The sequence below is a fragment of the Sprattus sprattus genome (assembly GCF_963457725.1).
Source record: "Sprattus sprattus genome assembly, chromosome: 9".
Taxonomy (NCBI): Eukaryota; Metazoa; Chordata; class Actinopteri; order Clupeiformes; family Clupeidae; genus Sprattus; species Sprattus sprattus.
The window spans coordinates 30,625,306-30,686,684 of NC_137928.1; the positions used below are offsets into that span (position 1 = coordinate 30,625,306).

Here is a 61,379-nt window from a genome sequence, read left to right on the forward strand (position 1 = left end):
TACAAAAGCTGTTTAAGTGACTTGATTTAAGTCATCTGTGTTGTTCATTTGTAGGCTGATATATGCGGTTGTCTGTGTCTGTCTTTGTGTTGGGGTGCCGTCTTGCTCACCTGTGAAAGTTCTGTGCAATTTCTGTGGTTATATCTCTCTGCCTGAATATTCTAAGAATGATGATTTAATAAGACAAGATGTGATATCAAAAAATCGTATAAATATATAGTTATGTCATAAACAGAAGATTTAAATTTTTACAAAAGAAACCCGAATTGCTGACACAAAGGATGCTTATTGTTTCAAAGAACATGACATGATGTGTATTGTAAGAACTACATTTGACTTAATGAATATAGTTAATTTATTTTCAACTGTGTCTGAGTGTGTTTTTTGACAGGTGAAAGTGAGAGGTAGACTACTTTGCCTGCTCATCAGCAGTAATCTAAGTGAGTCCGGTGTTAATCTTGTCATCTCAATAGCTCTAAGACAAGACTGATACTACTAGCCACTTCTACCATGATCAATGCTGTTTCTTCAAATTGCCAGAGTTTCGAATTTTCTCCATCTCTCACTTTTACTTCTGCTACAACAGTTCTCAGATACTAAAACGCCATGGCAGGGCAACCTTATTTCAAGGAATATAGGCTCTCATGTCATTTCTGTACTAACATTAAGAAAAACATATAGATTTATAGTAGTTTAGATTAAATGCACAAGTTCATAGTGATAGAAGAAGAGCACGATTTTCTCAAAACTTGCTTGCTTGTCTTGTTTTATCCAGCAATTATTAGCAGCAGCTACTGTAAAATATTTCACCGTACTTTTACAGTAAACTCCTTGCTACTAGTTGCATTACTTTCACGGTAATTTTACAGTAATTTATTGTAAATATTTCACAGTAATGTACTGTACATGTTTTACAGTAATGAACTGTAAAAATGTCACAGTAAAATGCAATGCAACTACAGCGGTATATTGTAATTTCACAGTTGTCATGCCATTGGATTACTGTGATTTGGCAGAATGTAGCTGTGGAACTACATCGTCTTGCTGTATATAATTTACAGTATTTTTACTGTAAAAGTAATGCAACTAGCCAGAATTATACTGTACATTGTACTGTACATTTACAATTTAAGTACTGCACATTTGACTTGTTAACTGTGATTTTACCACACAAACGTGCTTTGGATTTGCTAAATTAAAAGTCAAAGCAAGAACAAAGACAATACTAATTTTAACTTTTTAAAGTCATTACTCAATACCCAAATACATACAAATTCATGAAGGTTTAAAACACGTCATATGTATTATTCAATACCTAAATATAACAATAAAAAAGGTTTAAAAACACGCCAAAATCAATACCCAATTACAGAAGGTTTGAAACATGTCAAATTCATTACTCAATACCCTAACCCTAGAACTCAAAACCCAAATACAATTAGTAAAAGTTAAAAACACGTCAAATTCATTAATCAATATCCTAATACATAACAATGAAAAAAGCTTAAAACACGTCAAATTACACACAATACTCCAGAACGTAGACTCTCCTAAATAACTCTGTCTGTCTTAAGACCATATAAAATATAAACAAAACTTCGGAACATATACAATATAAACAAAAAATGAAATGCAATTACAAAAAAAAAATGCAAAAACAATTACAAATTTACAATGACCACTCGAAGTCGACAAGCTTTCTTTTGGAGTGTGCTGACATTTGCATTTATCCCTCCACGCCTCTTCTTCGAGCCTTGCTCTGGGTTGATGCCAGTGTTGCCAGGTACGCGGTTTTACCGTGGAATTGGGCTACTTTTGAAGTGTTGCCGCGGGTTGAATTCTTTGTCGGCTGGTTCGGGTTAACCAATTTTGCATGGCAATTACATGAATATCTTTTAATATAAAAAAATATTTATACACTGTAAAACGCAATTTGTTGGCATTACTTAAAAAAAGTTAGGAAACCGATTGCCCCAAAATGTTCAAGTAAAGTTGCTCATCAATTTGAAGTTGTTTTAGCTGAAAAGAAATGTGTTACGACAACTAATGTCATGGTAGTACACTTGAGTCCAGGTAACTCAAAATCATTAGTTATCATCACTGAAAAATGTTAGTCAGGACCACTCATGTCATGGTAGTAAAATTGAGTAGAGTTAACTCAAAACTCATTAGTTATCATTACTAAAAAAATATTAGTCCAGACAACTCATGTCACTGTAGTACAATTAACTCAAAATCATTAGTTCGGGTCACTAAGAAAATGCCAGTTCAGAGAACTTAGTTGTGTTCAGCTAGCAGGACTCATGAAAACAAGTTATCCTTACAAGGCTAAGTGTTCACAATACTAGGAAAATCTTAGGAAACCGATTGCCTTAAAATATTCAAGTAAACTTTACTAAAAGTGTTAAGTTGTTGAAACAAAGACAGACAACAGTATCAGGGAATCACTGAAACACTTTATTTGTTCTCAGACAAGATAGCAAACAACCAGTCTATTGAAAGACTCCAATCAATAAAGAAGAAGTGGATCTGCTCAACAATGTAAAAACAAAAGCCTATGACGGCCGTAAAACATGTTTATGTTTTTTAAAACAAATTAATTCTCACAAGGCAGCAAACAAACCAGGGCCTAGTTTCCCGATAACGACGTATCTTAACGGCCTACGTGGATTTTGGCGACATCATAGACTCATCATTGCCGTAAGTGCGGCGTCGGGAAACCGCTCTGCAATATCCCTCTTACGACCGATTTTAAGTCCTTTTTAGCGTTCGGGAAACGAGGCCCAGGTCAATTGACCAAACCAATTTTTTTTTTTTTAAGCAATCTTTTCATGGACTTGTGTCTGTGTGTGTGTGCGAAAGAGAGAGAGAGAGAGAGAGAGAGAAGAGAAGAGAGCGAGAGAGAGAGATTAAAATGGTCTAGAACTGTACTGTAATTACAATTATAAAACACTGGACTGGTTGTAACAAAATCCAGTCTGCAACACCACTCAGTGCTGGACAAGTGTGTCCCAAATGGCGGAAACATGCCAAAGACTTCCCCCTGCATTGCAATTGAATAGTTCAAATCAAATCAAATTAGTCTTAATATGTAGTAAACACTAAAAACATTGACTTGTGGGAAGAAAACCATAGATAGAATACATATATTTTCTACACAGTAAGCTTAATCTGACTTCTGGTAAGAAAGCCGGGGGGGGGCTGGTTGTACACATATACAAACGAAAATTCAAATAGTTTAGAACTGTACTCTATTTACAACTATAAAACACTGGATTGGTTGTAACAAAACCAGGCTGCTACACCACATCTTCTCCACTCATACTGGAACAGAAGGGAGAGCTCTTTTCACTGGCATAGCTTAGTTTTCAAGCTTTGAGTCTTTCTCCACAGTTCACCTGCATCCAGCTCCATGATAATCTATTGAAATGCCTCAAAGGTGTAGCGGACCTTTTGTAGGGTACTGCAAGTTCAAGGCATAAAACAGCCCAAACAACGTTGCAGAAGCAAGTGCTACCTTCTCAAGATCTTGAAGCACCATCACACCCGAGGACTATCCTGACGTCAGAGGGTTCACTGCTGGTAGTGTCTCACAACATAGGTCCCCACTGTTGTTCTTGATCCCCACTTGTTTCTCTCTATGGCACTGAGGAAATCGGTGTCAGCCATTTCTTGGTCAAAAGAAAAGATACAATTCTTTAATGATAGGTTCAACATCTTGTAACTTGGCTTGTAAACAATTCAACAGTGTAATAATTTCTACCTTCAGCCAGGACAAATCTTTCATAGATCCGATGCCCCTCTGTTTATGACCTCCAACCCAGGCAAAGCCGCTGCAGGGCGGAAGGTTATGTTTTCTCCCCTGTGTGTGTTTGATTGTCGGTCTGTATGTGTGTGAACAGGATTACCAAAAAGTACCAGCCCGATTTGTATGAAACTTGGTGGAGGGGTGTAGCATGGGCCAACATTGTAGGCCTTCTGGCAGATTCTCCCATTTTTGCACAGTGAAGCACTGTAACACTTATTAGTCGCATACACTTACCACATACTCCTGCACAAGATCCTCAGGATCCTCGCTGAGGTAAATGCAGAGTCCTTTGATGACATTCACATCCAGCATCAATATCTTCCTTAAGGATATATAAAACGAAAAGGAGGATGTCCACTCATTCGCTCTGCCGCTCAACGTTGTGCCAGGGCGCTCCGCTCAAAACCGCTCCACGCTCATCTTAAATTTCCTGCCGCTCCGGCGAAATCGCTCCACGCTCCGCTCAAATTTTTAGGAGAAATTATTTTCAGACATTTTCCCTTCATGTAATTATGCCAGGGCCCTGGGACACATGGCGTTTGATTTAATGATGTCACCGATACATGTGTCAAGTCTCATTCAGTTACTCGAAATGATGCAGACAAACGGACGGTCATATCACCTAACTAACCTGCTGATAATAATGGGCCTAAACCAGTATGACTGTCAAGTTTTTGACCGAAAAGTGTCACGTTTATCTTGCTGTACCAATAAAAGTGTAAACAAATCTGAGTTATCGTCAGACCCATCGCTTTGCAGGAACTTTTTGTGTGCTAATCGCCTACAACTGCAGGATTACCCACAGCTACAACTGACAAAGTTTACACTTAGATAAATACCCGTAAACTCATTCAGAAAGATACTAGAAGATGTGATAACAGTACAAGGACAGTTAACAAGTCATCTTTGAGTCATCAATTACGACCAGGTATGATAAACAGCTATCTAGCCCACTCCATACAGCACTGCCTGAAACGTAGCTACGTTATAAAGATAGGCACAAATAACTAAAATGATCAACTATCGTTGGTAACAGGCACTGATGAAAACTGCGATGTAGAGTGGTGTATTTATTACAAATGATTAGGGAAAGTGAGTAAAATGTTATAAATGAATCGCTGGTGTTTCAAAGAATTAGCTGGGACAGGTAACTTTTACTGGGTATAGGTAGATGTAAGATAACCACTGACTTCAGGAGAACTCCGCTCCCTCTGATGCAGACACTGATATAACTCGAAGTACTTCCCAAACTCCATCTTGCTACTCTCGCGGGCACACGAGCCAGTGTTGCAGGGGTGGGGGGGGGGGGGGTGGAAGGGTCTCACGTGACGCGTTTTATCCAATCAGGTTGCTTGGATGCTCCCATTGAAACCCATTCTATTCTACGTGAACCACCTACATGTAAGCCGCTAGAAGCAGTTAAAATTGGAGCGAAGTGAAATCCCCGCTCCGGCCTTTGAATTTAAAACCGCTCTGCAACCCGCTCCAACCTATTTCTTCCGCTCCGCTCCATCACCCGCTCCACGCTCCGCTCCGCTCACATGCTCTGTGACGGTAACGATCTGTTCGAGATAACCTGTACCAGTGCACAAAGTCCGTGCCATTTTGAAATTGAGTTGTGTTTAGTGTTTATTCATAAAAAGCCATATTACGCATCCGTGATTTGTTACACTATTTACACATGTATGAACTATAAGTACATGATTTAAATATAGTGAAGCAACATGATAAGGTGTTTCAGTTGAAATAAGGTAGGCCTATTGCATTAACTACAGTAAATGCATATGAAGCAAAAGACAAAGCAACATGTTAGTCCTTCAGTGAATTGGTCTACACTTTCACAGGGAAAATTGCTTTTAATGCTGACATACTAAACATTTGGTAGATTTTACAATACATTTGGCAATGATAGCAATGCTGTTGGACTTTAAAAAGCAGTGCATATGGTTTGGCAGGGGCATATTTTGAGTTCTGATATTGGGCTGGTTTTATTGGCCATTGGGCTGGTTTTGATTTGCCATTGGGCTGGTTTTGTCACACAGACCTGGCAACCCTGGTTGATGCCCAAGAAGCACCTGTAAACAATAAGCAAAGACAACTTTTAGTTTTACAGATTTAATATGGCATTGTTTATCCAAGGCACATGTACATGCACCAAATAAATTAGTATTGAAAGCCAAGCAAGATTGATATTTATATTGCTTATAAGCAACGCAAATCAGGAGGCTAAAATCAGCTCCTTTGAAATGACATAGCCTAGTTGCTGCATCTGGAGGCTAACGTTAGCTTACTTTAACTTTCACGCTAATTTGTGTATTCTGAGTCGAATAACACACTCTATACCTGGACACGTGGAGAACACTAATTGAGAACACATCATTTGAGCTTTCCAAAACAACTATACATTACTTGTCTGTGAGGAAAATCTTGGCGGGAAAATGGCTTTAAAATGACTTAGCTGGAGGCTAACGTTAGCTTACTATAGTAACGCGACCTATTATCCCGCGGGCCACCAAAATATCCGCTTAACAAATATGTTTTTATCAATATAAATATGGTTTAATGAATCAACCTTACATATTTCAGAAGTGACAGGTGTGTAGAACATGCACAAAGTCTTGTTTGACTCTCAGCAGGAACATTTCTTAACGTATTTTCCGATTTGTTTTGTACAGTCGCGAAATGGCAACAAAGTTGGCGACGACCTATTATCCCGCATTGATGTAAAATGCCGTTGGGAATCAAGCTCAACAAGAAAAAGAATTTACACCGAACGTCGCGAAATCAAAATTCTACTATTTGTATCAGGCTGGTTTGTACACGCAGTATTACAACACTATCTTATACACTTCAATATGCTGTATATGTGCCATTTTTGCTACAAAGCTAATTTAAATACCCTTTTTGGGCAGGGACTTAAGTTTTCCGAAATCTGCGATCCTGGATGACACCGAAATCAATATTAAGTAACGTGTACCAGCGCTTGCGGGATAATAGGTCGTGCGGGATAATAGGTCGGGCTACGATATAACTTTCATGCTTATTTGTGTATTCTCAGTCGAATAACAGTAACACACTCTATACCTGGACATGTGGAGAACATTAAATGAGAACACATAATTTGAGCTTTCCAAAACAACTACACATCCAACACAACTATACATTACTTGTCTGTGAGGAAAATCTTCATGGGGAAAAATGGTTTAAAATGACTTAGCTGGTTGCTGTAGGTGGAGGCTAACGTTAGCTTACTTTAACTTTCACGCTAATTCGCGTATTCTCCGTCAAATAACTAACACACTATGACTAAAATTGACATGTGGAGACCATTAACGTTAAATGGAAACTCACAATTAGAATTTTACAACGATAAGTTTCTTCTCTGTGAGGCAAAGCTTCGTGGAGAAAACAGCTTTTGGAATTTCTTAAAAAGTGGTTCATAAGTGACCTGACCTTGATCCAAAAGATCGTTCATTTACTAACCCAGACAACGAACGTTATTATATCGTTATTATTATAGAGTTGTGACAAGCTCTCTGTCAACCTTACCTTAATCTTCTAGCTCTTCTAAAATGTGCTGTATCCACCTTCGTGCTCTTCTATCATGTGCTGCCCGTGCCGTGTCTGTAGTCACCGTGGATCCAACTGTCTCTTCTTGAGCCCGCAATGCAGCGTAGTGCAAGTGCAATTCAAATTTACAGTTAATGTATTGGGTTATCACAAAGGATGATTTGAATAGAGTATTTTACTGTGAAATAACCCTATACAATGCTGTGAAATCCCGGTATCGTTTTTTTCACAGTAACTTACTGTGTTTACATTGATTTCACAGTAAAGTCTACATTACAACATGACACTGTGATTATTACAGTCTGTAAAGTAATAATACGATGATTTATTGTGAATTATATCAGTTCAATATTGTATCCCCTGTAACCCTGGTAACATTTTACAGTGTATAGTCACTGTACACAGAAAAATAAAGGTGCTAACTCAGAAATGGTTCTTCAGAGTGATGCCAGAGAAGAACCAACGAGACAAGACCAAGGTTATTTTTTGGATTAAAGGAAATGGTTCTTTAAAGACACCACAAAGGTGCCTCAAAGAACCATCAGAAAATGGTTATTTAACTTAATATTGTTCTTTAAAGAACTTAAAATAAAAAAGGTGTGCTAAGAACCTTTTCCAAAAAGGTTCATCAGCTAAAAATTATTCTTTAAGTACTTAACATTATACAGGACCTTTTAAATTATAAGGTCATGAAGGATTCATAATATGAAGGTTGCACTGTTTGTCATAGCCTACCTGATACAGTTCCACTGTTAAACTGGTGAGAGGCAACAGATAACTGTGGGTGGCAGCAGGGGAAGAACATAGGCTACTTTACACACTGAGATGGGTCTCGAAATAGATTCACAAATTTGCAGTCCTTGATTCTGGGTGCCATTAGTTCAACATCCAGTCACTCTCTTCCATGCTCCTGAAGCAACGAGGCTAAGGCTCAGTTCGAGTCACTTTGATTCTCATTTAAGTCTGCATTTTATTGTACAGAATCGAATGCTGGGTCTCTCAAGCAGTTGTTTTTTTTTTACCACAGACTGTGTTATTATAAAGATTTTCCAAAACCCTGTTCATTCTCATTCTCATTCTCAACATGGCTTATCCACCGCATACGAAATGAGGACGGTCAGCCGGTTGCAGATCAAAGGTATTTTGTTGGCGAATTTTGCGAGTGAGAGGTCCGTGGCCACCCCAAAGATCCTCAGTAGCCTACTGAACAGCTTTGCCCCACTTGCGAGGTCGTGTTGCCTTGCATTTGACCATGCTACTTAACATGGCAGCATTAACCTTCAATTGCTTCTTGTTGCTGCTAAAATTAAATAAAAAATATCGGACTCTTGCACACAGGACAGGCCCCGGATCGGTAGGCCTACCTAACTATTCATATTCTACCAATTAGATCTATCTCCTCTTTTGACCACTTTGTTCTTCTGACGGTTGTTTGTACTTTCTCTAGCAATATCTCTATCAGGTTGGTGGTGAAATTAAATAGCCTACCTATTTCTGTCCATTATAGCAAAAGCCTTAACATTTTCAAGAATAAGTTAAAGGCCAATATTTTCAGGATGTGTCGTGCATGCTACCTTAGGCCTACTTGTTATGTGCCACCACCATAAATATTTCCAATACTGTACAATATCTCTCTGTTCCAGTTTTTCTATTTTGTTTTGGAATTCTGGTGATCTAGCATATATTTTTTCCTTTATAACTACAGAAGTTTAGCCTGGATACCAGCCCGAACTCCGCCCACAAAAAAATTTGGACGGGAAGTTCGGTCTGGCTCTTCGGCCGTTGGGGACATCATATAGGTAGACGCCGCCTCCACTGCTTCACGGTACGTTCACACACAGACGAAATTCGTCCCGCCCCTATTGGGAATGAATGGAGACGATGTTCGCCTGTTGAGCCCAGATTCGCCGCCGCCTGCCTTTCAAAGTTGACGAACCTTTAACTTTATGCAAATGTGTACCAGGCGGTAACCAATCAGCTCGGCGTGTGTCAGAATTGGAGCTCGCCGTTCTGCAGAAGGGCGGGTGTAATCAAAACATTTCAAAGAAAATGGCGGAGCCTTGGAGGTCTGCTTCGGAAAATATTTGATGTGAATCAAGCTGAATACAGGTGTATACACGACTTTTATATGTCTACATCTACTCGGTTTGTTGTTTATAAACTATACGAACACTGTCAGGGCAAACTGAATATTGTAGGTCTTAAATTAAGCTCTCGACCGTTATTGTTAGCTTGGTGCTAACGCTTTCATTAAAGATCAATGTAGAAGCTAGCTGCTAATCCTGGGTCCAGGGAGTCTGTTTAACTGGAAATATTTTTATGTGAATAAAGGTGTTTACACGACTTTTATATGTCTACATCGACTCAGTTTGTTGTGAATATACTATACGAACATTGTCAGGGCAAACTGAATATTGTAGGTCTTAAATTAAGCTCCTAACCGTTATGTTAGCTTGCTGCTAAAGCTTTGATTGAAGATGAATGAAGAAGCTAGCTGCTAAAATGCTATTAGCGCTGCAATGCAGCCGAACTTGCTACTTGACACTCACTACATGACAGCCAAACTGATTTTGCTGACCACGACCCCCTAGGCGGAATACCGCCTGCGAAAATTCGCGGCTAGTGTGAACGCCCCGTCAGCCCTATGCCTCGGCGAAACTCGTCGCCGCCATATTGATAGAGGAGCTCTCTGACGTCAGAGGTCTGTCAAACGTGTCAAACAAGCGCAAGTTGCCAGGAGCTGCGGTTTATCTGGATAAAAATCACGATAACCTTTTACATTTCGCAACCAATTTCATGGAGTATTCATTAAACTTTTACCGGATCCCGTAGGAAGGACGGCAAAAACATCTTTATGATCTACAAATGCCTTGATTGCGTTTCTTTGTTCCTCTTTCAAAGTTAAGGGGCTGTCGAGTTCTTCTAAAACCGACTCAATGGCAGAATCTACACATATTAGCTCTCCAGCGGCAGCCATGTTTGTTGAACACGAACTTGAACTGAGCGCTCTTTGGTGACGTGGTTGATTACGTTACTGTTCATCATCTGTCGATCATTGTATAAAGCCCGCCCTGGCACTTTGATTGGCTGTACTGTTTTCTACCAGGAAAAATGTCTCCCCAACCATATCATATGATGTTAATGTAAACATGTAATGGATGTATGGACCTAACTGAAAGCTTGGTAACGGAGGCTAATGTGAGGTAATTAACGTAATTAACATTTGAGGTAATTAACGTGATAAGTCCGTGATAAGACTTTTTGTTGTCAGGTGACATTATTATTATTATATTTATATCAATACAGATGAAAAGCATGAGAAGGGTGTGAATGGAACTTTAATAAAAGATCTTGTTTGCTTGTGTATTGGTCTATTCCAGTCCATATTATTATTCCAGCTCATCAGTTCTGACATAAATTGCAACTGTGAAAAGTTGCTTGTAGAGTTAGATTTGGTTCTATTGACTGTATTGATATATTCAGTCATAATGAGTGGCTGTTTGATAGATCTGATACATGGCTCCATATTAAAATCTCCATGGTTCTGATGCATGTCCTACAAAAATAACTAAAATGAAATGCCTTTAGTCTCCTACATGTCCTTTCAAAATAACTTAACTTGGTAATAAAGATAAAAAGTACTTTTGAAAAACTGATACTTAACAAAAGTGCTGAGAGTGCTTAGAGTCCAATAACAGTACAAGTTAGATGGTAACTTGTTTATCTAAGTGCAAATGCAGAACGTAAGGATAGCACCACTCACGTAAGTAACCTAGCCAAGCTAACACGAACTTTTCCCTCCAAACGTGTATTATTATTATTATTCAAAAGTAATAAATGCAGTACTTCCCATGTTTAACCACAGCTCAAAAGCATAACACACTAAAATACGTTACATAGAGCATACGTGTGCTTACGATATGATATTTACCATGCAATAGCTCACTACAAGTCAATGACAGTTTGCGGTTTCTTAGGAACTAGTGAGGCTTGCATGAACCACGTGACAGCCCTAGCGGCGACATCAAAGCGTGTCGCAACTCTGTTTTCTATGGCTCTGGTTCTAGGTATCCAATTGAGCGAAGAGGCATTTTCTTTCCTGGTGCGTTGAAACACGCCCCATAATCACAACTCAATGGGGCAGACTCAGACTCATATTCTGACTAGAATTATGAGTATGACATCGTCAGGCTAACAGAAGTTAACTATAGAAATAAAATGTTTTGATGTTTGAAGAAACTCATAACAGGGGCAAAATCTAGTCTTATTTTTCAGTGTACTTGTGGTGTAGTACTTTACACTCAGAAAAGGCAAACCTGTGGCTATAGCCTACTGGCTGCACTAATAATCACTAATGTTATGTGTTAAGCATATGCCATTTTTTTCTGTTTCTTTTATCCAACGATGGAAATATGATGTACCAGCCACAATATTTGAAGGTTGGTAGCTATCGATAATTATGATAAAGGACAGTAGACTAGACCCAGTGGTGTAGTCCAGGGTAGACGCAGGTATACGGAGTATACCCACTTATTTTTCAGTGAACATTGCGTACACATCTCAAAACAGGGCGTTTATCCTGTGCTGTATGGGCTGCTTAAAAAAGAGTAAGGGTATACCCACTTCTCCAGGGACAACTTCACCACTGACTAGACCTATAAAATATCAGTCTTGCTGTAGATTCACACGGCAAAGAGAAAGGCCTATTATTTCAAACACTGAGATTGAGTGACTGTGCTTTTGAACTGAGAGATGTGTCCACAACAGCAAAACTACACTTTGGAGACACAAATGGACGTACATATGTGTTGTGTGAACACAGACCTTTTGGAGTAAACTTAAGAGCCAGGACTGTGCATTAGTCAGGTAGAACCTGCATGATAGGTGAGACATAAGGTACTAATGCAATTTTAGTTTTTGCATAAATTGATAGTTTAGTGGTTGTAGACTCAAAATATGATGGGTGCTGGTCTAGCACCCATGAGCACACACCCTTTTTTGACCGTAAAAAAAATAACTAGATGCACATGTATAAACCCATCATGTGTGGTATCAAATGAAATATGATGGATGGATGTATGAATGGATATATCCTCATCACTTAGCCTATGCAACTTTTATAAAACGAAGTCACTACATCCGGGGGTGGTCCAGATCTGGAGTAATTGGATTGGAGCTTTTGACAATAGCCCCTTATACATGTGTCAATGTAAACCGTTTACATCGCGTCTGCACCGATAGAAACTCGCGAACGTGTTACAATTGCCTCATGTATAAGGGGTCTAGATGTGAACTGTTCGTTTTTCCGCCGATCGTCTGAGCCTTTCGAGAGAGGTGGTTTACCACGATCGTTCGGCTCAGAAAAGGGCGTGTCAAATCAGGCCGATGTGTCATGGGGGAGGCAGTGCGTGACTGGGGGGAGATGACCCAAAAAACAAAATAACCCAGGCAGTTTCATCTTCGAGACGTTAAGGCAATAGGCCTACTGACAGCTGACTCACAGCTTGCAGGTTTGCGGCGCTTTAAGGAGACGCGACATTTGAGGGATCGTCACTTAATTTAAACCTTTTTTGCTTCCGTTAGTGTGTGTGTGTGTGATAGAGACAGAGAGGACTCAGTAAAACATCGGAAAACACTGTGTCTCGTAAGCCTTAAGCTATCAATCACCCCCACAATGAAATATGCCATTACAGTCGCAACAAACTTCTTGGCATTGTGGTGCGCCCAAAACGCAAGCTATAAACGTAGCCATCCTAATGTAACCAAAATATACCTCTGCTGATATGCCTAACCTTCGTTCTATTTAGAATTTGTCTTAGCACTATGCAGGAATAAAATAGCATCTACAGTGTCAGGATTCAGGCGAGAGCGCCTGGCTTCTATAACGTGCCCTGCTGCACTGAAGGAGCGCTCACTCGCAGCACTTGTTGCTGGAATGCATAGAATTCGTTTTGCAAGGTGCTGTAGTCGTGGGAACGACTGGCCTTGTTTCTCCCAAAAGGAAAGTAGATTTTCCTCTGCTGATCCCGCGTCTATATGGAAGTTTGTAGAGAGATTGCGGGGGAGAAAAATGCTCCGCTGCCGAAGTAGATTACATGTTTTTAACTTCGGGGTTAATTCCCTTTCCTTTACGTCTGCTGCTGGCTAGTACAGACAGCCGGAAAGGTTAATAAACGGAATGAAATAGCTACACATTACCAGCGCTATGTTTTAATAAAACCCACGTTACTCACATACTGGTTAACACTGTTTGTTACAGCACATAAATGTTTGTCGCTACATCCAAACTGCGTCACCGTTGTCCCTCCCTGTATCTGCTCCAGCCGCACCATTATACTTGCAATGTGAATCATTTAATTTAAATATGCTTATTGGCATTTGTTGCACCTTAATCATTTTCTACAAACATGATATGCTATGGTGTAGTAGACTGAGACTCTATTCACTACTGCACAAAAACTAGACACGTTTGCAAAACTAGACGTTTGCAATAGCCTAGGTAAAACAACTTTCGCCAATATCTCCGTAAGGGAGATGGGTTATGTGCTCCAATTTCCTGGGATCAAAGAAGACGTTAGTATTCATGTGCAAACTAAAAATCACGTCTCAGGATTGCTGCGCATGCAAGTTATTTCGGGTGTCTAAAATGTAACTAATACCACTGTCATATAATTATGAGTTCAGTAAAAGACGGAGCAAACACAGTTTTCTACCGTTGTTGAAACACATCCAGTGTAGACTCGTTTTCTTTCCATCTGAGAGTGGTTATTCAAAGAAAATATTAAGAACTATATGCTGATAGAAAGAAGGGAACTTTAAGCCACTACACTGCCTGTGCACGATGCGGATCCACGTTGATGTTGTTAGTAAACAAACCAGGTGTGAGCACATCTCCGTGGTCTTTGCGCATGCCCGAGGCAATGTAAACGGTTCACATTTTGCACATGTAAACACGTAACGACAAGAGCCTTTCCCTTGAAAATGTTCACACCTACACGCGAATACGATACGATAAACTGATCTGATCACATTGGCACATGTATTAGGGCCTATTGACACATGTATTAGGGCCTATTGTACCGAAAAGATAAGTGAAAATCCGATTTAAGCCACTTCAGCATGCTGTGTCTGTGAATGTAGTCAAACGAATCGGGTGCATCCTCATCTCATCCTCTCATGTATCCATTTATGGTCATACTTCCTGGCATTTGCGGTGGCGCGCAGATGTAACTGTAAAGAGGGAACGAGTCGTCCTGCTTGCGCGGTTGCTTGGCTGCACACTGCAAGATTTAGTGTGCGACATTTCCAGTACCCTCGCCGTAATTAACTGCAAGGTAGCAGCTGAACACGGAACTGGGTGTAAAAACGGTAAATGCTAATTGTTCTGGCAGTGTAATATTCGTTATTAACGATATCAAAATGGTATCGGTAATTTAAAAGTACATGAGCAGAAGACCATTGTGTGATTTGTTTTGGGCGATAGCTGGCTTGGCCACCCTACCCTGGCTCAGTTATCGAAAGCTAGCGAGTGAACATGAACTCTGCTTGTAAATCCGTGTATGTCGCTGTCATGCTTTGTATAAGGGCCTACTAACGTTAATCTTACTATCAAAATATTTCCCTTTCTTATGGAAAATTTGTAAACAATATATTTTTATCACACCACATTAAATATTGGGATGACATGTTGAGCATGAGGATGATTTATTTGTTGTTACTAGCATGTTCAGTGTTTGGGTTGATAGCTAGGCTAACGTTAGCTAGATAATGTGACAGAATGTTGCTGTCAACATGCTTCCTTGAGGCTTGGATGCCCTGCGTAAATCCATTGGCTAACTATCTGGTTGGTAACTTTAGCGTATTATGTTAACATCTAATCTAACCTCTAGATATAACGTTATCATTAGAACATTCGTGATTTGATACGCTCGAAAAGAACACCAGCCAGCTGGCTTGTTGCATAGCGTTTTTTGTGTGTCAAAAGCTAACGTTAGCGACGGAGCTAAGCTAGCAGGGTTCTGGCCTTTCAAAGGGAATTAGGTAACCCATAATATTGCTAGAAATAAGGCATTGATGACCTAATGGTTAACCAACCTGCTCCTGACTTAATTGTGTGGACTCTGCACTCTCACTGGCTTTGACCGTTGTATAATGTATACCTAGGCTGCATTGCCTATAGAAGGAGTTACCGTTTGTTATTGAATCGTAGCTGACTAGCTAAAGTTAAATTAGTTATTAGGTTGTAGGCTGTCCAGTCCATATCACGAACTTTAAGTTCGCCATTTCAAACAACTGGTCTGTGTAAATTCCAGCCCTTGGTATTCTCTCTCATTTCACAGACGTAAAACATTGCGCACTAGTCGGAAAGGCGAAAGTTGTGTGTATTGATTTGCGAGTGACCTGATCACGTGTTATCATTTTTAGGAGGAAGATGTCGTATTATTCATCATCTCGAAGTTCCTCCCGGAACTTGGAATGTAAAGTTTATGTTGGAGACTTGGGTAATGGAGCTGCAAAAGGCGAACTGGAGCGGGCGTTCAGCTACTATGGTCCTCTGCGCAGCGTCTGGGTGGCCAGGAACCCTCCAGGATTTGCGTTTGTGGAATATGAAGACTCCCGTGACGCCGAGGATGCATGCAAGGGCATGGATGGAAAGTATGGAAATTGATTCCTATGTTTTTGGGGGGTTTAAAGGGCTTTTGGGATTTAAGTTGGCACTCACTTGTACATGCCATTCTTTGAGAGTGATTGGAATATCATATACCGGTATTGACATTCATTTAGTTGCACTGTTGATTTTTGCAAGCCTGCAGTATGTTATGGAATGCATGTGTTGACATGTGACCTCACTGATCTTGACCCCTTCTTCCTGTTTGCTGTCATATCTGTCCCTTCCCAGAGTGCTTTGTGGGTCACGCATACGCGTCGAACTGTCCACAGGTTTGTCCCGGAAGTCTCGCTATGGTCGACCTGGCCGCCGCTCCTTTGATCCGCAGGATCGATGCTACCAGTGTGGTGATCGGGGTCACTATGCCTATGACTGTTACCGTTTCAGCAAAAGGGGAGGCAGTCGTCGAAGCAGGTTAAAAGTCAACCTCAGTTTCATAATTTAAAGTGTATCTGCACAGAGTGGGTTTTTGTTTTGTTTGTTTGTTTTGGCTATAAACTAAATGATATGACCTGTGATGAAACACATCAATGCAGGTGCTAATATTGACCATTCACATTTTTATTACAACCATTGTTTGGCTTGAAAATGGCTCAACACGCCATCTACTGTTTAAAATCATCCTAAACCTCGCAAGGCTGATGCTGACATCATGAAATGGACATCCCAGCTCCCGCCCATGAGTGTGAGTCTCATTTTCATTTGCAGAATGAGACTCATCATCCATAGGGGTTGACATCTCTCCTCTTCAGTCCCACTCAGCCCTTGCTGCCGTTTTAGACATTTTCAAAATGAGGCAGTGGGTGCAGTTAAGCCCAGAGCTGGTAGTGAAGTGTCCTGTCTCCCCTCCTCCAAGACTTCATGGACATTGGTATACACACGCAGGACTTCTAGAAAAAACACAATGTGATTAATACCTTTTATTACTTCCTCTCGTCTCCCCCTCCCAGGTCCCATTCCAGATCCAGGTCTAGGTCTAGGGGACGACGGTACCACTCACGATCTTGCAGTCGGAGCAATCGAAGCAATGAAAGGTAACCACTTGTTGTACCCGCCACTTTTTCTTAGTGATCTTCTGATAAGGATCGATGACTTAAAAAAAAATATATATTTTTGTATTTCTTTCCACCCTTACAGAAGGTACCGATCACCCTCTTACTCCAGGCGCCGTAGCAGGTAAGACACTATCATATAATGTCAGATAGATGACTTCTATACACATTGTATTGCAAGCAGGTTAAATAGAAAGGCCACGCTTTCAAGGGAAGGAATTAGCTTGTATTTGTATTTGCCTCCCATGTTTGCACTGTTAACATTATTGTCTTAGTTTTCTAATTGTAGTGCAATCCATCAATGGCCAATGTACTTGTGTGAAGTCAACATTTGTTTTGTGTTAAGACAATGTATTTCAGGTGTTTAATGTGTGTTGTTGTCTTCCTCCCTTCCACAACTCTTGTTTGAATAATTCAGTATGTCATAATTGGTTCCCTTTCTTGAACCCTTTTAAAGGTCTGCCTCTCCAGCCCGGTCTAAGTCTAGGACTCCTGCGCGAGGGTAAGCAGTAATCACTGGAGGCAGACACACAAGGGCCTATGACTGAAGCAAACCAAGATGGATGCTCACATGTTCAGTTTTTTTCTCTCTTTTTTCCCCCTCTCCTCACTTGCCTCAGTCGTTCGCGATCTCGCTCACGGTCCTCGTCACATCCACGTGGTCGGTCTGTATCACGTACACGTGGACGGTCTGGGTCACGTCCACGTGGTCGGTCCGCATCACATCCACGTGGTCGGTCTGCATCCCGATCCCGATCCAGGTCACGCACTCCCAGTGCTAAGAGAGACAGGTAAGAATCACTTCTAACCTGCCGTTCCCTGAAATGCCTGGAATTTCCATGTATTAGGAGACCTCCAAAGAATAGGCCCTGTGTTTTTGCTCAGTGTTTTAATGAAAAATATAAATAGTAGTATTTGAATGTACATGTTTACTTTTGCATATTATCTTCATCTTTAGCAACTCCTATTAAAAATAGACTATTACTGTTACTTCATGTTAGATTAAATGGTTGCACTGTGAGGTTAGTCTTATTTGGATAAGTTGAGGCAAGCTTTCCAGTTGGCTTTGACTACGTGGCAGAGATGAGTCATCCCCGGAACTTCGCTGACATCCCAGAATGCACCAAGCTACACATGATGGACGTCCTTCGATGGAAATGGGTGCAGGTCTGGTGTAGGATGGGGAAAGCAAGGGTTAGTTAGGGATGATGGTAATCTTTTCCCTTCAGAAGGTCTTACAGTTCCCCAAGATTTTTTTATTTTTAATATATATATATATACACATGTATTAATAAAAGCTTAGAATGACTGCTTAGCTACAAAGGCAAACACAGCTTAGACTCCCAGAGACACTAGTTGGGTGTAGGGGCTATAAAGGGGCCAGGGGGGGGGGGGGGGCGTGGGCTTCTCTTCTCTTCCCCTCAGATCCATCCTCATTTTGATTAGCCACAGGGTGCATCAGGGAACCCCCCCACCCCTAAATCCATAGAGAAAATCGGCTCGTGATCATACTCCGTTGACCAATTGCTCCAGGCTGTTCCCTTTTTTTTTCTAAAGAGTGTGGGAGTCGACGGCTCGTGCATTGACCAGGGTTCATCCTTGCTGTGTAAAACGTCCTTCGGGAGGGTGAGAAAATGCCCTGAGATCAACCCCCGCCATGGTGGTTTCATGAGGTCGTCCGACGCACGATCTGACCAAGACGCTCCCATCTGCACACACACACAGTTCCAACTACACCATTCCTTCCCAGAAATCCATGCACTACAACTACCGACAACCACATCTACTGCAAACCAGTGCTACGCTGAGAGAGAGCTCAGTCGGCCAGTAATGGCCCCCCCACACCTTCAAATCTGCGGCCTCAATGCTTAGCTTCTCTGAGGGTGTGTGTGTGAGAGAGAAAGAGGGAAAGGAGAGCTGACGAGAGATCAGTCTTCAAGACCCTCCAAGTGTGTCTTCAAGTTCTAGCATCCGTCGCTTCTCTGTTCATGTTGTTTCTGCCACTGTCTTCAAAGGTAAAGAAAACCCCCAAGAGTCGCTGTTATTCTTGATCCGAACCGAACCTTTAGCCACTTGTGCTCCTTATATGTTCAACTGTTCAAAGCATGCCCTGTCTGTGAGTGAGTGTGTGTGAGTGAGTAGTGAGAGAGTAAGAGAGAAAAAGGGTCATCTTGATCCATGCATAACTTTGGAGGTGTCCCTGCAATCTATGCCTCACATATTGATAGGTTTTCATAGCTGCACCAAGATTATTCAAACTTTTTTAAATTGGTAATTGAGGGTTTAGTTGTTATAAATTACTGAGTGCTCTGGTCTCTGTTTAATATGGCAATAGTGTCCGATTTTTTCCAATATTGTAAGGTTGACAGTTCTGATAATGATGAGCTTGTCCTATTTGGTTGTGTAACTACTTTTGAGCATATTTTCAGTACCTGCTTTTTTCAGTTTTGCTAAGAGAAGACTTGTTGGTTAACCCCATAGTCACAAGTCTGCCCATTTACAATGACTTTTCAAACCCAGTTTTTGTGTAGTTTCGGTGCATAGGATAATATGTGTAGTGTTTATTTCAGTCCCTGTGATTATATAACAGTATTACACAAGGTTATGCTTGGTTAGATTGGGTGTCTTGTTTGTGGAAATGTGTGATTGGCGGGGGAGTTGGGAGTGAAGGGTTGAGGTCCATCCCACCCCTGGAGAATGCTAATGGGTACTGGTTGGAGCGGTTTCTGTGCATTAATTGAATTGACTGCTGACGTGTTCCCAACTGCATTAACACCTCTCTGTGTTTGTTTCAGCCGTTCCCGCTCACGCTCTCCAAGCCCGAAAAAGAGCCCCACCCCTGGAACAGACTGATAACAGATGAAACCTAACCCAAATTCCATCTATCTATCTCCCTCTGTTTTTCCCCAATCTTTTTTGTTTTGTTTTTGATTTTTTTTAAGGACTGTGGTTTGTGTTTAGTCTCACCCACATACACATGTTAACACGCAATTGTCCTGATCTACCTAGTATTAATTACTAATCATTTTTTCATGGTGTACAAGTCTGGAATGAAAAGGACAGTGGCTTTGGTCAGTGATTTTGTTTTTACCAGATTGAATTTTTACAAAATGCCACATTTGTTGAGCCTTTCTTTTATGACATGTTATTTAATTAAAGAAACAAAAAAGAGGGCTGTGTTCAACATTTTATTTTTGCTGGATGCTAAGTATGGTTTTGAAATAAATCAGTCCATTACTGCTGACTTGCAAGCCTATTTATATTGCTTACATATTACCTGTATCTGTTTTTTTTGTTTGGATTGATTGAAGAAAACGAAGTAGGCCGTTAAGAGATTAAACATGTCATGCTTTCCTCAATTTATAGTCTATCCATTACCAAAATATACTGTTAAACAACCCACATATATGACTTGGCCAAATAAATATGTATGTGATTAAGTTATCTCAAGGATGTGGATATTTTGTTCGGACACCTGTTTTGCAGAGCAAAGGTTAATGTTTTTTTGGTCTGATCACTTCGTGTGTGGTATACCTAGTTTTCTCTTTTAGAGCTCTTCATGAATATTCACTGAGAATGTAAGAAAACCAAAACATTGTAGCCAATGGGAGATACAAAGTTGTAGGGGTACACTGTTAACAAATTACACCTACCATAGTCAAGGTAAATTCATGCCGGTATAAGACAATTTATATCACATGGTAAAATCTATCTCCTTTTTGGCCGAAGAGTGTAATTCACGATTCAGGGAATTATTGATTGTATTTTCAGCGCTCATCTCAGCCACCCGTTTGGTATAATTAGTAGTCTGTTGGTAGCATATTCAGCCTGCGTAGGCCTCTTTAGGCAGAATCCTTCTTGAGACCTGACCTCTTTGGACTAAAAGCGTTGGAGACAAGACAGATATTTTCGCAACTGATTTCCTGGGATAGTGTCGAGGAAGACTCCAACTATCTATTCTATATGAAGTACAACAGTAGAATGTCAGTGCCTGAATAGGTTACGTTTGACTGCAACAGATCAACTAGCCTACTGTTTAACTTTTCTATTTCTATAGGCCTACCTTAAAATAAATTGTCCAAACACCAACCATTGGAAATTACCTTTTGATGCGTTATTTGAGTTATTGCACAAAGGTAAAAGACAAAAATGCTTTCAGATTGTCGCCCATGTGTCACGTCTTATTTAGACAAAGTAAGTGAGTATAGCCTCCTTTTTGCACAACTTTCATCAAGATGAATTACGAAATGACATGAGAGGTAAGTGATCGACACAAGTAGAGTAAATCTGTTGTTTTGTATTTCGGGTTCCCAGTCCGCGGAAGGCATGGCACACTAAAATTCACTTCTTAAAGTAATGCAAAAAAATAGAGTTGTTAAAGATCTGGATGAGTACACAAATTGCATTTTCATCATTAAAAGACAGAATGGAAGATGAGTGCAGGTTGTGGGATTCCGAGGTTAAAATAACAACCGCGAAGCAGAATGGTGATGCAGTTTTTAAAGCACAGTTGGCTGCACCCAAACAGTACAGTACATTTCAGTGAAGGTCAAAATGTAATCTCAACATGTCTGCCTTTAGTTTAAAGGGTTTGTACTGGTTGCGTTGTTTAATTTTAATTGGTTAGAAACTAAGGCTATTCAAAGAGATACGCGAGTGGACCAATTGGACGTAGGTGTTGTCAGTAGAGGGAGTGGTTAGAAGATCTGTTTCACCGTTCGTCCATTTCGTTACCAGAGTGCGTGTATTGTATTTAGCTAGCATAACGGGGACAAGATGGCTGCGACAGGTCGTTACTACAGCGAAGGCGGCAGAGCGACTAAAAGGCAAAAAACCGAGAACGACGGAATGGTAAGAACACAATCTGTTTACATCTGTGATCAATATATACTTTTCCTCCCGTTTTTAATTCTGCATTTAAAACTAGAACGTTTCAGAAGACTTACGCTACCCGCAGTGTAAGATGCGACAAACGTTACCGCATTGCTAGCTAGGAAGTTAGCTAGCAGGAGGGGTAATGTCGGCGAGGAAGGCGCGCTTAAATGTTGTGCTTTATTCAAATGATGTACACTAAAAGGGATTTCATAGTATTGGATGCATCGTGCATCATTTGTAGAGGTCAAAATATTACAGTTAAATCGAAGAATGTTTGATGGTAGAGCGCCATGAATGTATCGAAACTTAGCCGGCATTTGCTAACGTATTGTTTGTTGAATGAATGACCTGGTCAGAAATCGGGCCACGTTTGGTTGACTTAGCCATCTAGTCATCGAAAGGAAACCATACTTTCGTAATATTACAATAAGTTCACAAATAATGTTAATTTTAGCATAAGGTATTTACCATGTCCGATGAAAAAGTTGTTAACGGCGGATTGGAGCTTCAGACCGCTAGTTTATTAATCCAGCAGGCCAATCGTATCAGTACATTGATTACAGCTAGTTGGCTAGCATTAGCTTTGTCTAACAATATATCTAATGGGGCAGTTTGACAAAAACGTTACATATCCTTCAGTGTTAATCAACACGAATTTGACTTAAAACAGTACATTGTTACCTAGCCGATTCGAAATTATATTTAATGTAGAGCCGGTTTCTTTGATCAAGCGTGGCCAAGGCTAAGCGGTCTTTTGTCTGCAACCCGTGTCACGTTGGTTACCCAAGCTTTGCCGAGTTTTACCCCCGTTACGTACCGGTACCATGTTATTTATGATACAACCAATGTATAACCAACAAACAACTTCGACGTGATGAAAATAGAAACCGATATGTTTGAGTTAAAACCTTTCCTTTTGTCATAGGAGGGCTACGAGGACCCTCACAAGACGCTGCCCTCCGTAGTTATTCACGTACGGGGGCTCATCGATGGCGTCACGGAAGCAGACCTCGTGGAGGCCTTACAGGAGTTCGGCCCAATCAGGTAATTTTTCGTATTGTTACTGTACAGCACATGCTTGCGTAGCCAATGTTGTAAACACATAACAGTACTAGTCTTTACTAAATAGGCCATGGGCGTTTCCCTTTTTCGTGCAGCTACGTGGTTGTGATGCCTAAAAAGCGCCAGGCCCTGGTTGAGTATGAGGACATGAGCGGGTCTTGCAATGCCGTGACGTATGCGAATGACAACCAAATCTACATAGCTGGCAATCCTGCCTTCATCAACTATTCCACCAGTCAGAAAATATCTCGCCCAAGTGACGCAGACGATTCACGGAGCGTCAACCTGGTTCTCTTGCTTACCATCATGAATCCCATTTATCCCATCACAACCGTAAGTTTAACAACAATTCTGTTACTTGTTGCTGCACTGAAATTGTAAGGCACGTGTGTAATTGAATTCTGTGTCTTCCCTGCAGGATGTGCTGTACACAATTTGCAACAATTGCGGTCCAGTTCAGAGGATTGTTATCTTCCGGAAAAATGGTGTACAGGCCATGGTGGAATATCCTTTTAAAATATGGGAATTTGTACAAAATAAGCCATGCATTTAGATAAGGCTCTTATTATATTCATGGTCATGTAGATGTTCATTCCTTGTAAGACCAAACTCTGATGTTACGTTTGAGTTATTTTAATGGCAGGAATGGTATGTATGCAGGGAGGACTGTCCAGCTGGTGTACAAGATGTTTCCTCTTGGTATATGGTTGTCTTCCTTAATTCAGAACACGTTCGACTCCGTTCAGAGTGCTCAGAGGGCCAAGGCCTCTCTCAATGGAGCTGATATTTACTCTGGTTGTTGCACATTGAAGATTGAGTATGCAAAGGTGAGAGGCGTGTGCCCCAGATCACACTGCAAACTACAAGTCATATTGATTCATGTTTAAACTGTGATGTGACGTGATTCATTGTCTTCTCCCCATTTCTTTCCATTTGTCTCCCCGTAGCCAACCCGCCTGAATGTTTTCAAGAATGATCAGGACACCTGGGACTATACCAACCCCACTTTGAGCGGCCAAGGTAAAACAAACCGCCAGTCAGTCTATTCTGACACTATCCAGCGCCCGTACTGCCACTGTGTAGATTAAGTGGATTACATGGAGGGTGGGTTTGGTGAGGTGGCAGACCTCTGGGGTAGTTCATGTATTCATCTAGTATATGTTCTGGCTTTCTCTTGGGACATGTCTTTACATCCATTTCTACACATTGAGCCATGGTGAGTGTGGAAGCTGATCACAAAAGCATTGATGGTTTCTTAGTATGTGGTCATCACTGGTGATCAGCCCCCTCTCCAAGCATCCAGACACATCTAAGGAGTGCAAGGAGCAACTTTATTATGGTTTATTTATCCATAGACAAGGAAGATACTTTCCAAGCTTATTGTGCCTTCTTGGTTGGCTTGGCTATGTATACCAATAAGACTATTCTTCAAAGTATTCAAGGGCTGAATTAACACTAAGTACACACTTGCATTGCAAGAAGTGAAGTGTTGGAATTTTGATGTATTGCAAATAGTTTGACAATTTAGTAAGAACTTTATTTTTAATGTTGTTGATTCTAGGTTTTTGGATAGGATTGAGGTTAAAGATGCTGTATATTAGAATTATAGTTAAAAACATTGAAAAATGAACTACAAATGGCAACAGAAGGTGAAAAAACAACGTTTTGACATGACAACACCTATTCATTGCGTTGCCCAGGTTAAGCAGGCCAATCAGTTAGAGCCCCATAATACCACTTTGTACCTCAAGAGGTGCTAGTGAGTCACTGTCATCTACAACTAGGCAAAGACAGGCTGTGGTCACGGGCACAAGCCCACATGCTGTTTTTAATCGCTAAAGTCTAGTCTTAGATGCTAAAGGTAATGTCTGTTAAGTGTTAGTTATTTGTGGAGGAATGGAATGCTACATTTTTTTTAATCTAAAGCCTCAATTACATGGCATCCTGTAATTAGTATGAGCAAGTAGCGATTTATCTATAGAATAATTTCAAATAGACTTTCAACAGTAGACCCTTGATGGCAGTGTGTGGTACATTTGGGAGGTTTGAGATCATACCGCCATTTCCTCCCCACACTGTTACTGATTCAAGGTACAGTTTCAGAAACCAGCCATTTCAACTTGGCTTTGGTGTCTAAATTCAGCCCTGTCATGCTTTGCAAGATAGATTTAACTCGTCTTGACCGTGTGCATTGGCCCACCGTCATGGATGGTTGCTCCTTGCACACTTTATAGGGCCAATCTGAATATCCTTTTTATACTCTGAAAAATCAACTGCCTCAACCCAATGCACTTGGAACACATGGAATCAATACATTTGTCCGTTCGCAATTGAAGACACACAGCTGTTTCTCAGTACCATTCCTGACACCACCATCACCACGCCCACCACCAATTCTCCAAGGACATTTCCACTTTCTGCCACACTTATACCCTGAATGCGGTGGGAGGGGTTCAAAGAAACTGCAAGAACCCGACATGCAGACATGATGATCACTCGACACATACTTCTATTGTACTACCACCGCACAGATCCTACGCCACGAAGACATCCTACTCTTTTTTTTCATGGCACAACATATGCTTCCCTGGGCATCTGGGCCGCTGGTACGCTTGGCATTAAGTTATGCTATCCACGCCCTCCCAGCGGTTGCGACGTAACCAAGACATGCGCCACTTGAGACATAACTTTAATTGTGAGTCTTGAGCTCACTGGCGTCAGAGGGACCCGTTTGACACACCTTCAGAAGGGGAAGGCACACCTGATGCAAACAGACATCTCTATGGCAACTATGGGGACCAAGTCCACACAACACCAAACTGATGACGCCTACAGACAAACATGCCCGCGATGCCCACCATAGCGCGCAGAACACGTGTGTTTCACAAACAACATGCCAACACATCACCTAAAACTGCCTCGAGTGCTCCTGCCGCTTGTGCACACCACTGACCTGTAGCACTAAATGCAACACACTGGAAGGAGTCTTACAAAACAAAGGCCACGAAGACATTGCAAACATGCCAACAAGCATACGCACTGACATGCAGACAGACCACATGCCCTTTCTGTTTCCTCTAATGCTCTGCGGTATGTCTGCTGGGAAGCAGGTGTGTGTGTTGTTTTTTTTTCTTCTTTCCTTCCTCCTGTCCCTCCCTCATCTGTCTTTGCTCTGGCTACTTTTCTCCACCGCTCTCTCCTTTCATAGTGCAGCTCTTGTGTGGATGTTTTCCTTTTTTTCCCCTCTTTTTCCCCCTCACCTTTTCCCATAAGTCTTTGATGAGGCCTGAGTAACACCTTCCGTATGATGCAGGTTGGGCATTGTGTGGCTAGTGTGGACGGCAGTCTGTCTGAAATGTGCAAAGTGCCAGCTTTATGCTCCACGTGTGACGCAAGCAAGCAAAGTGCGCTAAAAGGATCTCTGGTTGGAGAACACGGGCATCAGCTGCAGTGGCAAAATGGAAATGAGTAGTCAGTCACTTGGTGGCGGCGGAAGAAAGGAGTGGATGGACTGGAGGACCTGGAAAGGATGGATGAAATTGGAAAAGGGAGAGGATGGGGGAAAAGGAGGCTGCTAGTGTGAATTTTCTGCGCACGCTACCAGCATTGGCCTTCTCTCCTCTTAAGTGTGTTCTGTAAGTAACCACAAGCTTCTGTTGTCTTGGAAAAATGTTTTTTTTTTTTATTCACTGTTTTTTGTTTGAAGATTACCAATGTGAAACTGAACTGTGATAAATCTGTCTTCTGCAATACGGTTTCGCACAATAACCAGTTGGTTAACGTACTCCTGTGTCCAAATAAGATGGAACACCGCCTTAACTCAAAACCCTTTGTAGAATTGCTTATCAGTGGCAGCTGACGAGTAACCAACTCCTCTGGAGTTTTCTAAGGAGGCAGTTCTAATCAAATCTAATGGGTGTAGTGAATATTGAACAGGTTTCAGATCGAATAAATGTTCTGGAGCCTAAAAATGTAGCTTGTGTCTAGATGTGTGCACTGACTGTGACTCAAGACCAAGATATGTGTTGCCTAAATAAGAGAGAACTGGTAAAACATGAATTGCCAGTTAATTTTGAATCCTTTTGAGAAAATAGATATTTGAGTAAGATCTAGCCCACAGCCATCCTTATTTGGCAACTTTTCAAATTTTGACTGGCATAGTTATTTCTAATTTTGATAATGATCACAATGCGCTATAATCAGTCATAATCATCTCACGTGCACTCAAAACTGCGTGAAGGACCTTAAAGGATGCCAGAAACATGGCTCCAGTCTCTATGTAGGAAGGTTCCAGGACCTCAAGAGATGGTTTGGAATTGCGTGTAGAAAAGTAAACCGTAGTAGGTTATACCTGTCAAATCTTTATTAAACACCAAGAGACACTTATCGGGAAACCCAGTCCTGATCTAAATCGGGTTTGTCAGTCTGTGGACTCGTACTTCGTTGCCATGTTCCATTGGGACATTTACGGCGCTGACTTGTTCAAAGTTATGCTGTCTAACTATGGTTTTCTTTTCCTCATCTGACCATGGCCAAGACCTAATAAAATAGTTTAAAAGCATATAATCTGTTGTCAAGACACCCATGAAATGTAATGGACATTTTAATGTGTGTTACCTGGCCTGTGTTTGATTATTTGCCATGTGTGTACCTATGCAGATGCTGATGCAGAGGGCAATGGGAACAATGCTCAAGGTGTGTATACATGCTTGGCGCTCTTTCCTCTCAATCCTCTTCAACTACATTCTAGTAAAGATCATATCTAATGAACATCCATAGCATGGATTAGCTGTGGGGGACTGGGGGACATGCATTCATGTTTTGTAAAAATTATGTACAGTTTGCTTAGTCGCGGGCTTGAAGGGTCTTATTCTTCTATTAGTGCTCCCTTTTCTGTGGTGCCTCTTTTTCTCCCAATGTATCTTATTTCTTCAGGGTTAAGCTAGGCCTGTACCAGGCCATATAACTGGACCAGTTTCTTACTGTATCGGTCTTCAGCCTATTCATCCTCACTCTGTTCATGTCTTTCTTGGTCCTCTCAGATGTGAATGCTAACCCCAACAAGCGTGCCAGACAGCCTGCACTGCTGGGAGACCACCCTCCAGAGTACGGTAAGGATCTCTCCTCTCCTCTCCTCTCCTCTCCTCTTGAACACAACCACCATTGGCGCAGGCCTTGTGAAGCTTAGAAACAGGAATTGATCGGTTTTTTTTTAACGTGACAATTTGATCCACTGAGCATAGTGGCAGTATTTGAAGGCTGTGTTAATGTCACACAGAGAAGCTTTTTGGAACTGCAGGCTTTTTTGTTGTTCTACCCCATACACAAAATAAACTATAGTGCAGATGTCCCATTGTAAATTCTTTTTATAAACATTTTTATAGTTCATTCTCATCACGACCGCGGGGATTTGTCTGCTGCAGGTGGCCCACAAGCTTACCACGGAGGCTACCATGACGATGGCTACTACGAGGGGCGTCGCCCAGGCCCTCCCATGGGGGGACCGCGTGGAAGTGGGCCAAACCAGCGCTATGGAGGAGGGCAGTATGGCCCTCCCCCCCCACCCCCCGGGGAGTACAGCCCCCATGCGGAGTCTCCAGTGGTCATGGTGTATGGTCTGGACCCCACAAAGATGAATGCAGACAGGGTGTTCAACATCTTCTGTCTGTACGGCAATGTGGAGCGGGTACGTTTTCAGATTTTGGTCAAGTATGTCTGTGTGCAGAGAAATGGAACACCTTAATTAATGGCCCACCCCCCACACATAGGTTAAATTCATGAAGAGCAAGCCTGGAGCATGCATGGTGGAGATGGGAGATTGCTATGCTGTTGACCGAGCCATTTCTCACCTCAACAACAACTTCCTCTTCAACCAGAAGCTCAATGTCTGGTAAGAGATCTCCTACGCATAGATTTTGTTCTGAATATGTTTATACCTAAACAGGTCTACAGTGGGCCAGTGTAGTATGCGCAAGTTACTGATCATGTGAATACTGTTCCAGTGTGACTCAGTCCTCTTCTACTGTTTGTTTCCTTCAGTGTGTCCAAGCAGCAAGCAATCATGCTGGGCCAGTCCTACACACTAGATGATGGCTCCAACAGCTTCAAGGATTTCCATGGCAGCAGGAACAACCGCTTCAACTCGCCGGAACAGGCAGCTAAGAATCGCATCCAACACCCTAGCAACGTTCTGCACTTCTTCAATGCCCAGCCAGAGGCCACTCCAGAAATATTCAGCCAGGTTGGTCTAATGTACTTCAGAGTGTGGACATAAAACAGACTTTTCAACTGGGTTATCCTTATTTTTGTGTATAATTTAGAATTTCCCATTTCAGATTTGTGAGGAGCTGGGGATCAAGAGCCCCTCAAATGTCAAGCTTTTCACAGGAAAGAGTAAGTTCTTCTTCCCTGATTTTGCTTTTGAGTGTTATTTGTCTGCATGCCTTAACATATCTGCTTTTGATCAGAATAATAAGTGCAACATGAGAATGAAGTAAGAAGTGAAATTACTGAATACACTTGCAGAAATTAGTATTAATTGATATTAGTATAATTATTGATGTCTTTTTGCCCTTTATCCTTGTGCCTATCTGACTAATTCTCCAGCTTTTGTGCATCTGGCAGATGGAACTCCTGGAGAGCGCAGTGCCTCAGGCCTGCTAGAGTGGGAGTCCATTAACGATGCTATGGAGGCGCTAGCCATGATGAACCATTACCAGATGCAGAACCCTAGTGAGTAGCTATTATTCATGAAAAATGTTTAGATGCTTGTCAAATGGCTGTGGGTGGGAATGATAAATGCCATTCCTTAATGTAAAACTAAAGGTAGGACTCAAAGTAGGGTGGAAAGAGTTAGAGCTGGGTTTCTGAGGAAAAGCTGATATCCGTAGACTTGTTAGCATTAATTATAGATGTGCTTATAGTCCACATTTACATCAATTTGTCTCCGGCTGACTTGGAAGTCAGGTTTGGAGTATGAATGTTTGAAAGGTTTCTGTCTGGAAGAATGGGCATGGTATGACATTGGCCAAGGCTTCCTAGGCAAATCTCTCTGAATTCAGTGTGGAGTTTTCTCCCTCCCTTACATGAACCCAGCTTTAACATGTCAATATGTTCATATGAGTAAAATCACTGCAGTGGATCATTTTGGCATCTTGACACTTTGATAGTTCTTGAGAACCTGACATTTCAATTTTTCCTGGTTCATTGTCTGGGTAATCTCTGCTCCATATGTAGCGAACTATAAATGATGGTTCAGTCACCATTTATTAGTCTTCAATTTGGTCAGTTTGTACAAAATGCTCATGTTCCTGTTGGTTAAGTGTGTGCGTTTCTGGGACTCTTTTTAATCTGGGCTTGATTTATTATTCCTGTTTCCACCCCAGACGGCCCTTACCCCTACACGCTGAAGCTGTGCTTCTCCACTGCACAGCACGCCAACTGAGGAGGAGGAGGAGGAGCACCACCTGTCTGCAGGATGAACAGCCACAAACTACTAAAATCACTGCTCGACTTCACCTGCATTTTACCCTCTTGTGTGCAACAGGCAGTTGTTAGTGTTTTTGTGTCTGCGGTCATATTGAGTTGTCTTCATATTGTTTCAAGATTTATTCATGTATCCTTTGAGAGTTCTATGAGAATGACTGACCAACATGAATAAGGAAATGTTTTTACTTAAGATGGGGATAAGCTTTTGTACCAGTATTTTTCTTTTCTTTTTTACTGCTTTCCATCAGTATGGTTTTGTGTTATGTGTTTTAGCACCTGCCAGAGGTTCACACTTTATAAGGAGACTGCATCTTGTGTTTTGTTCTCAATAAAATTGATGAGTAATTAATTGGAGTCCTTGTCAGCGGTGCTTTCTGTTGGTGTCAGGGATTAGAAACGGTTCAAAGAACGAAAACGAAAACCGGTAAAGAACGAAATTTTGTGATGAACGTAATCGAAAACGGGAACAAAAACCATTTCAGCTGTTCCGGAGTGAAAACAATATTTTCAATTTTAAGTAACCGGTTAATAACGTTATTTTTCGTTCCAAATAACCTTTCTTGAAATATTGTGGAAATACAATTATTGTTAAAATAAATCTTGAAATAAAGTTTTATTCCGGAAGTGATGGGCTTGGCTACCTGCCCGCTAAATGTTACCCAGACCGCCTGGCTGAAGTGAAACTACTGTTGACACTAGCGAGCTGCGGGTAGCCTAACAGATCAATCCAAACTGGCAATGCTTGTGCTGCCTGTGCCCGTTACCTAGGTCAGTGTAGAGCGTGCCTTTTCGTCTCTCAAATATATCCTGTCTCCTTTGCGCAGCAATCTGAAGGAGAATGTTTTGGAGGACATACTTTTCCTTAAACTGAATAAGCAATTTTGTATGTAAGCCATCTGTTGTCCATTTCAAATAATCTAGCTCTCGAGTTAATAGAGTGTAGGCATAGGCCTCTAGCTATGGACATGAGTTGTGTTTATTTTGCGCGTAATGGAGAACGTTTTGTTAGAGATGCTTTTCGAATTTGAATGTAGGCCTAAATGTGACCGGCTGAGTTTGTTGTCATTTTGTTTTGAATAGCCATGGGTCTAAGCTGCTGCATTTTCTTGCTTTCCTTTTTTTTAACGGACTTCAGTTATAAAGACATGGCGATGTTTGCGTTTAAATGGTCCTGCAGCCTAATTTCATGTTGCCGACTGGAAACAAATAAAATTGAACTGCAAGGTGATACAATGTTGTTTCATTATTTATTATAATTTGTAGGCAAACTCCGTTTCCTCCGTTTCCAACGCCCTCGATGCAACGAACTGAAGTCCTAATAAATAAGGAGAGTACCGTTTGTACTTTCCGGGACGCCGTAGAAAGGAGAAGAAAATGGCGCTTGGAAGATCAGCAACTGTACACATAGACATGTATAGGACAGTACACACAAGATAACACACATGACAGTACACACAAGATAAAGTCTGGAAACCTTCTGACATTAAGTTAATCTACTCTCGCAACGTGAAAAGTTCTGCACGAATTCAAGGGGCTTTTAGCATTTCTTCAGATTTTCCTGAGTGACCTCGACAGAACATTTTCGTTGTGCAATGACTCTCATCAGATCTGCCTTTATGCAAAGTAAGTTTTGTATTGTAATGCAGTGGTTGTGGTTCTTGTCAGGCTCACTCGTAAGTGATAATTTTTATCAACTGAGTAAATGTACAGTATAGTTAACTATCCGCCTGTTTCCATTTCAAGGCCGGAGCACTGTAGGCACTGGATACTTTAACCTACTTAAACGTTTCATTTTTTTTGTTGGTTAACGTTATAACATACCTTGTCCCACGTATATTCAATATGAATGGCAATTGTAGACTGAAAGCATATCTGATTACATGGGCATTAGCTAATGGGACCCTCTGATTGCAAAATCGTGAAGTGGGTGAAAGGTCTTCATATCCTTTGTTGTCCACTCAGTAACCTTGCAGCCTATGTTCTGTTGTGTCATGGTCTTGAAACATAGCACAAAAAGTAAGGACATTTTTGTTTGGTAGATTATTTCTTTGTTGTAACAATGCTTCTTGGCAAAACATCTTATACCGTTGGAAAGCCTGTTTATTTCCCTTTTAAATGGTGCCACATTTGTAAGGAACATGCATTTGTGGGAGGAGCATCACAGTTGTATGTGGGTTGCGCTAATGAAAAATTCTCCTGTTGGTAGGCCTATTGTTTTGAGTTGTTTGTTGGATTGGATGATTGAACTCTCGATCAGTAACAGGGGACAAACACGAAATATTGGCAATTTTACACTTTATTAATTTATACACCATCAGGGAGAGAATAGAATGGCCTACCAACCATGAGTCCAGACCTCAGCTTGGGCGTGCTGTAAGTGTTAAGGCATTGGCATGGTTATCCAATTCACCTCGTACGACTTCACGAGAGACACGCCCTTTCTAATCTGATGATTGTACGACTCACCTCTACCTGCATGGTTCTACGAGAGGCTGTGGAGATTACCAACGGTTTATTATGATGTTACAAGGCCATTACATCATCAACAACAAACTATAAAATAAGAAATCGTTCTTCAATTTCCCGTGTATTTTCAGTTAATGATCAGAGGCTGTTGTTGTGAAATGAATTACTAACGACAATGACCAAGCTCGCGGTTATTGCCGAATATTTTCTATTATTATACCACACAAACAGTTCTGCTTTTTTACGTCTACAATTCAGGTTATTTTACAATTTAATCATTTACACTGCATGCTCTGCTAACTCAAACACAAAGAGGCTGTTCGAAAACCAAGAAATGTTTTTTATTATTGCTGTAATTAGACGACGTCTCCCTATGCTTTATATGCGGCGAGAGCCACGATAGAGCAAGGATTCCTTCTTCAAGGAAGGGAGATGTCGGTTTTCCTCCTGCATCGCCGCTGGTGCCCTTCATAGTTTTTTTTTCATTTTTACAAACTTGTCCCTGATCTTCCTCCAACTCCTAATGCACTCCTGGACCTCCAGCCCCAGGTTCCCAGCGATCTCTCAGCGATTTTCTAAAAACGGAGGTGCTGTCATATAGGGAACGAAACAGGAAACGTCATTTTAGCCAGGGGTGTCGGACAGCTCGGATCGGAAAGTCGGATCGGATAGTGAGAAAATTCAAGCGGTGCTCCAGAGGCCATCCGACACCCTCGGATGGCTCTCCGAGGTGCTCAAAGGTGTGGTCCCACTTCAAGGAGGGCGTTTAAGGGCGTGCCTCGTGAGATCGGAGAGCATGATCGGATAAGCATGTGGGGGCCTTTAGCGACCAACACAACCACGATGGCTGATCTGCAACGACTCTCGGTTGAGGAATGGAATGCCATCCCACAGCACTGTGCCACCAGTTTGGTCTGATCAGCATGAGGAGGTGGTGCCAGGCTGTGCCAGGCTGTTGTGGCTGCGTATACCCAGCTAGCAAAAAGTCCGCGGCCCGAAAGCGGCGCTATTCCGCCAGTGACACTCGGCCGAGACTCGGGGTGAATCGCGGTCCGATTCAGGGCCGAGCCTCTGGCGCAAATGCGGCCCGAGTATGGATAACCGGATGCTAGGGAATCGGCCCGCTTCTGGCACAGATAGTAGCCCAGCAGCATAAACAGCCGCGGCCCGATTACGGTAAATACGCCATGTTGTTGAATCGGCCCGATGCCGGATCCCCGAATCTCTTTTTTCCCGCTTATATACGAAATACTCAGTGTGGGCAGTTTGTTTCCTGTTTAGCCAGGGGTGTTTGAACCTGCCACTATTCTGAATGTAATTAGTGTCTACACGTCCTTCTTTATCGTAACGCTGATTCACTAGGTGCAACACCCAACCAGGTCCGTAGACGCTGCTAATTACATTCAGAATAGCGGCAGGTTCAAATACACCTAGCTAAACAGGGAACAAACAGCACTGAGCATTTTCGTGCACCAAGCCTATTGGGAGGACGATATGAAATTCGTACAACCAAGCAGTTTCATACAAAACTTTTACTGAAACGGCAAAAGTAGCCTACATGTCAGTCATTACAGATGAATTTAACTAAATACTGTACATTATAAAATTAACAACTTCATATTTCATTTTTTTTTATATGGGCTTCAAATCTGAACTCTTCAAATACAATGGTCAGTATAATCTGTTTGTTAAAAAAAATCATGACAATCATGAATCTCTGCATCAAACATTTCAATATTCAATAGTTTTATATTTGTCAAGAGGCAGTAACTACAGACTTCAGATTCAAAACCCTCTCAGTCCATTTGCAGCGACTTTAACGAAATACTATACATTTATATAATTAACAACTTCATTTTTGATTTTTTTGGGGGGAATATGGACTTCAAGGGTTTCACATCTGAACTCTTCAAATACAATGGTCAGTATAATCTGTTTGCTAAAGAAAACAAAACATAAAGGTCAGTGACGATTTCCCCTCCGACCTCCATCCCGATCAGAGGCCAGTTAGAGCCAGCGGGTGATCAATCGCTCAATGTCCTTGTCCGTAGCGTCTTTAGTTGGTGTGTGTGTGTGTGTGTGTGTGTTTTATTGTTGAAGGGCTTGTGGCAGTGACTGAAGCGGTGAACTCTGACGATTTCCCCTCCGACTCCGACCTCCATCCCGATCAGAGGCCAGTTGGAGCCAGCGGGTGATCAATCGCTCAATGTCCTTGTCCGTAGCGTCTTTAGTCATAACATTTCTTCTTACAGCATCTGAGCACAAACAAAAAGGAAGCAAAAGAGAGTGCTACATGACAATTCATGCTGATGAATTATGCACTCCAATGTCTGCAATAATTAAAGTAACTTAGTAGCTATAGCTTACCTATTACCACACACTTCAATATCGTGCTTTTGAAGGCTGTTTTTTCATTTGCACCGCTCCAGTTCACTGCCTTTGCAAATGTTGTTGTCATCGTTTGCGTCATAATACGCCACACAGTCTCCTTCACAGTAAGGCCTCCTACAATTCCAAGGTGTGTGGTCTAAAAGAAAAGCATGTATCTCACTACTCATTACTGACTGAATGATTAGTTTGTGATATTTCAACAATTAGGTCTGGGCACACTATTAAGAAAGTCATATTTTGCTCACCAATTTCTTTCTTTCCTGTGGGTTCATTAAAAGCTCCTCCAGGCTAGACAGGTCTTCCTGGGTGGAAAGTGGAAGTTTAAAATTTGCCATAGTAGGCAGTGCATCAGTGTGTGGGTGAGTGCTTGAGAGTCTTTGTAGCTGAACCAGAATGAGCGTCTGCTGTTCCTTCAGGGAGTTCAACTGGATCAATATCTCCCTGAGAATAGCTGCAAAAAGAAAAGATAAAGACATTGGTAGAAGCAACATTCATACATACATTACTGTTAACAGTCCACCATTATAGAATACTTACGTGTAGGCATCGCCTCCCCAGAAACATGAGTGTTTTGCACATTCTGTTCTAGGGTTGAGTGTTCTAATAAAATATAAGAGAAAATAGATATCACCACATTCTCACTCTAAAACTGATTACAAGTTTAACCCTTACCCACCTGTGATTAATCCCAAATAACCACATAATTTCCAGGCAATGGCCAGGCTAACTGTCGGTTTGCTGTTTTTGAAAATCTTACACGGTCTACGGTTGAGATCAGGGGCACTGGATTCCTTCCAACTGGTGAATAGCTCCTAATTTGGCAAGTAGAAAAACGACTTGGACCTGCGGGGAGAATGGTAACAGTGTCTGTGGTGTTCATGGCATGGGTTGGAGAAGTCTGATCAGCTGCTGTGAAGGTCATATCATCAGAAAAAAAATCTGCTGCTGTGATGTTCATTGCATGGAATGGAGAAAACTGATCAGATGTGATGTTTGTAGCAGTTCTTGAGGACCAACGCGCCATGATGTCTGTTGCAGAGGAGGGAGATAACAGATTTCCTCCGGCTAGAGCTATATTGACATTTTAACATTACTTTCATTCATTTAATTCAGACACCATTGTAAAGATGAATGGAAATAATTGTGCAAAAATGACTGCAGTCCAATGGGCCAAGAATGGGTCTCTTTAAAGCAGCAGTAATTTTTCGCAGGGTAAGCACAGGTGTTATTAAGGACTTCCAATAATATTCTGATTCAGTTTAGCAGAATCAGGTCCTTATTGGATGTCATCAATGACACTTGTGCTTCTTGGAAAAAACGGCTGCTGTGAAATAGGCCCATAACAAAAGATTTTAAAATGTTAGTCCTTACCTTCAGAGGCTGTGATCGGGGGAGCATTCACTAGTTGCTTGTAAATCTTTTTCCTGGCTGAAACGTTGCGTGCCGGGGCTTCATCATCATCACTGCTTTGTGGTCTTTTGCAGCCTCTGGTTGATTAAAGATGACATAAAATCAAAACTGGTTTTACCCTCTTTGTTGAATAGGCGACAAGGCGACACAAAAAGTGTAAATATAATATTCTGAGCCACTTGGTTTCTTGTACAATCTTGCCAGAAATAGGGCAAATCTGATTAAGCAAAAACACAGATGGATTTGAATCTCACTGTGCTGTATGGCTCATTACCGATTCTTTCTCTTCAGGAACTCAGGAACACTGTCATCTTCTGCTTTTGTTTGCAGATCAGACTGTACAGTTGCCACAGGCAACTTGGCCAGGGCATGTTCATATGATTCTGTTAGCATACATACAAGAAGATACAGATTAGGTTAAGATGGGCGGATTAATGCTTGCTATTTCAGTAAGAAAACATTAATAACTAACAGGGTAAAAGCATTACTATACCATGAGAATAAAGCACTCGTATTTTGTACAGAGCCCACAAAGAGGTAGGTTCATCTTGTCTTTGCGCAGCCTTGCGGGACAGCTATTGTTTTGCATGGAGGCCAGAAACTTGTTCCCATTGAGCCATTTTGATGGCACAACTTCGACTTCGTTGCTCTTGACAAATTCGACAACGTGATACATTCTAGAAGAAAATAAAATGATGCAGCTTAGGCTAGTCTTTCAATGTAATCACAAGCAGATGAAACAACGATCGCCTCACTATGAGTCTGTGCAATGCTCGAGCTCGACCTCGACATTCACTGGCAGCTCAAACTAAATGCATGAGATGCAGTCAATGAGCACGAGTGAAAAACTGAAAGAGAACATAACCTGGCCGCATTGGAGCATAGTTGCTACTGTGAACAACGTCAAACCGAGCCTACGTGTCTGACAATGCCTTGATAAAATTAGAATTAGCATAACACCAGCCAGAGCGTGCAAAAAAAAATCAAGTCGGCATGTCCATGAAAAGATAATAAAATATGATATGAAACAGCTAACGCTGCTAATCGTTGCAAACTGCAGCAACAAAACTCTCGCTAGCTAGTGTTCTTTAAGCAACATAGCTGTTAGCCCTCATTTAGCCTGACGTTACTCGAGGGCAATTTACGCTCAGAAAACAAAATGCTGTAAATGTAACTTGCAATTATTCACCTGACAGTTAAATGTACTCCTACATCTGTGCAGAAAAGTGGCGGTCTCTAGTCAACTGGGCTATGCTACATGCTAGCTAGTTTGCAAAGTTGGCTTTAGAATCTCTGGTTGAGGCGAGGCCCTAGGTAAGATAAGAGGCGGCATGGCTAGCCGGCGGTTGCCCACAGTACATTATGCTTGGAAACCCCATTTATTTGTTATAATAGCTAGACGCTGTTAAGTCCTTTATATGCTGTGTAGAAACAAGTCAACATCGACTATCTGAATCAACTTCAGTTTAAGTTAGGCTACAGCGCAACAAACTTGGGCTAAGCTGTTCGTTTTCCCAACTTGCAGTAGATCAAAAATAACGTTCGACTGCGTAGGGATAATAACCTGATTGCAACGTTTAATGTCCTTGGCCAACAATAGTTCAAGTTCAAGTTTTTTTTTACATAGCACATTTCATATGTTATACATAGAATAGACTAAAACTAGATAGCAGCATAATGAAACATGTCTTACCTTTGGGAGAGCTTGCATCTAATGGCGGCAATCCATCCATGCCGCAAAATGCCGTTAGAGGAAATGTAACTAGAAAATGCATTTCCTGAAGGAAATACCAGTGCATGAAATTCAAAAGTTAGGAAAGGAAGAAGAAAAGAAAGAAGAGTGAAAGAAGGAAAGAAGAGTGGAAGAAGGAAAGAAGAGTGAAGAAAGGAGAGAAGAGAGGAAGAAGGAAAGAAGAGTGAAAGAAGAAAAGAAAGAAGAGTGAAGAAAGGAAAGAAGAGTAAAAGAAGGAAATCATAGTTGAAGAAGGAAAGAAGAGTGAAAGAAGGAAATAAGAAAGAAGAGTGAAGAAAGGAAAGAAAAGTGAAAGAAGGAAAGAAGAGTGGAAGAAGGAAAGAAGAGTGAACAAGAGTGAAAGAGAAAAAGAGAGTGAAATATTGAAAAAGGAGATAAAAATGGAGTGAAGAAGAGAGATTGAGTGTAAGAGAAAGAAGACTGAGAGGGATAGAGAGAAAGATGGAGAGATGGAGAGAAAAAAAAGTAGAGAATGGAAGGTGTCTTACGTAATGTTCCTAGTTACAGTTAAATTGAGAGGGACAGAGAAGAGGCTCCTTGGATTTGGCGCAGGTGTCAGTGAAGCACAGGTGCAAGCCAGTTTAAATACCCTATTATGATGTCATAATGGCCCAATGTAAGTCAATGGGAAAATTTAGATTCGTTTTTATTTAATATCTTAAAAAGTATAAAGTTTAGAAAAGTGAAAAATACATAGCATAAGTGTCCTTTACAAGACCTACGCGACAAAGTTTGAATTAAGTTTACGTTTAAGTTTAAGTTACGTTAAGCGGTTCGGGCTGAATTAATCGCAGAAAAAGGTGAGAATAAGAAGAAGAAGCCTAGGAATAACAATACAGGGCATTTCATGCACTGTAACTATTTGATTAAAACAACGATCTCCACATGAGTAAAATGTACTAATTTTCTGTATCGTGAAATTCAATTAAATACTACTGAGTGATTCAAAGCTAATTTTATTCACGCAAAACTGAGTAAAATGCAATTAATAAATTATTATAAATTGTTGAATTCCACTCAATATGATTCCAAACGGCACATACCCGTTGAAATCGGCTTCATGTCGGCAAACCGTATCTGAGCCGAGCCCCGCTACACCCCTCATCCACCCAACCCCCCACCTCGATTCCCCCGCTCCCGCTGCGCACTACAGTAGGCAAAAATGACTCGGCCCAATTGCGGTTGCCAAGACTCAGCCGATTCCGCAACTTAACCGATGGTGCCGCAGGTTTTACGGATGCGCCCCGATTCTCCTTGCTAGCTGACCCTGAGGGTGTATAAATGAATAGTGTAAAATTGCCAATATGTCTTGTTTGTTCCTTGGTACTGATAGAGAGTTCAATCGTCCAATCCACCAAACAACTCAAAACAAGAGTGAATACCAACATAAGAATAAACTTTTGACATTAACATTTAGCAATTTTGGCACATTTTTCATTGGCTCAACCAATAGGCTATACTCAGCTCTGCTGCTCATCCCCCAAATGCATGTTCTTTACAAATGTGGCACCATTTAAAAGGGAACAGGCTTTCCAACGGTATAAGATTTATTGCCAAGAAGCATTGTTACAAGAAAGAAATAATCTACCAAACAATTGTCCTTACTTTTTGTGCTATGTTTATATTTGATCAACAGTAAGCTATGTAGATTGGTTGATAGGTGGGTATAGATAGGTTGGAGATATCTGTTCCTTACCTGCTATATCTTATTTAACGTTTTCTTCAGTTTATCTTTTAGTTTTCAGTTTTTTTTTTGCCTCCTTGCTTTCAATGGCATGTTTAGACCGACGTCTGTGGTTACCTGCATTAAACTACATCAGAGCGATGTCATCGGAGGGGGGGCCCACCTCTCCTTTTTCCACGCTGTCAATCAGTCGACCAACCGAGGCCATCACCCACGTGGAGCTGCACCGCCCTGAGAAGAGAAATGCCATGAACAGGGCGTTCTGGAGGTAGTCTTTTGTTGATTAAATTGTACTTTCATTCTTTCTTCTGGCACTAGAGTTTTATGAAAAACCATAGTGTATTAAGTAGCAGTGCAAATGTCCCTATGGTTTGCACACGTACATAGACCTTGAATCCTCCTCTCCTCTCCTTTATCTTTCAGTGAAATGGTAGACTGCTTCACCCAGATTGCTGATGATTCAGAATGTCGAGTTGTGATTGTCTCAGGCGCTGGAAAAATTTTCACTGCTGGTAATCTTCATCAGAGCTCTACCACCTTTTTCAAAAGCACTGTAAGATGTTCCATTTTAACCACGGAGGACCTAGTGCACATTACATTCATTTTGTCACAGTCCTTGCAACTACGCACAAACAGTTTAGCTGCTATTTTGTGGTTGTCTATGCCCAATGAGCTGGAAAAATGAACTATATGCATTCTGAAAATAGTCTATTATCTCCATGAACCTGTTAGATGGAATAGTAAGATGATTAATAGGAAATTAAGATGAGTTCTATTTGATACTTCTGCACCTATAAGGCAAAAGTTTGCCTACTGAGTTGCTAGGCACAGAATACATTCCATTGTTGCAGGGACCTTCTGGAAACAATTTGGAAACAGCCTTATGTGAACTCCATTTTAGCTCTGCATTGCCTTATACCCTCAGACCTGTGTCACATACTCTAGGTCTAGGAGGATAGAGGATTAGTAGACAAACTTAAAATTGACACTGTTGTTGTGAGTTTTCTTTCTGTTTGTACATTCCTGCACTCCCTTAGAAGAAGCAACACGTAGAGAAAAAGAGATATTAATAGGACTATGGTGTATTTGTGTTACACACACACATTGTTTTTGTCTTTTACCTGCACGACTGCCAGGTGCATGAACTCAGTCACCTGGCATTGTGGAATGTCAAAATAATCTTATGATGTCACTGAATGTACTCACAAGGTCACCTGAATGTTTTTAGATGGAATAGATAAGGTGATGATAACTCAACCACTGTTCACACCACCGACTAGTTGAACAGGTAGAAAAGTGACAGTGTTGTTTTGAGTATACCTGCCTGTGGTGTCCTCAATGTCTAAAGAATCGTATGATGTCACTGAATGTACTCACAAGGTCACCTGAATGTTTTTAGATGGAATAGATAAGGTGATGATAACTCAACCACTGTTCACACCACCGACTAGTTGAACAGGTAGAAAAGTGACAGTGTTGTTTTGAGTATACCTGCCTACTGTGTCTTCAGTAATGTGTGGTGTGTTGGGTTGTGGTATCTCTTCTGTATTCTATGCTCGTGTGGTCCGGACCACCAGCATGGTAAACCATCAGATACATGTTTATATATGAAATGGTCTTTTCACAAAAGGAAGAATTAAATATTGGGAAGAACTTAATCTCCTCATGGAGATAATAACCCCAGATTGATCTGAATCTGAATCTAAGAGAGGCGTCAGGTACATGACGCCAGTATGCATCCTTTATCTTTCTATGCTCTCTGTACTGAGCTCAGGGCTTGTCTTTCAGGTATTGACTTAATGGACATGGCCAGTGACATCCTGCAGCCAGAGGGGGATGACATTGCAAGAACCTCATGGAACATGCGCCGCATCATTAGCAAGTATCAGGAGACTTTCTCAGTGATTGAAAAGGTTTGACTATGAATATGTTTGATTGGTTGTGTTTGGATTGGTAAAGAGATACTGGCCTTCACTCTTTCATCCACTGTGTTTGAGTCATATTCCTACTGTACATTTCCTGCAATGACAACATGGCATTATTCTCAGACACTCAGTCAACCAACTGACTCCCTACATTTCTCCACCATCTGCAGTGCCCAAAGCCAGTAGTAGTTGCAGTGCATGGAGCTTGTGTTGGAGGAGGTAGGAGAAAGTGCTGTTATTCTGTGTGTACTGTATGTGGATATCCTGTATGCGTGTGTGTGGTGTTCAGAAAAACACAAGTTCAGAATTCTTAGAAAAATAAGTTATTTCAGCTTCAAATATTATTATTTATTTTTGTATAAATTCTACTAAGTGTTCATAGTGTTTTGTCTTCTGTGGTGTTTTTTCATTGTGTGTGTGTGTTTGTCTGTGTTATCAGGTGTGGATCTCATCACCGCCTGTGACATTCGCCTTTGTACCCAGGATGCTTGGTTTCAGGTTAAGGTAGGCCCTCTCTTTATAAATTAAAAATGAATTGACATCTATTGACAAATGCTGAGAACTGACTGGTTACTCTCGATGTCATTCATGCCATGTCATTTCTGTGTTTTTCTGTTTTTTTTTATTTGTTCTAACTTCCGTGGTGTTGCCAAGTGTCTTATTAGTGTGTCTAGACTTTTCAAATTGTAGGGGTGATAATTATCAATTGGCCAACTGCAGTAAATCTAGACCTGTTGGGTGAGATTGCTGGGTGTCTGATACCATCACATATTTCCTTGTGCCCTCCCCCAACAGGAAGTTGACATTGGTTTGGCGGCCGATGTGGGTACGCTGCAGAGACTTCCCAAGGTCATAGGTAGCCGCAGGTGAGCGGGGGCCATTTTGGGCTGTCCCAGAACACAGCTCTTATTCTTCCCTTATAAGGACATGTTTTGCAAGTCATGTATCAGTTCTTCCTGTGTGGTTTTGAATTTAGGGTTCCAAGAAATGATAAAGAAATGACTCCCAAAAGATGACAACTTTCCAACAGACAGGGGAGATGGGCATATTGACCATGAGCTAATGTCTATGTGTTTTCTGTGTAGCCTGGTGAATGAGTTAGCACTGACGGCACGCAAGATGTACTCTGATGAGGCCAAGACCTCTGGACTTGTCAGGTAAGCTGCATGGTTATTCGTCTCAAAATATCACGTGAGTGAGATTGCTTAACCGACATCAAACAAAACCGGATAGAGGTGAACGTATGAGAACAAACACACACACACACACACACACACACACACACACACACAAACGAAAACACAGACAAAATAAGCACATTTACCAGCATCACCAGTGTTCTGAGTTAACCTCCGAGAATGTATATAATGTACATACTGTATGTGTCATGGATCATTGATGACCACGTTTGAATGATGTAAATGGCTGTAAACTGTTTGTGGATCTAACTGTGACTGGATGTGGGAAAACTACTTAAAACATTGCACAAGGAATGATTAAAATGTCTAAGAGTCCAGAAACTGGTTTGCATATTCTTGCCCTTCAGGAGGGACCTGTAGTTATGCAATGTGGTCGGTCACCCCTGTCAAGTGCATGGAATGAAGGCGGTTTTCATAAGGCTGTGAATGTAGTTAAACCCTAAGCCATGCATCACCTTTAGGCAGGACCATGACACTGGAACTGAGTGCTTTTAGGCAGAAACAGTCTCCCTTGCACCTGCGAGAATGTGAGTTATGATTTGTGTCTCTTTTTGATGCAGCCGGGTGTTCCCAGATAAGGAGTCCATGATGGCTGGGGCCCTGGAGCTGGCAGGAGAGATGGCAGCCCGCAGCCCTGTGGCTGTGCAGGGCACCAAGATGAACCTCATCTACTCACGCGACCACAGTGTTGCTGAGGGCCTTCAATACATGGTGGGTCTGACATTCACTCTACAGTCTGAGTGTCTTTGCATGTTTTTACGTGTGCTCTGGTGTAATTGCTACTGATTTCTTTCCTCTTTTTGATTCTTGATTCTCTTTTTCTGTCTTTCTTTTTTCTTTCTGTCTCTGTCTCATCCTTCTTAAAGGCCACATGGAATATGAGCATGCTGCAGACACAGGATGTCATGAAGTCCGCTCAGGCAGCCATGGAAAAGAAGAGTCCCAAAGAAGTGACTTTCTCAAAGCTCTAAGGCCCCCAGAGGCCTGTGGAAAAGGTGCCCAGTATGTTTGCCGATTAAGACACTGGAAGGTGTATAGGTATGAGTTAAAACTACGAAACTAAACCTGTGGACTCTAATCATTGTATGAACTCCAGCAGACTAATTCTACAAAGACCCTCACTGGTTTGCCTTAGCATGGGTGATGACCCAAGTTTGGCAGGATTCACTGGTGCCTTGGGGATGGAACACTTCACCTTACAGCCCTCTGAAGGGTTATGATGACAGTGCAACAAGCCTGCTCTCTTTACTCCTGTGTTAATTTGCCAATTAAACGTTTCTTCAATAAAGTGTTTTTTTTTTCTGATGTATAGTGAAGTGTGTTTGTTGTTGTATATGTGTGTCTGTATCTGTTCACTTCCACTTTACATCAGACGACTCTGGACGGGATCAGGGTTCAATCTGATGCAGACCCGTTCATTGGTTGTTTGAGGTCAAGTATGTGCCCAAGCAAAGCTCGTTAGCGTTAGTGATGGCTGGGCCGCGCGTATCATACAGAAAAAGACAAGCACAGACGCTTACTCTGCGTCTGTAAAAAATAGATAACGTTTCTTTGACGAATCCCTTAAAAAGAAAGTCATTCGGCCTCCTGCACCTCAGACATTCAGCAGTGTCAACTGACCAACTTCGTCATGTATTTGTCAACAGGTCGCTTGACAATCCTCATTGTCCTTTTGAGCTACGCCTGCGCTGGTAAAATATCAATTTGTTGTCTTCAGCTTGCTATTCCATCTAAGCATTTGAGTTCGGCTACGTTGGTGAGAAATTGATTCATTGTGGAGAAATTCGTATCGTAAAAGCCTAGCCTACAGCAAAGAAATAATTGTAAGTGTGTTGTACAGTTTGTTGCAAAGACTAACCTAGATAGGGGGGAAACAATTTCCATACAAAAATCATAATGTCCTAATTTGATATTACGACAAATTAGGCTTCAATTTTGCTAACTTCGACGTAGGCCTACAGAACATGAACCGTGTGTATTTAACTTGAGCTATTTTTTGCCTTTTATAAAAAAAAAAAAAAAATAAGCCAGCCTGTTTTGTTTCCAGTGTGTTTAATTAATGTTGTAGGCTTATGAGTAAACCCTAAACAGACTGTTCTTGCCGATAACGCCTAATGTCAGTCATTTGGCACATTGGCATGTGTAAGATAAGTGCGTGTTTACTTGGCAAAAACAACATTCCTGCATGTAAGTGAGCGAAACAGCGTGTGAGGAGCAGCTTGTCTGGTGCGGTGTAATTAACGTAAAGGGATTTACATTGCACGCACCGTTTGTCACATAGGCTACGTGTATGCCGCTTGACCGTCTGAAATGCCGCGTTGCTTTAGAGCTTGGTTGTTCAAGTGATAGCCCATAAGTTCATAGAGGTGCCATCAAAGGTGAATTCGACACGATTTTGAATTATGCTACCCATGTGTCTTAGGACGGGTTCTTTGGCAGATCAAAGAACGTGTTCGTGCAGCACGGCATCAAAAGGCCAAGCAATATGTTATGAGGAATGCATTAAGTGGACGTCGACCCAGGGGTCATACCAAAGAAGGAGTTCTCCATCAGCCACTGGATCATTTTGATAGCAATCGCGAGGAGACATTTCCTCAGGTAAAATCTCCTGTTAGCATTTGTGCCTCATCGGGGTGCTTTGCATCGAACATGACAGACCTGGGTCCGTTCATCAATGGTTAATTATTTATATGCACACCAAGCACTCTAGTTTGTATTCACACTACATTGAATGTGGGCCATGTGCAGACTTTAATAGAAGGCTCACCATGAATGAATAGGGCACATATAGTAACAGATAATGACGGGACCAGGGCTCTTTGAGTTTCAAGGAGAGCTTGTAAGGGATCGGTTCATATGCCTGCAGCAGCTTATATATAATATTATATTATGTATTATATTATTATATACCAACCTCTCCCGCAGAAATTCTTTGTGAATGAGCAGTACTGGGACCGACCTGATGGACCAGTCTTTCTTTACATTGGAGGAGAAGGGCCACTATCAGAAGTAGATGTTTTGGCAGGTATGGCCCTGTAACTCACAATATCGTACACAGTATATAGCACTTCTGAGTTGCTCACTGAGCTCTAATTTACACGATAAGCTAATAAAATAACAGCTTTCATTACTTGGGTTGTATGTGACATCACCTAGGGCACCATGTTGACATGGCAGAGGAGCACAGTGCACTGCTTGTGGCCCTGGAGCACCGTTTCTATGGAGACAGCATTAACCCAGAGGGTCTGGAGACGGAGAACCTGTCTGATCTGTCAAGTCAACAGGCGTGAGAACACGTGTTGGGGGGGAAGACACTACTCCACAAGAATGTCATGGAAATATACGCCATACACTTATCCTCAAATCAAATTGTCAAAATGAAAAGTTTATAGGCTCTGTTATCCTTAAGGACTTAAGAATATGTAATACATGTGATATATCTTGCCCACATACATAATTTTTGTCTTGAACATTTAATATGATTAGAAGTGGGGACATAGAGTTGGATTGGTTGGAGTAAACTTTTCCTTTTTTTTCTAAATTCCACAGAGATAATGAACACCTTAACTGACAGACACGCCTCCTTGTTTCTTAGTCTCGCTGATCTGGTCACATTCCATCGCCACATATCCGATCGGTACCGCCTCTCCGACAAGAACACCTGGATCAGCTTTGGGGGCTCCTACGCAGGAGCCCTATCTGCCTGGCTGCGTGGCAAGGTACTGTTCCTCTGTGGAACCAGCACCAGTGAGGGATCCATACTGTGTGCGTGTGCAAGATGACGAATAGAAACACTGACCCACTGAACATCTCTCCTATCATACCTGCTCCCTAAATACATATAGACTCTATTTTAGCAGTGTTAAGAATACAAATAACATGTGTGTGTGTGTTCCATTGTTTTCCAGTTCCCTCACCTCATCTATGGTGCAGTAGCCTCCTCTGCTCCTGTTCAAGCCAAACTGGACTTCTCCACTTTCAACAAAGTAAACTGAACTGCACAAGTACACCAATCTTCAGTAAACTGAACTGCACAAGTACACCAATCTTCAGTAAACTGAACTGCACAAGTACACCAATCTTCAGTAAACTGAACTGCACAAGTACACCAATCTTCAGTAAACTGAACTGCACAAGTACACCAATCTTCAGTAAACTGAACTGCACAAGTACACCAATCTTCAGTAAACTGAACTGCACAAGTACACCAATCTTCAGTAAACTGAACTGCACAAGTACACCAATCTTCAGTAAACTGAACTGCACAAGTACACCAATATTCAGTAAACTGAACTGCACAAGTACACCAATCTTCAGTAAACTGAACTGCACAAGTACACCAATCTCCAGTAAACTAAACTGTACAAGAACACCAATTTTCAGTAAACCTTTTTCAGTAGAGACAGGTCATGGGGTCCCAGGGTTTGTGATGCATGTAGTAAGTGACATATATAACTTCATTGCTGTACCACGTGTGGCATGGGTTTAGTTGTGTGTTCCTCAATTGCAGGTTGTAGGACTGAGCTTAATGGATAAGGAGGTGGGAGGCTCTGACAAGGTGAGTTTGATGAGGAAGTGGATAAATATAGTTCAATCATTTAAAGAAAATATAGATACAGTAGGTACATTAATGAATGGATGTATTGGTGGATGTGTGTGTGACTTTATGTACACACAGTTGTTATAATCTCTCTTTAGTGTGTGTCAGATGTTTGGTAGGATGTGTGTGTGACTTTATGTACACACAGTTGTTAGTATCTCTCCTTAGTGTGTGTCAGATGTTTGGTAGGATGTGTGTGTGACTATATGTACATAAAGTTGTTATAATCTCTCCTTAGTGTGTGTCAGATGTTTGGTAGGATGTGTGTGTGACTATATGTACATACATTTGTTATTATCTGTCCTTAGTGTGTGTCCGATGTTTGGGAGGCCTTCGCTGCAGTTGAGGCGGCCCTTATTGGTGGAAATGAGAGCCAGGTGTGGAAGGACTTCTCCTGCTGTGAGGACCCCAACAGCCTGGAGGACCAGATCGAGCTGATCAGCAGCCTGGCTGACCTCATCGCAGGCACTGTAGAGTACAATGAGATTGAAGGAACCATGTCCATCGAGGAGCTCTGCACCCTAATGACCAATCAAAGTGAGACATATGAGGAAGAGATTGAGGCGTATGACCGTTTGGTCAAACTTGTGGAAGTAAGTAACGGCACCGCTCCGTCACCTTTCTCCATTCTGATAGGCTGGTCGTGCACCTCCCCATATCTGTCATTTGTTGCGTGTAGCGCCGCTGGCGCATGTGCCAAATGAACAAGCATCTCTTTGAGCCTTCAGTGCTGGAGTATAGGGATTCCCAGATGGCACAGAGGGAGATTACTGCAACAATTACACAAACATTAGTGTGGTTTACTAACGTTCCTTGCCTGATGGAGACCTGAGGGGCAAAACTTTGCATGTAATCCACACATGAATACAGTTGATCCAGTTTAATCCACACATGAATACAGTTGATCCAGTTTAATCCACACATGAATACAGGTGATTCAGTTTAACTGTTATGTCATATAGCCAAGGCTATTTCACTGCCCACTTTTACAGTCACTGATTTGTAATGTAACTGTAATGGAAAAAGCATTGGCTAGATATAACCTGGAACAGGAATCTGCTGCTTGATTAGCTGTGACTTTGTCTGTGTCCCAGGTCTACAGGGAGGTGGAGGGGCTGCCCTGCCTGCTGGCGTCCCATGAGCACGAGCTCGAGGAGCTCATGAACACCTCTGATGACGTGGTTGCCTCCGGACGCCGCCAGTGGTACTACCAGTCCTGCACTGAGTTTGGCTTCTGTGAGTCAACAGCCTGCTTGAGTTGGATCGGGTGACTGCATACTGACATGCATTTCCATTTGTGACAGAGTGTGTTGCTTGTGTGTCCTTGTCTGATTGCAGTCCAGACTTGTGAGGACGCCTCCTGCCCCTTCTCTCGCTTGTTGACTCTGCGTGCGGCCACAGAGCTCTGCACTCAGCTGTTTGGGATCCCTGAGGAGAAGCTGCCTGGGAATGTGGCCTTCACCAACATGTACTATGGAGGGGACGATCCCCAGACCCACAGAGTGCTCTATGTTAATGGTGGGGGTTTCATCTTTTGTTTAATCTCATCTAGCATCTTATCATGTTTAACAATGACCGTAGAACAGATCTTGGTCAACCTGCCTACAAACTAGTTCAACCAGTTATGTGTTCACATCCTCCATCTTTACTCAATATACATTTCAGGTCTGCATGCCAGTTTTAATGGTGGAAATGGCCTATTCCCCCCGGGCGGGTTTTGTTCATTGAGGTTAATAATAAACCAAAGGCTAAAGTTTAGTGTCAAAGCTAAAGGCATGGATTTTGGATATAGGCATAGTGACTTATTCTTCTCTGACAGGGAACATTTGAATGTGCCAGTCATAAAGTCCTTGTCTGATTTCTGTATCTGGCCCAAAAAAATATCATGTTCCCTTTATTGGAAGAGTGGCACATTATTAGGGTAAGTCTAGGGATATCTCATATCAATAGTATATCTACAGTGTCCTCAACAAGCACAAACAACCTTTTGTAGACGATACTGTTTTACTTCAATGGAATTAGCCGAGGTCCATATGCTACCGCTTTGAAGTATGATTTGTACGAAAGGACTTTGGTCCATAAATCCGCAAGTCAGCAGGTAACAAAATGTGTATCCTGTCCACAAAATCTAAGGCTGCTTGCACTTTCGTAGACATTTTCATTTTGCTAAAGTACAAAATTATTTCCATAGGCTTTATTACTGAATGTAGCTAATGATTTGCCTTTTGCCGTGCCTTGCCGATATAATCTGTGAGTCAGCATGTTACAGAATATGTTTTGTTCAGATAAGCAAAGCACCTGTCGTATTCCTATGAACTGAGACTGAAGCATACACAAGTTTAAGCAGCCTTTGCTTCCTTGGACATAATGATATTCCCATCACTATAGCGCGCAATGACAAATTGCGCTTTTTCCATGTGCATCCATGGGAGTTTCGGGGGAAAGTCGGAGGAGATGCGCACTGAGTGACTGACTATATTCCGCTGTGTGTATGAAATGACCTGTAACAGTTATGGCAATGCTTGAATGAGGTGTCACCTATCCCAGTTTAAATCTTCAAGGAACCACTGAGACACCAAAGACGTGGTGCTTTTTGTCCTGCGTGTCACCATCAAGTTGCTAAACTACCGATTAGCTGAGGGAAGTTTGGCGCCATCCAGTGGTTCATTGCTTCCAAGCAGCTGCAAGGAAGTCTATGGGCTGGAGGCTGCCAGCATAGATATGTATATAAAGGCTAGATATCCTGCCTGCGTTTCTGGCCGACGGAGTCGAATGTCCGCACATTTCGGCCATTTTGATGACGGTATAGCTCGCTCACCATAGACATAAGAAGAGATTCTTATTCTTTTTCTATGTCTATGTCGCTCCCCCTTAACATTGTGTTGGTAGTGGTACTTTTTAAATAACCAGAACGTGCTCAATTTTCAACCAATTTTCAAACGGGTTGGTTTGTTATAAACGCAAGATATTTCGTATGGCACTGCATACTTATGAAGAATTATAAACATGGGTTTTTCATATGAAAATAACATTGAACAAAACAGATAGGTGCCATAAATACACATGCACAAGCTATTTATGTAAAATCAATAGGCTACTAAAACTCAGCATACAGAATGGCAACAGGAGATAAATGTATACTATTATTTTCACCTTTATAAAAGCAATATTACTGAAATAATAAAATAAAGGTGATCCCACGGGGTCTCGTTTCAAGGGAACGTTCAATAGAGCAGGCTGCACAAAATTCTGGCATCTTCATTGGCAATAAAGTCAGCAATTTCCTGTCGAAATCATAATGTAAGATGTTTAACAAACCAACCCGATTGGAAATCATGTGCAACTTCAGTTTTATTATGTGCAACTTAAGTTATATTGAAAAGAAAGAACAATTATGCCTCGCCAATTGATGTAAAATGACTGATACACAATAGCCGTGATACACAATTAAGCTGCACATTTCAACATGTTCAAGCATCCAGAATTATTACCAAGGTAATGACGATTGTAAATCAAGTCATTTATAAATCCGTCAAAATTTCCGCGAGATAAGAGTGTAAACGATTGTGAATATCACTGACGTTACCTAACCTACCACTCATCCCTCCCGGAAGCTATACCGTCCTTAAAATGGCCTCCTGTGAGGACGTTCAAGAGTCCGCCGTTACACCCACTTGGTTGCCAGGGGATAGTAAAATGACGTAGGCCTCTTAGACATGACATCATGGAGTCTGGCAATATACCATGGGCTACCATCCAAGTTAAGCAGATAGACAATAGCACTGCCAACCTGGGCCCAGCTACTTTAAGGGGCTCTGCTGTGGTGTTGTCCAGGCCACTTGCTTTCTTGTCTGCAAGTTCCCCTTTGGCACTGAGAACATCATTGGGGATAAAACAAATACATTCTTGATCTATTTTGCCAATATTATAAGGCTCATATTTAATACAATTAAACAGCTCTGCATAATGCTGCCTCCATAGGTCAGCAATTGCCACTACATCAGTTACCCCCTCTATACTGCATGGAAGAGCTGATTTAGCCCTATTAGGGGTGTTTACCTCCTTCCAGAAGCTAGTGATCATTTTTAAGCATATTATCAGCCATAGAGTGAGCACTCAGCACCTGCTCTTGTTTTTTTATATAGTGCAGAGCATTTTTATACTTAGCATTCATTTTCATTTTATAATCAAGGTCAGGTCCATGCCTGGGCCTACCAGCTATTACCCAAGCCCTATATAGGCTACAGGGATTTGAACAGTGGATTTTGAGATTGGAAAATGATTCAAATTGTACTGTACAGGCAGATTTGAATAAATTGTTAATAGTCTAACGTGACATTGCTTCCAGTCAGGGAGCATATTGCATTTGATGTGCACTGCATTTCAAATAGAATAGAATAGAAATGCCTTTATTGTCATTGGATTTGCATACAATGAAATGTGTAGTGCTTCTCCTGTTGGTTCTACGAAGAACAACATATAACACAACAATATTACAACTATCTGAAACCGTATTTAGCTTAAATATATCTATATATATTAAGTGGCAGTGAGAAAGGAAAGAGGAAAGGGCAGGATGAGAAGATCAGGGAGAAATTACCTAAGGTAACACACAATTTCCAATCAAGGAATTCGTCCATGGAAGAGGAAGAAATGTCTGATAATGTGTTGAGTTCATCTGATAATGTTTCAAGTGCTGCTAAGCCAAGTTTAGCGATTGCTAGCAGCAGCAGACAACAACTTGTAGCACCAACTAGCTCTGCCTGCTTTGCTTCTATAAACGGTGAGCCATCATGTACCACAGCTGCCCATATCCGAGACACTGACACACCCGCACTGACGACGCGCATGATACTGCCATGGTCATGAACACAGCTCAAGCACAGCTGGCTGATAACGACAGCAGTGATGTCAACAATGTGAGTAACATCACTCAGTGCGGACACATGTGTCCAGTTTCCGATTGCAGTCCGATTAAAGATCGAAGATCCGATTCATGTGTCTACCCAGATCTAGATGTTTTTTTTGGGGGGGGGGGGGGGGACTAGTATGTCAGGGATGATAGTATTAAAAGCTGAGCTGTATTCAATGAAGAGCATTCTTATATAGGTTCTACAGAGTTCAAGGTGGCTCAGTGCGGTGTGGAGAGCTATGTCGATGGCATCTTCCGTGGACCTGTTTGCTCTGTAAGCAAACTGATGCGGGTCAAATGTGGGGGGAAGGGTTGATTTTATGCACTTCATGATTTCAGGTGTAAGTGCAATCGGTCTATAGTCATTCAAGCTGTTGATGGCTGGTTTATAAGGGACGGGATGCAAATGGAGTATTCTCTGATGGGCGTTATTTTTAAGCACAAAATTATTATTTTAAGCAAAAATTACTGTATTTTGGATTCATTTTGCACCTTATTTGATGGATATAAGATGGGTTTTGGTGTGTGATTCCAAACCAGGAACGGTAGTGTGTATACTGTATGTGTAATGCAAAGGTTATGTATAGTCCTATAGTGAGATTGCTTCTCTTGTGAGACTCCTCCTGAGGCGATCTCTGTCCTCTCCCAACCCAGGAGAGATCGACCCTTGGCATGAACTGAGTGTGACAAGCAATGGCAATTGGATGGACAAGGACCGCGCCATCTACATCAAGGGCACCTCCCACTGTGCTGACATGGAGCCGGAGGAGAAGGCCGACCGCGAGTCGCTGCGAGAGGCCAGAGAGGTGAGGGAGACAGGGAACACCACAGACCAAAGGGCACCAGATAGTGGAGGGTTCTGAGGAACTCTCAAATCTATTCCTGTCTCCAGTCAGATTCATATTTCTCAGATATTTCTTTATCTCTTTCTTTCTTTCTCTCTTTCTCTCTTTCTGGTTGTCTTTCCTTCTTTCTTTCGTTCCATGTTTGCAGGAGATTGAGAGGCATGTTGCCATCTGGCTGAAGAGCGCTGCCTGGGAGATCATGATGCGCTGAGCAGTGGTCAGATGGCAGAGGCAGATGCCAGGATCCGGCTGGCTTGACCACAGCATTTTCTCCGCTGATAGCCTGGCTTTTTAGAAAATGTTGGTCTTTGTAGGCAAATGAGTGTGTGTGTTGCCCACTGCTATGTACATGCAGTTGGAAAACATTTCCATGAGAATGCATATAGACTGCGTTAGTGAAAGCTAAAAGCATTCAGAAGTTCCCCCTATTTATTGGTGTTGGGAACGCCCTTTCTCTAATGACTAACTCAGGTTAAAGCGTTTGTTTGTCTGAGATGTTCTAAGGAAACAAATATTTAAAGTGAGAATATCAGCACTTGGCTTTCATACCAGTTATTGTCCTTTACGTTTTCTTATGCCCAGCAGAGGGCGCCATACGCTTGTGTGACTGCATTTCACCTTTCCCAATTCATCCAAATGCGTCAGTGAATCGAGAATCTTATCTGAACTACACAGCCACACTTTTTCCACTTACATCACACAAATATTTTAAAATGGACAATCATTTTTAGATGTGTGTATTTCATGTAACCGTGTCCATTTTAATAGTGATGACAAATAACTATACTCACATTTCTACCACATCTGCTGTGAGGGCAGTTCACCACTGTTTTCCACTGATTAAGAGCCCTAAAATCATGCAATGACTATACATTCTGTGATTCAGGCTTCATTAACATCAGCTTCATGCTGATGGCCTGAGCTTTCACCAAGCCAGAAAACAATCACAGTGCCGTATTCCAGAGGTACAGCCATGTAGTCTTTACTCAGATATGACCAGGTCTCGGGAGGTTTTACTATAGGAAAACAAAAAATAACACATATCCAATGGAAGAACACTTCAAATTACACCCCAATGTCAGCCAATTTGAAGACTACTGACAATCTGCCATGTTTTAATATGCTCCCTTAGCTTAGTTTCAGTGTGTCTTGGTAAATGTTGAACTGTCGGCATGTTAAGAGCATCTGCAGACTATGCTAGTTGCTCACAATTAACGTATGTGTTTGTGTAAGGTAGAGTGTGTTGGAGTGTCAGGGTGCATAGTAAACTAAACTGCAGTTGTCTTGGTGTGTTGTACATCATTTGTAGTGATATGTGTGAGTGTGTGTGTGTGTGTGTGTGTGTGTGTGTGTGAGTGTGAGGGGGGGGGGGGGTGATAGAAGGAAGAGGGAGTGTGTGTCCCAGGGCCATCTGTTTCTCTCAGGGGCGGAGACATGATTTGTGTGTGTGTGTGAGTGTGTGTGTGTGTGTGTGTGTTAGTGAGAGTGTGTGTGTGTAGAGTGACCTGTTTCTAAGGTTTTTATACAGAAATGTATACCCATACATTTCTGTATAAAAGAGACAGAGAGGGAAATTTGTTTATGTGTGTTAGAGAGAGAGAAATGTGTCTGTGTATGATAGACCTCTCTCTTTCTCTCTCTCTCTATCTCTTTCTCTCTCTATCACCCCCTCTCTGAATGTGTGTATGTATGTGGGGGAGGGTGGGTGGGGTCTTCTGCCATTCAGCCCTGCCCACCACTGATTGATGATCTTCACTCCCCTGGGGTCATACAGGTCGTGACCTCCCTACACTGACCTCCCCACTGAGAGCCCGATCACCCGCCCTCCTCTCCTAACACACACACACACACACACACACACACACACACACACACACACACACACACACACACACACACACACACACACACACACACAGACAGATAGACAGACACACACACACACACACACACACACATGCTCATTTGGTGAAGACATCACACACCAATTTCACATATGGACTAACCCCTTGTTACAACAACCTTATAGCTTATTTGCACAACCACTCCTTCACACATGCCCACCCCTAAACACTAACCATTCACACACTTTGTGGCTCTTAAGCAGCGGTTGTAATGTCCATTTGAACACTCACACAGGCACACTCATTCCCATTTCCCTATTTCACAGTGAATGCTGAATATAGAACGAGGATAGGATCTGTATACGTCACACTGAAATGAGCTCATCATTGTCACCTTGTGTTTGGATGCGCCTACCTCATCTGTTGATGTAGAGGGGAATAGCACAGAAACAAGGGCCCTGTCTGTCTGTGTTTGAAGGATGCAGGTAGAAGAAGTGTGTTTCTGAGAGGATTCTTCTGGATTGCCCGGGACACTAATGTGTGCTAGTGAACATCACTGTGGCTGAGGGGGTCCCTGAGGGAGGGTGGGTGTGCCTGGTCCAAGGGACAGCATGGGTGTCTAGTTGTCAGGAGCTGTGAATGTGCAGTGCACTTCATGATATAAGGGTAGAGCTAAGGAAAGAAGTCTCAGCCCACGATAAACCTCAACAATCAGTGGGAAAGAATCGCTGCTGGAGTTGACTGATCTCAGTTGTGTTTGTTGGTTTCTGAAGAAACAGCACCTCATATTTCAAGCAGACTCCCTGCTCCTGTGTGACAATCTTCGCCCCTCAGATGTAAATCCATTAAAGCTGTGGAGAAGCCAGATCCACCCTAGATGATCTGTGGAGAAGCCAGATCCACCCTAGATGATCTGTGGACATGACTGAAGCGGGTCTGGGAAACAGCTCCCTCAGGTCCTGAATAATCTCCATGAGAGTATCTCAAGACTCAGTGCGGGCACATGATGGCAGTACTCCGATCCGATCCGATTCTCTCCATGGGGTCTCCATGGGGGGTTAACTGCTCTATCTCAAAGCACATGGCAGTGACAAATCCAGATCTTGGCCGCGTCAGTTCAAATCAAATGCGGAATGTTTACTACCGTTGATTATACAGTAAATAAGTTGTGAAATGAAACAAAAACACACCACAGTTCAAGTTGTATTAGTATTGATTGATTCACATCGATATGAATGGATTACATGACTAACAACTGGTGGAAAAGTAATATGAAAATATTTGTTCACTGAATTAGCTTGTTAAGTCCCAAACAGTTGCGTTCCAGTTTCAAAGTTTCAGTTTCGGTTTCAGTATTTCAACGTGAATGAGAGGGAGCACAAGAACTGAGCGTCTAGCAGCGATTATCATATCATAGACATATACGATGCATGTATGTCTGTGGGCAGGATCTCAAGCACGTGCAAAAGTTGTTATTGTCCAATTTGAATCTAGATTGAGAGACACATGCGCGCCCAGTCCAATTCCCAGCGGAATCGAATCGTGTATCCAGGGGTTTACATCGGAGCCCAGTCGGACTCAAGTCGGACACAATTAATCTAGATTTGGGGAGACACGTGTCCAATCTCCAATTTAAATCGGACTGAAATCGGAAATTGGACACATGTGTCCACACTGAGTGAAGAGGTCATGCAGGCTAGCAGAACTACTGACCAAACCCATGGCCAGTAATCATTCACGTCCGTATGTCCTTTTTTCAGAGATGATCACAAGAAGAACTGCTCTCTATAACCACCAATGAGTGTGTGTGTTACAGAGACGATGTGTAACATCTGATTGGCAGCATATTCACGCAAACACTGTCTAATTCCGTGGTTCCATGCATCCATGTCCACCACCATCTCACTCCTAGCCACATCACTGTGCACCTCTGCTTCCGTCTCTACACCTCTTTCTGATCATACACACATTGTGTTCTTCCGTCTCTAAACCTCTTTCTGATCATACACACATTGTGTTCTTCCGTCTCTAGACCTCTTCCTGATCATACACACATTGTGTTCTTCCGTCTCTACACCTCTTTCTGATCATACACACATTGTGTTCTTCCGTCTCTACACCTCTTTCTGATCATACACACATTGTGTTCTTCCGTCTCTAGACCTCTTCCTGATCATACACACATTGTGTTCTTCCGTCTCTAGACCTCTTCCTGATCATACACACATTGTGTTCTTCCGTCTCTAGACCTCTTCCTGATCATACACACATTGGTCATTCCGTCAAGAAAGTTTGGTATTTGCATATTTGCATGAAGCACATATTGCCTTAACACCTTCTATGATGCCCTAAAGCTATTTATTTTCATGGACTCTAAAGAGTCTTGTCTCAGCCACCCACTCCCAGACACACACGTAAACACCTACAGAGAGCGAGAGAGAGAGGGGCACACACACCTACACACACACACAGAGGGGCACACACACACCTACACACACACACACAGGGGCACACACATAGAGAGAGAGAGCGAGGGGCTCACACACCTACACACACACACAGAGGGGCACACTATTTCAAAACATAAACTTGGCAGATGACATTCAATCATAAAAAGGAAAGCACAGATTTTACTCTGGCATGCAAAAAAGGAGCATAGCCATTCAATAGTGAAGCACATTTAGCTCCTCTCTCTCTCTCTCTCTCTCTCTCTCTCTCTCTCTCTCTCTCTCTTGCTTTCTTTCTCTCTTGCTCTCTTCTGCTTTCCTCCCTGTCTCTTTCTTCAATCTCCCCTGTTCTCCCTCCTCCATTCGCCATCTCCTCATCCTTTTTCTCCATCTCTCCCTTCCACTCTCTCTCTCTCCCCCCTCTCTCCCTCTCTCTCACTTCTCGCCAGCTCCCCTGATCAATGAGCAAGTGCCAGAGCCACAACTATTAATCAGGGCCTATCGGCTATCTGTCTCCCCCAACAACCAATCACAGCGGCCCGACAGCTGGCTCATGACAAATGGAGCAGGGAGGGGGCAGACTTGGGTGGGGGGTGGGGGTGCAGCTTATCTGATCTTAGCCAGGTCACAGCAATACAGCACTTACAGATGACTCCAGAGGCTGAGTGAAAACACACACACACACACACACACGTGTCTGTATCAACACATACAAAAAGTCACAAACATGCTTGAGCATCACAACACAAATGTTAACACAATTATAAAATGGCATTCCCATTCCAATCTGTCTTCCCCTGCTTTAGGAGCCTGTAGTATTTCTTGTGGTTGCTGCTAGTAACTGTAATTATGACCGCCGCGCGTCATATAGGTTTAGTCAGATTTGTATTTTATTATTTTATTTTTTTCTGTTTGGCGATTTTCTGTCAACGATTCCCGGGACACTGAAACACCGGGGTGCACGACATTTGGTGGGCATGTAGCCCCACTAGATAAGCGTGGAACCAGAATTCGGTTTGATCCGATGCACCCCCGTTGGACTGGAACCCTTTTAAAGAGGTTGGGGCGATTCAGTTTTCTGTGAATAAGTCGAAAACCATAGGGCCTAGGAGGACCACATTTTTTTTGTATGTTGGTCTTAAGAGGCCACGTCAACCATTCCACTACCAGTTATTTCATGTATAGCGCCACCTAGTTACAAATGAAAAAGCAAAAATGGAGTGTTGTAAAAAATGTTAATTGTAAGTTGACAAGGTCAGAACTGCACGAAATCGGAGGCGTGGGATCATTATGACACCTATTGATTGCACGTTAAGTTTCGTGGAATTCCGTTCACGGGGGGGCATGCAATACATTTATTTATATGGTTATACACCAACTGGCCTGTAGGTGGCGCGGCACAGTTTTCTTCGAATATCCCGAGAACCGTAGGGCCTAGGAGGGCCAAATTGTTCTTGTATGTTTGGGCCATGTCAACCCATACCATAACCAGCCATTACATGTATAGCACCACCTAGTTAAAAATTAAAAAGCAAAAGTGAGGTGTTTTAATCGCATATATGTCAAAGTGCTTGAAAAATTACCAAATTTGCCAGGGACATCAAGCCTGTAACCGTCCATCTTCGGTAGAGTGGATGGAGCAAAATGGCTCTGTAGCGCCCCCTAGAACATTGCAAAAAAACCTGCGTATTGGGGTTATTTTGGCGTAGCTTGATGGAATTCGGTACATGTCTTCATCATGTTTTGACGCACCAAAAAGTCTCTTGACGCCATGGTGGCAGGTCCACAGGAAGTCGCCCATTTTGAGTGGAAGATGCGTTTTGACGGCGTTTGCACACCTCGCATCTGATCGAACTCCTCCGACAGATTTAATGGTAACGCCTTGAAATGTGGTCAGGTTACTCTTCAGCCATGGGCGACTAAAAGTTATAGAATATTTTCTCATTAGTCGGAAGGTGTGGGTGTGGCAGACCCTCAAACTTTGCCAACTTGCCAGTGCTTGCCACAAAACACAAAGTCTCTTATAACTCTTGCGTACATTGTTTGATCCAGAGAAAATGTCTTAGGGTGGACGCTGGATCCGGCCCGAACGCGCACATATGCCTGACTGATATCAAATCAAACCAAATCATCAAAATCTATCACAAATAATTCCTTTAATACATAAAAATGAAACACAAACCAATTTACACAAAACACATAAAAACACACAAACACACTGACAACCATGACTCATTCTGTGCCAAAGCCAACTGAACAGTTCGGCGGTAATAATTTGTAACGCTTTGCGTTATGTCTAGTTATATACATACATTAGTTATTAAAAATCAAACATGGACTCTTCTGTACTGTAGGAATGAATGTGTAATTGAGGAGGGTAGCGTTGAGCAATATAACAGGGGGTTGGCAGTATGTACAATTTTAAAGATGTGAAAAAAGAAATGAAGTGAGAACCACTGGGAAACTGTCAATCCCAGATCATTCCCACCCCCACTGAAAGCCTTTATTTTGATAGAATACATATACCAAATGAGGTGCAACACTGATGTCACTGAAAGTGAGACACAGTAGATCATGTTTTAGACACAAAGACACCCCTAATGTAATAATGACAATACTGTTGGAAATGACCCCAACTGCATCCTGTAGATATCTGCAAATAAGAAAAGCAATTAAAGGCAAACATTCCTCGACCTTTGTGACTGTATTTTTATTGTTCACGACATGCCTTTATGGACGTAATACTAATGCCACACTTTCAACCCGTCTCTTTTCTCTCATTTTTATTTGAATCTTTCTTTCTTTGCTGTCTTTCTGTATTTTCTTTATTGACTTTCCTACTTTCTTCCCTTCTTCTCATGAGTTCTTGTATTCTTTCTCACAGTTCCAACCAAGACCACACACTTGCTCAGGTTTTTGTTGTGGTAAGTTGTGCGCCCTGTTTCAGGCCAGCCCATCCAGCTGAAAGAAAGACTGGCCTGTAGTGCCTACTGGGTCAGGCAGTTTCAATGGTGAGACTGTTAGTGAGGCTCTACTGGCAACAGGCCTACGTGATGCAGAGCAGGTCCTCCACTGGATTTATGGCCCTTCTTGCCTTCTCTCGCATCTCTCCTTTGCCCCCCTTGCTTACCACCTCTCCCTCCCTCCCTTCCTCTGTCCTTCCTCACATCTGTCCATCCATCATTCCCATGGCCGGCGGAAGGAGATTAATCCCTTCTTCCCATCCTTCACTCCTGTGGACAGATGAGAGAAGGAGGGAGGAGAGGAGAGGGGGAGGAGAGGAGAGCTTTGGATTACTTTCTCATAACATTGTAAAAAGAAAAACGGTCTCATATTACATGCAATGTATGCCAATACATAAGCAGTCCCCATCAAGGCAT

General features: G+C 42.0%; 4 protein-coding genes across 16 annotated transcripts; all 4 read left to right on the forward strand.

The window, feature by feature from the left end:
* Positions 1 to 14,623: 14,623 nt before the first annotated feature.
* Positions 14,624 to 20,342, forward strand: srsf7a (serine and arginine rich splicing factor 7a). 3 transcript variants are annotated; one of them, XR_013968768.1, is made up of 9 exons: positions 14,624 to 14,746; positions 15,803 to 16,033; positions 16,278 to 16,460; positions 16,997 to 17,080; positions 17,184 to 17,222; positions 17,556 to 17,600; positions 17,719 to 17,889; positions 18,656 to 19,113; positions 19,894 to 20,342. XR_013968768.1 is itself a non-coding variant. In XM_080844435.1 (8 exons), exons 2-8 carry the CDS (start codon positions 15,810 to 15,812, stop codon positions 18,726 to 18,728), a joined length of 819 nt encoding a protein of 272 aa, XP_080700561.1. In that variant the 5' UTR covers positions 14,624 to 14,746; positions 15,803 to 15,809; the 3' UTR covers positions 18,729 to 20,342. The 3 variants fall into 3 exon arrangements, 2 of the variants coding, with proteins under 2 accessions (XP_080700561.1, XP_080700562.1); XM_080844435.1 differs by having other exon boundaries at positions 18,656 to 20,342; XM_080844436.1 differs by lacking the exon at positions 18,656 to 19,113.
* Positions 20,343 to 21,826: 1,484 nt separating this feature from the next.
* On the forward strand, positions 21,827 to 30,877 carry LOC308370674 (heterogeneous nuclear ribonucleoprotein L-like). 11 transcript variants are annotated; one of them, XM_080845366.1, is made up of 14 exons: positions 21,827 to 21,949; positions 22,899 to 23,017; positions 23,131 to 23,368; positions 23,454 to 23,539; positions 23,766 to 23,862; positions 23,983 to 24,055; positions 27,695 to 27,730; positions 28,078 to 28,146; positions 28,420 to 28,721; positions 28,804 to 28,925; positions 29,075 to 29,276; positions 29,356 to 29,428; positions 29,642 to 29,767; positions 30,409 to 30,877. In XM_080845366.1, exons 1-14 carry the CDS (start codon positions 21,875 to 21,877, stop codon positions 30,477 to 30,479), a joined length of 1,689 nt encoding a protein of 562 aa, XP_080701492.1. In that variant the 5' UTR covers positions 21,827 to 21,874; the 3' UTR covers positions 30,480 to 30,877. The 11 variants fall into 11 exon arrangements, with proteins under 11 accessions (XP_080701492.1, XP_080701495.1, XP_080701497.1 ...); XM_080845369.1 differs by having other exon boundaries at positions 30,421 to 30,877; XM_080845371.1 differs by having other exon boundaries at positions 29,660 to 29,767.
* Positions 30,878 to 31,887: 1,010 nt separating this feature from the next.
* ech1 (enoyl CoA hydratase 1, peroxisomal) lies at positions 31,888 to 44,656 on the forward strand. Its single transcript, XM_080845339.1, has 10 exons — positions 31,888 to 32,146; positions 40,327 to 40,495; positions 40,651 to 40,739; positions 42,016 to 42,140; positions 42,323 to 42,371; positions 42,592 to 42,656; positions 42,948 to 43,018; positions 43,238 to 43,309; positions 43,912 to 44,062; positions 44,218 to 44,656. The coding sequence occupies exons 1-10, from the start codon at positions 32,116 to 32,118 to the stop codon at positions 44,320 to 44,322; spliced, it is 927 nt and encodes a 308-aa protein (XP_080701465.1). The 5' UTR covers positions 31,888 to 32,115; the 3' UTR covers positions 44,323 to 44,656.
* A 296-nt stretch (positions 44,657 to 44,952) lies between these two features.
* Positions 44,953 to 54,979, forward strand: prss16 (serine protease 16). The gene is made up of 12 exons (XM_080844464.1): positions 44,953 to 45,042; positions 45,774 to 45,949; positions 46,277 to 46,376; positions 46,508 to 46,637; positions 46,947 to 47,070; positions 47,260 to 47,337; positions 47,862 to 47,909; positions 48,260 to 48,544; positions 49,046 to 49,187; positions 49,290 to 49,469; positions 53,518 to 53,669; positions 53,857 to 54,979. Exons 1-12 carry the CDS (start codon positions 44,982 to 44,984, stop codon positions 53,917 to 53,919), a joined length of 1,539 nt encoding a protein of 512 aa, XP_080700590.1. The 5' UTR covers positions 44,953 to 44,981; the 3' UTR covers positions 53,920 to 54,979.
* Positions 54,980 to 61,379: the final 6,400 nt, after the last annotated feature.

Bases quoted from the DNA above. Each gene is read 5' to 3' on its own strand.
- prss16 (XM_080844464.1), top strand. From the start codon at position 44,982: ATGTATTTGTCAACAGGTCGCTTGACAATCCTCATTGTCCTTTTGAGC. The intron at 46,377-46,507 runs GTATGGCCCTGT...GACATCACCTAG, and splicing joins AGAAGTAGATGTTTTGGCAG to GGCACCATGTTGACATGGCA. The intron at 46,638-46,946 runs GTGAGAACACGT...CTTGTTTCTTAG, and splicing joins GATCTGTCAAGTCAACAGGC to TCTCGCTGATCTGGTCACAT.
- ech1 (XM_080845339.1), top strand. From the start codon at position 32,116: ATGACTCTCATCAGATCTGCCTTTATGCAAA. The intron at 40,496-40,650 runs GTAGTCTTTTGT...TTTATCTTTCAG, and splicing joins ATGAACAGGGCGTTCTGGAG to TGAAATGGTAGACTGCTTCA. The intron at 43,310-43,911 runs GTAAGCTGCATG...TTTTTGATGCAG, and splicing joins AAGACCTCTGGACTTGTCAG to CCGGGTGTTCCCAGATAAGG.
- srsf7a (XM_080844435.1), top strand. From the start codon at position 15,810: ATGTCGTATTATTCATCATCTCGAAGTTCCTCCCGGAACTTGGAATGT. The intron at 17,223-17,555 runs GTAAGACACTAT...ACCCTTTTAAAG, and splicing joins TACTCCAGGCGCCGTAGCAG to GTCTGCCTCTCCAGCCCGGT. The intron at 17,890-18,655 runs GTAAGAATCACT...TTTTTTCTAAAG, and splicing joins CCCAGTGCTAAGAGAGACAG to AGTGTGGGAGTCGACGGCTC.
- LOC308370674 (XM_080845366.1), top strand. From the start codon at position 21,875: ATGGCTGCGACAGGTCGTTACTACAGCGAAGGCGGCAGAGCGACTAAA. The intron at 23,018-23,130 runs GTAATTTTTCGT...TTTTTCGTGCAG, and splicing joins CAGGAGTTCGGCCCAATCAG to CTACGTGGTTGTGATGCCTA. The intron at 23,369-23,453 runs GTAAGTTTAACA...TCTTCCCTGCAG, and splicing joins CCATTTATCCCATCACAACC to GATGTGCTGTACACAATTTG.